The sequence below is a fragment of the Phacochoerus africanus genome, chromosome 4 (genome assembly GCF_016906955.1).
Source record: "Phacochoerus africanus isolate WHEZ1 chromosome 4, ROS_Pafr_v1, whole genome shotgun sequence".
NCBI classification, from domain to species: domain Eukaryota; kingdom Metazoa; phylum Chordata; class Mammalia; order Artiodactyla; family Suidae; genus Phacochoerus; species Phacochoerus africanus.
This window is the reverse complement of record NC_062547.1, coordinates 116,761,670-116,833,758: the sequence shown is the minus strand read 5'-3', so window position 1 is coordinate 116,833,758 and position 72,089 is coordinate 116,761,670. Positions and strand designations below refer to the sequence as shown.

The 72,089-nt window shown below is 40.5% G+C and overlaps 1 protein-coding gene across 3 annotated transcripts; it reads left to right on the top strand.

Annotated features, from left to right (window-relative positions):
• The first annotated feature begins 13,734 nt into the window (after window positions 1-13,734).
• On the top strand, window positions 13,735-70,318 carry DCP2 (decapping mRNA 2). Of its 3 annotated transcripts, XM_047778412.1 has the most exons (11): window positions 13,757-13,995; window positions 25,553-25,704; window positions 33,662-33,789; window positions 34,692-34,790; window positions 55,945-56,097; window positions 56,213-56,325; window positions 56,424-56,531; window positions 58,738-58,876; window positions 62,396-62,506; window positions 65,081-65,132; window positions 67,480-70,318. In XM_047778412.1, exons 1-11 carry the CDS (start codon window positions 13,943-13,945, stop codon window positions 67,641-67,643), a joined length of 1,272 nt encoding a protein of 423 aa, XP_047634368.1. In that variant the 5' UTR covers window positions 13,757-13,942; the 3' UTR covers window positions 67,644-70,318. The 3 variants fall into 3 exon arrangements, with proteins under 3 accessions (XP_047634370.1, XP_047634368.1, XP_047634369.1); XM_047778413.1 differs by lacking the exon at window positions 62,396-62,506 and having other exon boundaries at window positions 13,815-13,995; XM_047778414.1 differs by lacking the exons at window positions 25,553-25,704; window positions 33,662-33,789 and having other exon boundaries at window positions 13,735-13,995.
• The last annotated feature ends 1,771 nt before the right edge of the window (window positions 70,319-72,089 follow it).

Genomic DNA, 72,089 nt, shown 5'->3' with positions numbered 1-72,089 from the left:
ATCAGCAAAGATAATTACTGTGCAGAAAACAAAAATATACCTTAAAATTATCCTGACTCTAAGATATCCTGGTTCCCAGATCCGTCCCTACAGAAGGCTGCCCCACAGGCCCCTGAGGGCAGGGGTGTCTTTGAGAGAACAGATGATAGATGTGGGAATCCTGAACTTAAACTCTACCCCTTTTTTTCTTCTAAAAAGAAAGGAGCAGTTCCCCCTGTGGCATAACAGGATCAGCGGCGTCTTGGCAGTGCTGGGACATGGGTTCGATCCCTGGCCCTGCCCAGAGGGTTCAGGATCTGGCACAGCTTTAGCTTGGATCTGATCCGTGGCCGGGGAACTCCATATGCCACGGGACGGCCAAAAAAGAAATAAACAAATTTAAAAAAAAAAAAAAAGAGAGAGAAGCAGCCCTTCCTTTGTTCTCCTTCTCCCTTCCTCCAATATTGTAACCCTCTTTCTGCAGAGCCTCAACTCTACCCAAAGGAGGAGAAAATTTTGCATCATTCCACAGAGCTGGTTCCTTTTCAGTTTTCTCAGACTCCCTTTCAGGCCTTTAAATTTTATATCATCAAAAACTATTGAAGTGGTTTTTGTTGTTGTTGTTGTTCCAAATCAAAAGAGCAATTCTCAAGCCTCAAATGAGAATAGCCTTTGCTTCTAGATAAGAGGAACCAGGAGAGTCATAGGGAAATGGGATGAGGAACGGTCACAGTGATGTTTTATAAGAAGGAAATCAACCTGACATTCCTAGGGGAGGAAGGAGAACATGAGGCAAAGAAAGCAAAGGTGGTTTCTAGAGACTGAAAAAGGCAAGGAAACTTACTATCCCTTAGAGCCACTGGTAGAAAACACTGCCGAGGCAACATCCTGATTTAGCCCAGTGGAATCTGTGTTGGGCTTATTTATTTATTTATTTTTGTCTTTTTGCCTTTTCTAGGGCCACTCCTGCAGCATATGGAGGTCCCCACTCTAGGGATCTAATTGGAGCTGTAGCCACCAGCCTACGCCAGAGCCACAGCAATGTGGGAACCAAGGCATGTCTGCGACCTACACCACAGCTCAGGGCAACGACGGATCCTTAACCCACTGAGAAAGACCAGGGATCGAACCTGCAACCTCATGGTTCCTAGTCGTCTTTGTTAACCACTGAGCCACGACGGGAACTCCCTGTGTTGGGCTTTTGTTTATTTATTTATTTATTTTTAAATTTTTTTGTCTTTTTGCTATTTCTTTGGGCCGCTCCCACGGCATATGGAGATTCCCAGGCTAGGGGTTGAATCGGAGCTGTAGCCACCGGCCTAAATCAGAGCCACAGCAACGCGGGATCCGAGCCGCGTCTGCAACCTACACCACAGCTCACGGCAACGCCAGATCGTTAACCCACTGAGCAAGGGCAGGGACTGAACCCGCAACCTCATGGTTCCTAGTCGGATTCGTTAACCACTGCGCCACAACGGGAACTCCTGTGTTGGGCTTTTAAACTCTAGAACTATAAACTCACAAATCTGTAATGTTGAAGCCATCAAATTTAGTAATTTCTGGAGTTCCCTTAGTGGCGCCGCAGAAATGACTCCAACTAGGAACCATGATGTTGTGGGTTCGATCCCTGGCCTTGCTTAGTGGGTCAAGGATCTGTCGTCGCCAGGAGCTGTGGTGTAGGTCACAGACATGGCTCAGACCTGGCATTGCTGTGGCTGTGGCGTAGTTTGACGGCTACAGCTCCGATTTGACCCTTGGCGAGGGAACCTTCATATGCTGCAGTTACAGCCCAAAAAAGACAAAAAGGCAAAAACAAAAGAAAACAAAACAAAAATTGGTAATTTCTTAGGGCAGCAATATAATGTGAAACTAATGTACTGAGTGAGATTATATCAGCATTTGGCAGTGCTACAATGACTATAGGTGGTGAAGAGAAGGCCATCTTTAAGGGAGAAGTTTCATTATATGGGAAAGTGTTTTTTCAGAAACCAGAATCAAGGAACCAGATTACCCGGAGTCATTAGAAGTAGAGTCCTATGCGTGGCAATATAATATCAGCTTTAAACATGGGAAAAAGGAATGGACACCCTCTGCTGGTAGATACAAAACAGACTTTCAGTGTTTTGGATTCTGGTTTCCTGGTATATTCTGGGAACAGTGAGGGCTACACAAGCCTGTCAGAGGTGGGGCCTCCATCTAGAGAGTGAGGGAGCAATTGTGGACTCTGAGTCCCATAAGGGCTATGTGCAATAGGGGCCCAACTAAGCTGATTATTTTAATGAGTGATTGGAAAGATACTTAGGATTTGCTTGCTATTATTTCAACAAAATTTCTTCTTTTAAAGAATTTAATTTAAGAGATGCAGGGAGTTCCCTGGTGGCCTAATGGTTAAGGGCTTGGCATTGTCATGGCTGTGGCTTGGGTTTGATCCCTGGCCCAGGAACTTCCACATGCTGTGGGCGCAGCCAGTACACACACACACACACACACACAATCTCATATGCACACACACACATATACATATGTATATTATATATATGATGCTGTGAGATAAATAGATTTCTCTAATTAAAATGCTTACACACAAAACAAATGCTTACAGTATCAGTTAAGAACGAAAAAGAAAGAAGCCTCCAGCATGCTTATGCAACAACAAAATTTATTCAAAGATTCAACATCTGTTGTGGCTCAGCTTTAATGAACCCAGCTATTATCCATGAGGATGCAGGTTTGGTCTCTGGCCCCACTCAGTGCATTAAGGATCTGGTGTTGCCATGAGCTGTGGTATAGATCACAGATGCTGCTCAGATCCAGTGTGGCTGTGGCTAGGGTGTAGGCTGGCAGCTATAGCTCAGATTCGACCCCTAGCGTGGGAACTTACATGTGCTATGGGTGTGGCCCTGAAAAAAATGATCAAATTATTTCTAGGAGTTCCCATTAGTGGCTCAGCAGGATAAGAACCTGATGTTGTCCCTCTGAGGATTTGGGTTCCATCCCTGGCCTCACTCAATGGATTAAGAATCCGGCGTTGCCACAAGCTACAGCGTAGGTCACAGATGTGGCTCAGATCTGGTCTTTCTGTGGCTGTGACGTAGGCCTGTAGTTGCAGTTCTGATTTGACCCCTGGCCTATGAATTTCCATATGCCTGTGAGTGTAGCCATAAAAAAAAAAGGAAGATATGCAAGAATTTGAGAATGTAGAGTTGTTTTATATTTATACATATATTTATGTTTACCAGAGTTATGTATTATATATTTATTATATTAATTTTGTATACTATATATATTTATATAATGTATATGTATATATAAAAATATATACACATATATATAATGAATTCTGCATTAATTAGAACTCTTTGGTGAAAGAAACAATAACCCATATGGGCTAGAATGAGTTCAGCTTTTCCAACAGATTTCTAAGCAGAGATTCACTTTTTTTTTTGAGATTTACACTTATATTAAGATTTTGCATCTTGTCACCTCCTCCTCAGTAACCTCAGCACATATTTGGTGATAATTTATTGCCTATCCTTAATTAGCAATTGTTTATAGAGTCCCTACCTAAGAGTCCCTACCAAAGACATTCTAAACATGGGGATTTAATGAATAACAAAGATCCTTGCTTTCTGGTAACTTATGGTATAGAGGGGGAGAGGAAAAATGGGTTGCAAAAATTCACACTGAAGAAGTGGAACCGCATAGCTCAGATTGGGACTTGAACCCACATGCTAGACTCTAACCCAGCCAACTCTCAAATCGGGACTCAAACCTACTGTTTTTTTTTTTTTTAATTAAAATCACATACCTGGTCCTAGGAGTTACTGAAGTTTAGGTTCTTCTTCTTTTTTTTTTTTTTTTTTTGCTGTTGTTGTTTTAGGGCAGAACCCTCAGCATGTGTAAGTTCCCAGCTAGGGGACAAATTGGAGCTGAAGCCACTGGCCTACATCACAGTCACAGCAACTCTGGACCTGAGCCATGTCTTTGACCTACACCACAGCTCATGGCAACGCTGGATCCTTAACCCAATGCATGAGGCCAGGGATTGAACCTGTGTCCTCATGGATACTAGTCAGATTTGTTTCCACTGAGCCACAACGGGTTCTCCTGAAGTTTAGTTTCTTTAGTCTCAGCACAGAAGGAATTCAGCAAGAGGCAGAGCGATAGGTAAGTAGCAGATTTATTGAGAGAGACAAAGTGTGGGCTGTCTCAAAAGGCAAGAGAGCAGCCCTGGGAGAAACATGCTGCAGCCCTGGGAGAAACATGCACAAGGGGCAAGAAGTGAGAGGACAATAGGCCCCAAAATATGGGGTGTTGAGTTTTTATAGGCTGGAAAACTTCCTAGGCTAATAAGTGGGAAGATTATTCCAACTATTTCAGGGAAGGGCATCCTCGAATTTTTCAGGGTTTCTAGGAAGTGGGCCATCACCCATTTTATGGCCTTTTGTGGTTGGAGAGTTTTTGAACTGCTGTGGCACCTGTGGGCATGTCATTCAGCATGTTAATGTGTTAAAATTAAAATGAGTCCATAGGAATTCCTGTCATGCAGCAGTGGAAACGAATCTGACTAAGAACCGTGAGGTTGCAGGTTGGATCCCTGGCCTCACTCAGTGGGTTAAGGATCTGGAGTTGCCCTGAACTGTGCTGTCAGTTGCAGACTTGGCTCAGATCTGGTGTTGCTGTGGCTATGGCTGTGGCATAGGTCTGCAGCTATAGCTCTGATGTGGCCCCTAGCCTGGGAACCTACATGTGCCACAGATTCGGCCCTAAAAAAGCAAAAAAAAAAAAAAAAAAAGAATGAGTACATAATGAAACTCAAGGTCCACTGGAAGTCAAATCATCCACCCTCTAGAACCTAGCTGTTGTCATATCGTCAAGAACTATGTCATTATTTTAAGAGTTGTGTCCTGCCTCCTTCCCTCCTCTTTTAGAAGCATAGTGTTGTTGCAGGAAAATTGGGGTGTGAGAGGATGGTTGCGATACAGGACTTAGATGAGGCCCTGAGTCCTTGGCTTCATGCAGGAAAAAATTCAAGAGCTAGGAAAAGTAGAGTGAAAGCAGGTTTATTCACGGAGATGCTCCATAAACAGGGTGTGGACCATCTCAGAAAGTGAGGGCTGCCCCAGGGCAGGAAGTCTTGAGGGTGGCCCAAGGTGTGGGAGTGGTTAGTTTTAATGGACTGGGTGATTTCGTATGCAAATATTCTAACTATCTTGGAGAAGAATATTCTATCTTGGAGAAGGGGCAGAGAGTTCTTTTTGGCCTTTTCTGGTCTGCCTGGAAACTGTCTTGATGCCTGTGGGTGTGTCATTGAACTTTCTATTTATTTATTTAATTTATTTATTTTTGCTTTTTAGGGCTGACCCTGTGGCCTATGTAAGTTCCTAGGCTATGCAGGATACTTAACCTATTGAGCAAGGCCAGGGATTGAACCTGCATCCTCATGGATCCCAGTCAGGTTCCTTAACTGCTGAGCCATGAAGGGAACTCGCATAGCTTGCTTCTTTATTACAATAAGCATATAAGGATGCTCCAAATCCAGTGAAAGTTGAACCTTCTGCCATCTTGGGCCTTCTAACCTATGAGGTTTTTGTTGTATCCTGCTATCTTCTTTATGGTTGTGTCATTCTTTTTTTTTTTTTTGTCTTTTTGCCTTTTCTAGGGCCGCTCCCCTGGCATATGGAGGTTCCCAGGCTAGGGGTCAAATCAGAGCTGTAGCCACCGGCCTACGCTAGAGCCACAGCAACGTGGGATCCGAGCTGTGTCTGCAGCCTACACCACAGCTCACAGCAACACAGGATCCTCAACCCACTGAGCAAGGGCAGGGATTGAACCGCAACCTCATTGTTCCTAGTCAGATTTGTTAACCACTGCACCATGATGGGAACTCCCAGTTGTGTCATTCTTTTAAGTGTTGTGTTCTGCCCCCTTTCCTTTCTGTCTCAGCATAAAGGAAACAAAAGAATAGATAACAACAGTATAGACAATTTTGATAGGGTGAGTAGGGAAGAATTTTGAAGAGGTGATGTTTAAGCTGCATATAAAGGATAAAAAGGAGGGAGTTATGGAAGGGGATGGGCAGCATCCCAGGTAGAGTGAATGGTGTGCAGGAAGAGTTTGGGGTTTTTCATGAATTGGAAGAAGGCTAGTGTGGTTAGGGTGCCATGAGAGAGAGAGAGAAAGATGAGGATGGATGTAGAAGGGACCTAGAGTGGTAGTCAGGTGCCCCATCTTATAAAGTATCCTAGGCATGGCATGCAAAATTGGATTTTACTCTAAGGGTCATGAAGATTTTCAAGCAGGGGAGCGATGTGATCAAATTTGTGTTTTCAGATGATCTCTAGAAGTTCCTGACGTGATGCAGTGGAAACCAAACAGACTAAGAACAATGAGGTTGCGGGTTTGATCCCTGGCCTCACTCAGTGGGTTAAGGATCTGGCATTACCGTGAGCTATGGTGTAGGTCGCAGATGTGGCTTGGATCCCGTGTTGCTGTGGCCGTGGTGTAGGCTGGCAGCTGTAGCTCTGATTTGACCCCTAGCCTGGGAAGCTCCACATGCCATGGGAGTGGCCCTAAAAAGCAAATACATACATACATACATAATACGATCTCACTGCTATGTGGAGAACAGATTAAAATGGGGCAACGGATAGAAGATATCATGAGAAAAAGGATGTATATATATATGTATGACTGGGTCATGTTGGACTTCAAGTCACCTCCAAGGAAACAGAATGCAAAGCCTCTGGCTAAGACAAGAAGCACCAGACACTTATCGTCGTCCCACCCATGTCTTTGTGATGCCCCTTCCCCCACCTTGAGTGACCTGGCCTACTCCTTTCTGTCCCCTACTCGGAAATGTGTATGGCCCACTCCTCACCCTGCCCCTATAAGGGCCTTATACACCCCCAACCAACCAGCACGTGTATCATAAGACCCCGCTTTCCCCAACCAAACATCAGGTCAGCATGTGTATCCTGAGACCTCTCCTTTCCTTGGGTTATAAAGACAGGACTGCTCTCTCCATGTCAGCTCTACCTGATCATCAGGAAGTCGTTCCAGTGCTCTATAGACTCTTCTTTCTTTTCACTCCGATACAGGTCCAGAAATTCTTTTCCAACCTGCATGCATACACTACAACAGGTCCTTTGCTGTACATCAGAAATAGACAGAACATTGTAAATCAACTATTAAAAAAACTTTCAAAAAATAAGGCAGGAGCAGAAGCCAGGAGAGCAGTTAGGAGCCCATTGAAGTAGTCCAAGTGAGAGACAAGGTGGCTTGGATTCAGGTGGCAAAAGCTGAGGCGAAGAAAAGGGGATGGGTTTTTAGATAGTTTTGAGAGGTAGACTGATCAGGACTCAATGATGGATTGGAAATGTAATGAAACTGAAAGAACTAATGGCTTGAACCTAGCCAAAACCCAGATTGGGACTTGAACTCATGTGCCAGGACTCCAACACAGATCAGGATTTGACCCAGTTTTTTTTTTTGTCTTTTTGTCTTTTCTGGGGCCGACCCGTGGCACATGGAGATTCCCAGGCTAGGGGTCTAATCAGAGCTCTAGCCGCTGGCCTATGTCACAGCCACAGCAACGCTGGATCTAAGCCACGTCTGTGACCTATACCACAGCTCATGGCAATGCCAGATCCTTAACACAGTGAGCGAGGCCAGGGATCAAACCTGCAACCTAATGGTTCCTAGTCGGATTCCTTAACCACTGAGCCACGACGGGAACTCCTGACCCACAGTTTTAAAATTAGAATCACTTATCCTGGACTTACTGAAGTTCAGGTTCTTTATGCCTCCTTGCAGAAGGAATTCAGAGAGAGACAAAGTGATAGGCAAGAAATAGATTTAATAAAGTAGGATGCTTGTGAGAGATGCAAGCGGGCAGGCAAGGAGGCTCTGCCCCGAGGATTAGGTGGATTACAGTTTTATCATCCAAAGGGAGTGGGGGTGGAAAAAGTCCACCTCATCCTCTTTCTTTGAGCAGTGGCTCCTCCTTGGTATCTTGTAGGACAGTATTTGGCCTAAAAGGCCAAACTGTTATGAGAGCTGTTATGGCGCTTATTCAAATCAGCAGAAGGGTGGTCCTTAAACTCCTGCCCTTGGTCTGAACCTGAATGCAGACCTTACTTCATCCCCCAACCAATGACCTGAGGCATATCTCGTGCCCCCGCTAGTCAAGCAAGCCGGCCTCGTTCTATCATACTCTGCCGCTATGATTAATGTGTAAGAAAGGTAGGAATCAAGATTCACTCTGGGGAGTTCCCGTCATGGCTCAGTGGGAATGAATCTGACTAGCATCCTTGAGGATACAAGATCGATCCCTAGCCTTGGTCAGTGGCTTAAGGTTCTGGCATTGCTGTGAGGTGTAGCTTGCAGTTGCTGCTCAGATCCCAGGTTGCTTTGGCTGTGGCATAGGCCAACAGCTACAGCCCTGACTCAACCCCTAGCTTGAGAACCTCCATATGTCTCAGTTGTGGCCCTAAAAAAAAAAAAAAAAAGATTCACTCCTGGTGGCTAGTGACACCTATCAATTGGAATGATTAGGACACAAGTAGAAATCTTGGGCTGATATAAAAAGAAATGTATGTGTTCATGTAGGTTCAGAGATAGGACAGGCTTCATAGTTCTCTTAAATCCAGCAGTATTGAGGAGGTTGGCTCATGATTAAAGATCTGGATTTTTCAGACCTAATCATGGGCAATTACAAAAGCTTTGCCTAGCAGGCCTCATGGGGAATATCTGCCTTCTATACTCAGCCTTGGTGCACAGCCTGTGCACTGCAGTCTCCGAGGGATGTTGCGGTCAAGGACTCAGGCCTCTCGGACTCCTGTGCTTCACAACTTGCAGTCCTAGCCTTGGGGTCTTCAGTCCTAGGTCTCTCTCTCTCTCTCTCTCTCTCTTTTGTCGGCTGCGCTGAAGGATGTGGAAGTTCCTGGGCCAGAGATCAAACCCCCACCACAACAACCATTCAAGCTGCTGTAATGATAACACCAAATTCTTAACCCACTGAGCCACCAGGGAATTCCCAGCTCTCTTTATCTAAGACTTGGGCAGAGGGTTTCTTCAGGCACTTCTGCTGAGTCCTCTTCCTCCTAGGCCCTCCCTTTGCAAGGGTCCTTAAAACTGTAATCTTTTGTTTAGTGAAAGCACCTGCAGCACAGGTGGATCGGAGCCTATCCACCTGACCTCAGTTCCATTTGGAAAATAGAAAGGAGGGTGTCACACTTTGTCTGGTTTTAATTTCTTGCTCTTACCATCACGGTAAGAAATCAAAGGCTTAACTCTTTCATTTTTGGCTTGCTGGTTTCATTGGATACATGGACACCTGACAGCTCTCATTCTCTTTCTCTCTCTTTTTTTGAATGTCAGCAGGTTAGAACACAATGTCTGGAACTATGAGGGCCATCTCAACATTGACCTGAGGTGGAGTTTCTGTCGTGGCTCAGCGGAAATAAATGTGACTGGCATCCATGAGGATGCAGGTTCGATCCCTGGCCTCGCTCAGTGGGTTAAGGGTCCAGTGTTATCATGAGCTGTGATGTAGTTCACAGACAAAGTTTGGATCCTGCATTGCTATGGATGTGGTGTAGGCCAGCCACTTCAGCTCCAATTTGACTCCTAGCCTGGGAAACTACATGTGCCACGAGTGCAGCCCTAGAAAAACAAAAACAAACAAACAAACAAACAAACAAAACATTGTCCTGAGTTAAAGCTAACATGGAGTAGGGAAAAGCGGAAAGACCTGTAGAAAATAGACCCCAGAGCTCAAGACCTCAGGTGAGTTGGGAGAGGGCAATAAGCATATAAAGCCTTTTTGGGGGGCTGTGCCTGTGACATGTGGAGGTTCCCAGGACAGGGATCAAACCCTCACCACAGCAGTGACCTAAGCCACAGCAGTGACAACCCTGGATCTTTACTCCTCTGAGCCACCAGGGAACTCCTTAAGTATTTCTTTAGAATTCCACAAGTTGTTTGGTTGTGAAGATCATTGCATTTATAAGTAATTTTATACTATAATCTCCTGTACAGACTCTAATAATGGGAGTTCCCATCATGGCTCAGCGGAAACGAATCCAACTAGGAACCATGAGGTTGCTGGTTCGATCCCTGGCCTCGCTCAGTGGGTTAAGGATCCAGTGTTGCTGTGAGCTATGGTGTAGGTCACAGACGTGGCTTGGATCCCTCGTTGCTGTGGCTGTGGCATAGGCCGGCAGCTGTAGCTTCAATTAGACCCCTAGCCTGGGAACCTCCATATGCTGCGGGTGTGGCCAAAAAAAAAACACCACACACACACACACACACACAAAAAAAAAAAAAACAAAAAAAAACTCTAATAATTACTATTGTGTCAGAATTCCTACTTTGAGTTCAGACGACCTGAATTCTAGCCCTGGCTCCCTTACAGAAGTCATTTAGTCTTTATAAACCTCATTAATTGCTATGTGCCTATCCCAAGTGGTTATACAGACCAAATGAGATAGCATATTTTAGAAAAATAAAGGTTTTTGTTTATTCATTTGTTTTGTTTTTGGGTGTGACCACTGCATGCAGAAGTTCCTGGACCAGGGATAGAACCCATACCACAGCAGTGACAATACTAGATCCTTAACTGCTAGGCCACGGGGGAACTCAAAAAGTATAAGGATCGAGAGTATTTTGATTGAGAGTTCCCATCGGGCTCATTGGTAACAATCTGACTGGCATCTATGAGGATGTGGGTTCGATCCCTGGCCTTGCTTGGTGGGTTAGTGATCCGGTGTTGGTGTGCACTGCTGTGTAGGTTGTAGATGTGCCTTGGACCCCTAGCTGCTGTGGCTGTGGCAGAGGCCAGCAGTTATAGCTCCAATTTGATTCCTAGCCTGGGGAACTTCCATATGCCACAGGTACAGCCCTAAAAAGACAAAAAAAGAAAAAAAAAAGGTTTTGATCAACCCGATTATTTAAAAATCCTATCAGTATTAGAATTTAAGAACACTAACCCTTAACTCTAAACTCCAGTTTATTTCCCTTTCTCAAGCCACAGGCTGCAGAGGCCTGTGCATAGGTGGGTTTGGATCAGGTCTCGGGTTCTGTGGAAGTCACAGCTTGGAGGACTGCTATGAGGGTTGCTCCTGTGCACTAGCCCAGGGCTTAGGAATGTGTGTCAGAGGAGGCAGGGGTGAGGGGGGAATGGGCAGGAAAGTAACTTGGAAAATGCTTGCCCCCAGACATCACTGGCAGTCTTTGTTGGGGGGGGGGGATTGGTTTAGCACTTTGAGTGAGTTTCTGGCCCCTAAAAGGTAGTCATATAGCTTCCCCTGAGTCAGGAGACTACAAAGAGATGAGGGAGCAGGGAGACTTCCTCTCGGTTCTTCAGTGGGCTGGTAACCTGATTTTTTTTTTTTTTTTTGGCGTTGGCCCCTTTCCCTTCCTTGGCTTTCTTCCCTTCCTCTACTCACTTCCCTGCTCGGCCGCAAGTCTTTCCCAGGATCACCTCCCAAATAACCTACTTGCACTCAAGCCCTGTCTCAGGGCCTGCTTCTTAGGAAACCCAAACTAGACTTGTACTGTGCCAGGGGAGATTGAATAAAGCAAACAGAGTATGTCAGCCTGTTCGCCCCAACTTGACTCCCAGAATATTTCCAGTTTGGCTGGAAGGATTTTTCTCTTCAGGGAATTGACCAGCTGGAAAGACTGACGTACAGATACTGACTCCATGTGTTCCCAACCAATAGCCCAGTCAGATAATCCTACTGTGAAGCTCTTGGAAAACAAGTCCCACTTGCATGCTGGGAGTTTCTGATCAGCTTTTATAGCACTCGCCCTCAGTTTTTTAGTTCCATACTTAAGTATGAGTGAATAGTTGAGGACCACCAGAAAACTTCTAATATGATAGGTGGACACCAAATTAATAGGAAAAATCAACTGAGATGAATAAAAGACTATTCAGGAAGAAGGAAATATTAAAAATGTATTAATATCCCCCTAGGGTTAGGGCATCTTTGAAGCAAGGCTGTGACACCACAACAAAGAGACACTTGGAATTCCTGTCATGGCACAGAAATGAAACCAACCAGGAACCATGAGGTTTTGGGTTTGATCCCTGGCCTTGCTCAGTGGGTTAAGAATCCGGCATTGCCATGAGCTGTGGTGTAGGTCACAGGCATGGCTCGGATCCTGCATTGATGTGGCTGTGTCTTAGGCCGGCAGATGAGCTCTGATTGGACCCCTAGCCTGGGAACCTCCATATGCCTCGGGTTCGGCCCTAAAAAGCAAACAAACAAAACAAAACCCAAAAACAACAACAACAAACCCAAAGAGACATTTGCAGAATGAAAGAATTCTAGAAAAGTAAATATTATAGACAGCTTGAAAATAAAGTTGGAGAATCCTCCAGTAAAAAAGCAAAAGGTCAAAGATGGAAAACAGGAGAGTAAAATAGATGGTAATAGGGCTCCTGTGTCAAGTTTGGGCTTGATCATATGTCAGAAGATAATGCAGGGGAGGTATCAGAAGCCAAAAAGATGGTAACAAGCACATATCTGAACAAAACACAACAAAAATTGGGCAGGGTTTGGTACAGGCAAAAAATGGAGGCAGAGGTCTCAGATTTGTGAGGAAAAATAATGCCAACCGGGAGTTCCCAGTATGGCTCAGCGGAAAGAATCTGACTAGCAACCATGAGGATGCAGATTCCATCCCTGGCCTCACTCAGTGGGTTAAGGATCTGTTGTTGCCTGTGAGCTGTGGTGTAGGTTGCAGACACTGCTGGGATTCAGCTTTGCTGTGGCTGTGGTGTAGGCGGGCAGCTTCAGCTCCAATTTGACCCACAGCCTGGGAATTTCCATACGCTGCAGGTTGGGCCCTTAAAAAAAAAAAAGAAAAAAGAAAAAAAACCCCAAAAAACAAAAAACCCAACCTGATATAAAGGCAAAGTGTGTTTGGACAGAAATTTAGAAAAAAGATGGGAGATTAAGTCGAAGAATGGACTAAATTTCACGACTGTGCATGTGGGCCTGTGGGTCTGATAGCAAAGGAGCAAGTTAAAAAAATGGATGGATCCAGAGTTTCTTTAAGGATTGATCCCAAATGGATTGGACTCCATTACGCAAGATGGGGAATGAGTACTAGCCGGTTGGAGTGGTGTGAGCATGCAGAAGGCGGAATGCAAACTCCTGAGTTTGGGTAAAAATCAATCCTTATTTTCTGAGATCTCATAGTGTGTCAAATACTGGGATAGAGACCCTTGTCTTCACAGCCAGGGCTGGGTGCCCGCAGAGGGACAGAGGCGAGCCACTACAAAACTTAAAAAACTCTCTTCGGGGGTTTGTAGCGAAAAGAGACATAACCCTTAGCCTGCAGGGGTTAGGGGCGGCGGTGAGTGTGTGTTGGGGATATCAGGTGACAGGAACCAGGCCTGCAGGCTCTGCAGTACAGACGTCGGAGCCTACTCAGCCACCAAAAGGACGCGCAGACCTTGCCCAAATCCCGGATGTGGTCTCGAGATCTACAAGTAAAACTGAAGTCCTGTAGACTTTCTAGTAGTGCCAAGAAAGCATAGTGCGCATGCGTCTGTCCCCCGCCCCAAGGCCCAGTCCGAGGCGGCGGGAAGTTGGTTTTCTGAATAGCAACTGAGCAGCTTGAAGGCGGATTGGAGCCGACGGACCAATAAACAAATGTCTCATTGGCTTAGCTTGTCCAGGCTCCCGGTTCTTCAGCCTTCCCATTGGGCCTTTCAAGCAGGGCAGGGGCGTGGCCCCAGGGGCTCCGCCCCGCGCCCGGGCCCAGCCTCGGGGTCCTGGGTTGAGAGAGCCGGACGGAAGTGAGCGGGTCCCGCCCCTTCCCCTTCTCGTTTTCGTTGGAGCCGCTGCCACCGCTGCCCCCTTTCTGACTAGCCGGAGTCTCCGTTCCGTGTCCTCGGTCCCCGGCCGCGCGGAGCCGGGATGCACTGCTCCTGCTGTGGGTCCTCATCATGGAGACCAAACGGGTGGAGATTCCCGGCAGCGTCCTGGACGATCTCTGCAGGTACCGTGGCGCCCAGTGCTGCTCCGGCCCCCTTCCTCCCCCAGCGTCTTTTCTCTCAGTTTCGGCGACCCCGGAGGCCTCTGGGTCTCCTACCCGGGCCCACATCCTGTCTTGGCTTTCTGGTCCCGCTGCTGCTCCCTTCCCCGGGTCGACCCTTACCGTGGATGACACTGCCCATCTTTTGCCCGCAGCCTCCTGATTGCTCACGTTTCCCTCCACTCCTCCTTGCTCTGCGTTGGAATTCCCTCGTTTTCTTAGTTCCCTATTTTTCTTTCCCAATGCCGCTTCGCCAAAGCTTCTGTCTTTGGCTTTTGGGGGCTGCCCCTCCCCCTTCCTTTGCTTTTTCTGCTCTCACTTTTACAGACCGTATTCTCCCCTCCTCCCCTCCTCCTGATTCCCCAGTGCCGTTGAAAAACCCCAAGTTTTTTTTAAGTCTTAGGATCCCAGGTCATTGGACCTACGGAGGGAGCAGTTCACATTTACCCTTCTCTTCTGTGGCGTTCTCTAAACTACTATAAAGACTTGCTGTCTTGTTCATCCCCAAACTTAACATTAGAAGTGGAAAAAAAAGCCTAGAGTTCCATTTTCGTTTTCTTTTTTTCATCCCTTAATTATCCTTCTTAAAAGAAATTCTCAACTGCAGGCTTTAACTCATAGTATAGTTTTACAAGAGAGATTTTCTACATTCTTCTCGATGGCTGTATTTTCAGTTAGCTAAGCATGTGTAAAACGGACTTAAAATTTTACTTCAGGAAAAGAAAATATTTTTAGTGCAGTAATACCCCGAGTTTTCGTTGGCGTAAGTGGGTTGCGAAGTAATTTAAATTACAAATGAGTGCAAGTTCTGATTAAAATAACCGCTTTTCACCGTATTTATGTCTAAAAGTATGATTTTTAGTAGTTGTGTCTCATTCACGCCTTTTTTAATGGGAAGAACTGTATTTGTGGAGTTAATACTGAATGCCAGACAGGCACTGGTTGCTCTCTTCACATGTATCATTTAATTCTAGAAACAGCTCTGTTTGGTTGGTGCATTTATTTCCATTTCCATCTAAGAGACACACTGAGAGGTTGTAATTTACACAAGGTCACATTCATCCTAATTTAGAAAATCAAGATTTGAAAGCTAGGCCTTTTTCTCTCTCATGTCTGTGCTTTTTCTCTTACACAAGTGGATGTAGTAGAAAATCAAGTCTAACATCATACCCTCACAGAAGAAAACTACATATAAATAAGTAAATAGGCAAATTCTGCAACTGCTAAGAAGTAACGACACTGTACTTCTTTATAATGTTGTGATGATAACTTTTGGAATATGGGAGGCTCGAATGAACCACTTAAGGCACTCATTTTCTATGATATCCAATTTCTTAAGAAAAAAGAGGTTTGATGTCTGTATAAATAAGTGGCTGGAAGAATTTGTACCAAAAGTGGGGTTATGATTTTTATTTTATTATTCATGTTTCCAAGATTATAAAGCATATGCATTTTATAGTTAGAAAAGTTAAATATGGGTAATATTTGCGAAGGTGAGCAATAACTGTGTATTAGTTAATGGAGATAGAGGTTGATTTAGAAAAGGTGGGTAATCTACTTTTTACAGGCACCTAAACTAATTATCCCATTAGTATTGGGTTTATTCTGTGTATTACCGAAGATTACATTTAAAGAAGTCATCAACCATTATGAAGGTGATTGATTTTATGTGTGTCATCATCTTACAAAATAATGGTGGTGTGTTTGTTAACATCATGTTAAACATCTGTGAGTGTTAAAGATTCTTAGTTTTCCTGAGTGTGTTTAAGCTATTTTACACAAATCTTTTGGAATAGAGAAATTTTGTTTTTTCCCTTAAGGAAAGTTTTTTGTAATTACTTGTTTTGGCTCTGTAAGGATGATGTGTTGAAAAATTAGGGCTAGCTGCTTGCTAAACTAATAATGAAAGTGTTACCAAACCAAACTTGGGTCTGCTAGCCTGATAAGCCAGAGAGCCACTACTGACACAGGGTTATGGTGACGGGAAATAGAGCATTTATTGCTGGGATAAGCAAGAAAGTGCAGTTGAGGTCAAAAGTTGAACTCCCCAAAGCTAGGCCTTTTTCTCTCTCATGTCTGTGCTTTTTCTCTTACACAAGTGGATGTAGTAGAAAATCAAGTCTAACATCATACCCTCACAGAAGAAAACTACATATAAATAAGAAAATAGGCAAATTCTGCAACTGCTAAGAAGTAACGACACTGTACTTCTTTATAATGTTGTGATGATAACTTTTGGAATATGGGAGGCTCGAATGAACCACTTAAGGCACTCATTTTCAGGGAAGAGTTTTTAAAGGCAAGTTGAAGGAGAGGGTCCCTGGTGAGTCATCAGCTCACGGACATCTTTCTGATTGGTTAGTGGTGAGATTTTGGGAATCTCAAATTATCAACCTTCTGGTTTCAAGGGTCTGAGGCTTATGTGCTGAAGGTTAGCATGCAGTTAACTTCCTCCACCTGGTGGGGTTTTAATTTTTGCAAAACAACTTAAGGGTATGGCTCAGGATATTATCCATAGACTTTGAGGAGGAACTAAAGGTCTTTGACTTTGTTTTATGGCTAAGCTATTAATACTTTGTCTTGCTTGACTGCTTTCTTTTGTTTCTGCATTTTCTTGCTTCTCTGAACCAAATTAGCCTTGGCGGCTAAAAATTTCTCTAAATAAGAGGTAGGCTACAGCGAATGGGGGGTGGAGGGTGGGGCTGTGTTTCCCCAGGAAGGTCAGCAGGGTCCTGCTCCATTTCAGAACCAAACAACTATTTCTTAAAACTGTAGCTTTTGGAGTTCTCATCAGTGGAAGCGAATCTGACTAGTATCCATGAGGATATAGGTTTGATCCCTGGCTTTGTTCAGTGGGTTAAGAATCTGGTGTTGCTGTGAGTTGTGGAGTTGGTCACAGACATGGCTCGGACCCCAAGTGGCTATGGTGTAGGCCAGCGGCTACAACTCCGATTCGACCCCTAGCTTAGGAACCCCCCATGCCACAGGTGTGGCCCTAAAAAGACGAAAACAAACAAAAACTGTAGGTTTTAAAAGTAGTATCATTTACAAGTTAATATTTATGGTATCTTTGTTGGTTTTCTCTTTTTGCTTTTTTTTTTTTTTTTTTTTTTGGTTGAACCCAGGCCAGGGATTGAATTCAAGCCCCAGCTGTGCCCTATGCAGCTTGTAGCAGCTCCAGGTCCTTAACCCACTGTGCTGGGTTGGGAATGGAACAGATGCCTCAGCAGTGACCTGGGCCACTGCAGACAATGCTGGGTCCTTAACCTGCTGTGCTATAGTGGGAACTCCCTTTTTGAGATTTTTTTTTTTAGGACTGCACCTACAGCATATGCGAGTTCCCATGCTAGGGGGTTAAATCAGAGCTACAGCCACCTGCTTACTTGGCCTACTCTACTCATCTTCGACCTACACCACAGCTCATGGTGATGCTGGATCCTTAAACCAACTGAGTGAGGCCAGTTACCTTTGTGATGTTAATATACTTAAAGTTAACATTCTGTGTTCTGAACTTCTAAACAGTATCTCTTGAGTCTCTATTTGATAAGGGTGAAACAGTACCCCATCATTTTTTCCATTTCTTTCTTACTCATTCCCTTAGCTTCTATCCAAGTGAACTTAAAATGAAAATTAAGATTAATGATATTTACATTTAGTTTTGTAGCCTTATGAAGTCTGTTATACTTTTTGTATTGGTTAATTGCAAAAGCTGAGCAAAGCACTTGTTTTGTTTTTTGTTTTTTGTTTTTGTCTTTTCTAGGGCTGCTTCCCGCAGCATATGGAGGTTCCCAGGCTGGGGGTCTAATCAGAGCTGTAGCCGCCGACCTACGCCAGAGCCACAGCAATGCGGGATCTGAGCCACGTCTGCAACCTACACCACAGCTCACAGCAATGCTAGATCCTTAACCCACTGAGCAAGGCCAGGCGAACCCGCAACCTCATGGTTCCTAGTCAGATTCGTTAACCACTGCACCATGACGGGAACTCCCAAAGCACTTGTTAGGTATTATGAATATGTCAATATTTTTTACAGTAGAGGCAAGTCTACAGTGGCTAGAATTTTGTTTTTTTTTTCCCATCTGGTCATAGTCATGTTCCCTTTGCAAGAGTCTTCAAAGAGAATGTCCAAATGAATTCTCCTTTCTTACTTTCTGCACATGGGTCACTATGATCTTTTAATTTTTCTTTTGAAGAAAGAAGCTTATGCTTTCTTCATTATTCCCTGATTTCTTTTAGCTGTTTTCAACATAGAATTTTTGCACTTCGTTCTAATTTTTGTTTTGTCCTTTTGTTTGCTTCATGTTTAGACTATAATTCTCTTGTACGTTTACCCATCTCCTCTAACATGCTCAAAGTTTCTACCTGCCTTCTACCCTTCACCCCTGCCTCCCTTCTGCTCCTTAATTATGTCCCTCAGTCATACCATCTACCATTCTACTGAATTGTTTTTTCCTGAAGAATACCCTCTTGGAGACATCCACTCACCTAGTCTAATCTGGATTGGTTGCTTCCTAGTCTTGCCAGACAACTGGTACACTAGAATTCCCTTTCCCCCTTCTCCCAAGGGTGTCTCTTCTCTCTTGAACCTCATATGCTTTCTTGGTTTTCATTTTTGTTTTGCTGGTGCACATTCTAAAGTAATTTCCTTTGAGGGCGTCATTAGGGAGTAAATATTCTAAGTCCATATATATGACTGAAAGAAATGTCTGTTTCTCTTCTCACAGTTAGGCTCCCAGGTGGTTCAGGGTCCACACTTTCAGTACTAAAGTTTTAGGAGATGTCCTCAACACTGTCATTTTTTCAGGGCCATATTTGCTAATGTGTTGAATTTTTTTTGTCATGACTCAGTTTTCCTTAGACGTTGGGTGATTTTTTTATTGCTGTTTCATATTTAAGATGAGGCTGTAGAGAGGCTTATATGTTAATAGGCTTCTTTATGTGAGTACCTAGGGAGCTGGCTCTTACCCTGGGGCACCCTTGAATACCAGTGTGTAGGAGTTGCTTTCAGTGTCAACACCCAAACCTATCTGTTAAAGTTAGAAAAGACCCTTGGGTATTGTTCCTCCTTCCCTCACCTTTTCTAAGAGAAACTCCTGACTGTCAGAGGAGTGAAAGAGTAGATATTCTTCTGTTACATATATTGACCTTGCTGTTTACCTTTTTAAAAGTTTTATTTCTTACTCCCATGTTTGAGCTTACCTTTATTCACTTGGGTGTTTTCTGTGTTGGAATGGGATTGGATTTCTCTGCCTTAGGCATTTTCTTACCCCATTTTACTTATTTTTATTTTTTATTTTTTGTATTTCATGGCCGCATCCATGATGTATAGAAATTTCCGGATCAGGGAAATTGCTGTAGGGGCAGCAATGCTGGCTCCTTTTAACCCACTAACCTGGGCTGGGGATGGAACTCGAGCTTCTGCAGCGACCTGAGTTACACTGCAGTTGGATTCTTTTTTTTTTTTTTTGTCTTTTGTCTTTGTTATTGTTGTTGTTGTTGCTATTTCTTGGGCCGCTCCCGAGGCATATGGAGGTTCCCAGGCGAGGGGTTGAATCGGAGCTGTAGCCACCGGCCTACGCCAGAGCCACAGCAACGCAGGATCCGCATCTGCAACCTATACCACAGCTCACGACAACGCCGGATCGTTAACCCACTGAGCAAGGGCAGGGACCGAACCCTCAACCTCATGGTTCCTAGTCGGATTCTTTAACCACTGCGCCATGACAGGAACTCCTGCAGTTGGATTCTTAATGCGTTGCAGGAACTCCTCCTACCCTATATATATATATATTTTTTTTTTTTTTCTTTTTTGAGCTGCACCTGTGGCATATGGAAGTTCCCAGGCTAGGGGGTGAATCGGAGCTGCAGCTTCTGTCCTGCGCCACAGCCACAGCAACCCCTTATCTGAGCCCCATTTGCAACTTATGCGACAGCTGTGGCAATGCCAGATCTTTAACCCACTGAATGAGGCCAGGGATTGAACCTACATCCTCATGGATACTAGTTGGATTCTTAACCCACTGAGCCACAAGGGGAACTCCCTCTCTTACCCTATTTTTGATCTAGAAATTTGTTGAAATGTGAATTTCTAATTAAAAATAGTAACCATTAAAAGAGGAAAGTTTAAAAATTTTTAAATGCATAAATTCATAAGAAAAGGAAGCATGGATGAAGAGATGAGCAACAAAATTTGGAAACTATTCAGCAGAAGGGAAAGTGGTTTATGACTTTATAGACCTGATAGACTGAATGAGGGACTACTGTATTAGTCTACTTCAGAATTAGAGATATTAGAGACTATTGAACAGTGGCAGAAGTGAGTTTTGCATCCTGTGTACATACTGAAATTCTTCCCTGCTGAGCTCTTAGAATGTGGCAGCCTGGCCTTTACCCTCCAGGTGGGAAATTGGAAGACTCTTGCCTAGGCAGTCTGACTACCCATGAGGAAACACCTAAAGATACTGACATTAGAGGTTACTCCATTAAATGGCACAGCCTCACCACGTTTAAATGGTGTCTGATAGTTTGACAACCCTCCTAAATAGCTTTGTGGTCTGTCACACTTAAATGTGAACATCTGAAATAGGCCTTTCAACATGAAAGGTAGAACTTGAAACTAAAAACAAAAAAAGCAACAGACAAGAATCAACTATACAGGTAGAAGAAAACAAACAACAAACCCTAAACCTCAAAACTACCTTATCTCCTTAGGTAGATTTTTAGTCTTGGAATGACAGAATCATCTATGAAAGCATAATTTAAACCACTAAAAATAACATTTGGAATTGTATATGTGAGAGCAGAAACAAAAACCTCAATAGATAGGTTGGCTTGCAAGAGACTGTTTTCTAGAACGTAAGGGAGGCTTAGGAAATCAGAGATAGGAAATATCAGAGAAAAGTGAAGAATCATATTATCAGTCCATGAAGTACTTCAGTGCTGCAGGATGTGAGTATACACATAGGTAAGGTCAGTCCATTGAAAGGCCAATGCAGTGGATGGAAAATAGACAACTGGAAAATTTCAGAACACTGAGGACTGAGGAAAGAACGTAGACGCTTCCAGTCTGAAGAAACAGGTCAAAGGAGGGAATCTGAGTGGCTTCAGTCTTCTCCTCATCAGAATTGTAGGCTGGCAGGAGAAAGCACTGTCTTTAGGATTCTGGAGGAAAATGATTTTCAACCTAGAATTCTTTACCTAGCCAAATTATCAGTATGAGTACAAAGATATTTTCAAATTCACAATGTCTTAATATTTATCTCCTTTGCATCCTTTCTTCAGAAGACCTGGGAGGATGTACTTCATGAAAATAGTGAAGTACACTGAGGAGGAGGAAGACAGGATACCAGCAACAGATCTAATATATGATGACGGTGTATGGAACCACAGGATGCTGGTGAAAGGACAGCATAGTATGACAGATGTGAAAACGACAGCCAATCCAGACTGGAACAGATCAGAAGCCTCAGGGATAGTGTTGAAGATGATGGGTCTGAATTAACATCTTGAGAAAAAAATTCAGGAAACTAGTGGAAGATTGAGTTAGTGGCAAGTATAGAGAAAAGGAAGCAAAGGCAATGACATTAATAATTAATTAGCAGCAGAAGAACCATTGTGCATAAAAGGAAAATCATAGCCCACCACATGGCTTAGTCGTGAATTGCACTTACAGAGTCATAGTAATGTAAACCTGTCGTTATCATCCAGGAGTGATTTTTGGCTCCCCTTGGGAATGTTTGGCAGATAGTTTTGGTTGTCGCAATTTGCTGGAGGGTGCTGTGGAATCAGCGGAGGCTAAGGATGCTGTAAACACCTACAGCACACAGGGCAGTTGCTCTAAACAGTTACCTTCTCCAAATGTCAGCAGTGTTGAAGTTGACAAACTAAGCAGAATTAAAATATTTTGTTGGGAGGATGGACAGATGAGAAGGATGTGTGGAAGAGAGTGAGAGGAATAGAGTTGTTCGTTCTTCATCTTCCATAATGGAAATCAATAGAAAATGTCCCAAGCAGGGAAAATAAGAAATAGATGTTTTTCTTTAAGACTTGATGTAAGTTAATCAGATAAAAGGAGGCTAGTTTTTACAGTGCTGTTTGTGTATCATCCACTGGCCAGTCTGAGACTTGGGTAGTAGTCTGAGTCATACATAGTTCAGTTCACAGAGTTTGTAGTATGTTGTTTGTAATCTAATCCAAGTTTGTGCAACTTGGGGTTGAGCCTCTGAAGTTCATAAACAGTTTCGTGGGGCCATTTTCCTGAGCTCCTTTTCTGTCTCTCTCTGGTACTTCTTGCCTCCTGGCTCGCCTTTTTGAAGAAATTGAATATTGAAAAGAGGCACAGATTGAAAGCCACTCTCCCACACATTTCATGTAACTCTGCTCATGCCTGGGACCAAGTGGCTGGAGGTTAGAAGAAAAAATAACCAATGGAGGTTGGCCCTACTCTCTTGGGACTACACAGTTCTTACGATCAGAGAGAAGGTTCCCGTCCATCAGAGTTTTAGTCTCTTTGGATTCCTGTTACTGCCACTGTTGCTGCCAACTCCAACCAGTATGAAATTGCTTGGGGGCTGGAGCAGAATAGAAAAGAAAGGAGGAATTTCTCTTGCTGTCTTTGAGTGTTAGGAGATTCCTTTAGACTCCTTTCTTAACCCTCCTTCCCTTAATCCTTGAACTGAAGGGCCTCTGGAGCTTGTTACATCTAACCCTCAGTCCATCCAAGGGATACTGGAGGGTGGAAAAATGGTAAATTCAAATATTGGTCTTCCTCCTTCCTTTCTGCTGCTGTTTACTTTTTGGAGCCCTCAAATAGCTGCTTCATACATCTTGTCAGCTTTCATAGCTGCATTTTATGGGGAGGGACAGAGCAGAAGATGCTTATTCCATCTTACCTTTCCAAAATAAATTGTTGCTATCATCATGTGTCATACAGTTTGTTAGACTGTGGGAATAAAAATGTGCAAAGATATAGTAGGTTATCCTAGTGGACTAATTTGGAAGAATATGGACAGCAATAGTAAAAGTTAGATAATTGCTATAATAGAGTAGCAGTTGAGAGGGTATATAAATCTGTTCAGAGGAGTCTGATGTACCTACATAGGAGATATAGTGTTTGTAAGTCATGAGGGATGAATTACAAGTTTGCTAGATGGGCAGGAGAAGGGGAGAATAGATAAAAATATTCCATATGTGGATGGCAATTGAGGACATTTCCAGGAATTAGGTGTTTCTGTGTATAAAGAACCTTATAGAGTGATAGAGGTTGTGCAGGTCAGCAGGCAGCAGATCTTGAATGCTGTATAAAGAGCTCAGATTGTTTGTTTTTTTGTTGTATCCATGGCATGTGGAAGATGGTGAGCCAGGGATGGAACCAGAGTCATAGCAGCAACCCAAGCCACTGCAGTGACAATGTCAGATCCTTAACCTGCTGTGCCACAAGGGAATTCCCTCAGATTTTTATATCTTGGGTAATGGCATCAGGGTTGCAGGTTACATATCTAGTTTTTAGTGTAGGTGCAGTTTAAGCTCCTTTTCTCCATTGTTTTTCTGTATTGAACTGTAAATTATTGTACATGTATCTGTCTTAACATTGGCTTCTTCGGAGTTCCTGTCGTGGCTCAGTGGTAAATGAATCCGACTAGGAACTGTGAGGTTGCGGGTTCGATCCCTGCCCTTGCTCAGTGGGTTAACGATCCGGCGTTGCCGTGAGCTGTGGTGTAGGTCGCAGATGCGGCTCGGATCCCGCGTTGCTGTGGCTCTGGCGTAGGCCGGTGGCTACAGCTCCGATTCAACCCCTCGCCTGGGAACCTCCATATGCCGCGGGAGCGGCTCAAGAAATGGCAAAGAAACAAAACAAAACAAAACAAAACAAAATTGGCTTCTTCAACCCCTATTGGAATGTTAAATTATTTTTATAATTTTAAAGTTTTTTCTTTTTGTCTTTTTAGAGCCACACCCATGGCATATGCAAGTTCCCAGGCTAGGGGTCCAATCAAAGCTGCAGCTGCTGGCCTATACTGCAGCCACAGCAACATGGGATCTGAGCCGCATCTGTGACGTATACCACAGGTCACGGCAACGCCAGATCCTTTACCCACTGAGCTAGGCCAGGGTTTGAACCTGTGTCCACATGGTTGCTAGTCAGATTAGTTACTGCTGAGCCACGATGGGAACTCCCTAAAAAGCATTTTTTTGATGTTTGACTTGAAACTTGAAAACAACAGAAAACATTTAGCACCATAGCTAGTGAGTAGTGTAAGTGATCAAACTGGGTGATGCTTTTTTAATTTAAAAAAACGACTCTAGGAGTTCCTGCTGTGGTGCACTGGGTTAATGATACGGCTTGTCTCTGTGGAGGTGCCTGTTCGATCCCTGGCCTGCTGCATTGAGTTAAGGATCTGGCGTTGCCACAGCTGTGGCATGGGTTGCAGCTTCAACTCACATTCGATCCCTGGCCTGGGAACTTCCATATGCTGTGGGTGTGTCCGAAAAGAGAAAAAAAAAAGATTATAATAAAACTGGTGGTTTTCTTTTATGTAATTCAGTCTTTCTGTAAAGGTCACTAGAATAAAAGATTACCAAAAATGTTAAGCTGGGAAGAAGCTTAACATCGGTTGCTTAATGAGTCCTGTAAATCACATAAATTTTTGTTACACAAAAAGGGGGTTCATTATCTTGGTCATTATATATGCATATGTTTTTATAATGTACATTTTTACTCGTGTTTTAAATATGTTCCTTCCTCCTTCTGAGTGTACTTGGAAAAGACAATTTAGATTTTTTAAAAGTGAGTATACCTGAAAGTTATTTTGAACTCTCAGTCTTCAAATGAGCTCTTTTGGGAAATCTGGCCTATTAATGAGTAAAGATTTTTTTTTTTTTTTGTATTTTCTAGGGCTGCACCTGCGGCACATGGAGGTTCCCAGGCTAGGGGTCTAATCGGAGCTGTAGCCTCCGGCCCACGCCACAGCCACGTGGGATCCAAGCCGTGTTTACGACGTACACCACAGCTCATGGCAGTGTGGGATCCTTAAGCCACTGAGCAAGGCCAGGGATCTAACCCGTAAGCTCATGGTTCCCAGTCGGATTCGTTAGCCACTGAGCCGCAACAGGAACTTCAAGTCTAAAGATTTCTTTGATATTTCTTTGTAATACTTGAAATATGACATTAAGCAGCTAACATCCTTTGTATTTGACTGTAGAAATATATTTGCATATGTTCTCTGAAAATCTTACCTGGCATGGGAGGAAGTCTAGTGAAGGTTGTTTCCTTGCTCAACTTTATTGTCAGTGAGCTCTTAAGTTTCTCTCTACTTGTGAACAGAGGGTAGATGGCCTCTTAAAACATTTCTGTTATGAATGAGATGCATGTGGTATAAAGTCTCATCTTTCCTGTAGTAATTTGCTTCCTGTTGGTCCCTTTTCTATGTTGGTGGGTCAGGGAATGAAGCAATTAAAAAGATTAAAATAAATTGTTATGGTTTGTAAATGTAATTTTTGTATGTTTTTTTGTTTTTGACAGCCGATTTATTTTGCATATTCCCAGCGAGGAAAGAGACAATGCTATCCGAGTGTGTTTTCAGATTGAACTTGCCCATTGGTTTTACTTGGATTTCTACATGCAGAACACACCAGGATTACCTCAGTGTGGGATAAGAGACTTTGCTAAAGCTGATATCCTTTTTATTGCTGCAATGATTGTCTTTCGTCCTTGTTAATAAGATACTTTAGAGCAAACTTCCTTTTGCTTGTCTTTAGATAAAACATTCATTGTCAGATATATAAAAACATAAATGTGATTTGTGTCTAGTTATACCAGGCACAAATTGATAGTATGGTTGTATGTTGGTGTTCACAAGGGTGGTTCTAAGACCTCCCCCCCCACGAGGATACCAAAATTTGTGGATTCTCAAGTTCCTGAGACTGTGTAAAATGGCATAGTACAGTGGGCCCTTGGCATCTGTGGGTCCCACATCTGTGAATACTGGAGGGCTGACCATATTCTTCGTTTTATGTGGTGGACCCCCTAAAATATGTACTGATAAGAATTAAATTTGGTTTTCTTTTCTTTCAGATATAGCTAGCCCATTTCTAGAACATATCTGTGTTTTATGTTCCTCTTGCTGTTCCACTTAACCGGATGATCTTTATTCAAATTCCTACCTTTCTTGGATAGAAATTTTTTTTTTTTTTTGCCCATGGCGTACAGCAGCTTAATCGGGGAATCTTAATTCCCAGACCAGGGATTGAACCTGGGCCACAGTGGTGAGAGCACAGAGTCCTAACCTCTAGACCACCAAGGAACTCCTGGGATAGATTTTTTTTTTTTTTTGGCTTTTTAGGGCTACGCCTGGAGCACATGGAGGTTCCCAGGCTAGGAGTTGAATTGGAGCTACAGTGGCCGGCCTACATCACAACCATAGCAACTCAGGATCCAAGCTGTGTCTGTGACCTACACCACAGCTCACGGCAATGCGGATCCTTAAGCCACTGAGCAAGGCCAGGGATCGAATCTGCAACGTGATGGTTCCTAGTTGGATTTGTTTCCACTGCGCCCCAATGGGAACTCCCCAGAAGTTCTTAATTATTAAATACTTACTGTGTTCAAAGCAGAGTTTTTGGTTCTGTGGCAAATGTAAAGAAGTCCTTGGCGTTCCTGCTGTGGTGAAGTGGGTTAAGGATCTGACGTCGCTGCAGCTCAGGTGTAGGTTACAACTATGGCTCAGATTTGATCCCTGGCCTGGGAATTTCCATATGCCTTGGGTATGGCCAAAAAAAAAAAGTCCTTGCCTTAAAGAAGTTTTTGTTCCTATTTATAAATAAGACAGCAGCTTATAATTTATTAATTATAAAAGATATATATGAATATTTAATATTTGAAAAAAGCGATATCTCAAGGCAAAATCGATGAATTGCTAATTATCCTGATATTAAGTACTTTTAGTATTGGCAAAAGGCGAAAAGATTTTAGACAAAGTTACATTTTTACGGGAATATAGAATTTTCTAAATAGGCAGCAGTGGGGAGTATATTGCAGATAAAGAAAATGGATTGAGGAGAATTGGAGCACTGGAAAGGATAATGGGTGTGTTGGGAAATTGGTAAGTTTGTATTGAGGTTCTTTAGGGGTATAAGAGGAGATATGAATGAAAGTTATATAGGGGGAATTTGTAGGTTTTTAAATCTTGAGCCAAAGTGTTTTGGTTTTTATTCTTTAGGTCATTGTTTTTAACCCTAAATCATGTGTTCAGATGGAATTGTACCTGTAAGTGCACTGTACAAGACTAGAGTTGGAGTAGGGATAGATGACATAAAATAACTCCTACTCCCTTCTCCATGCTTTGTCTTGAGCCGTATGAAAGAAGGAACCCCCTGGATTTCTGCAGAAAATGGATGAAACTTTATTTTGTGTAACAGCCATTAAAAGTTTCTGAGCAGGGCTGAATTAAGAATATTACTCAGATCATTTGAAAATGGTAGTCAAGAAAAGTTACTAGGCAGGATAGGTTGAACCACAGGGAGAACTATTAATTTACTTGAGGTGGAGGTGTAAGGTCCTGAAACATAATCGAGGGACTATAAAGAAAAGACTGAAGGGACACCTTTCAGTGGCCAAAATGCTCAAGCTGTTTGACAGCTTAAATATGGAGAAGTAAATGAATAATCAAAGGGGAATACAAGTATTATTGAGAACTGTTTTGGTAGCAGGTTCTATGAAGAAATCATAAAAGAATTTGCTTTTAAGGAGCTATAATCTAGTTATAGGAACATGATTAAAACAGGAAAATCTTACGTGGTTTTAGTCTCTTAAGCAGGGTTCTGCCAGAGCAACCGCACATACTTTGGGTTCTGGATAAGATTGTGTATATGCACATGAGTTTTAAAGTTTCCTTATTATTAAAAGAAAATTCCTCCGTTTTAGTTACTCTTTTTTTTCTTTTTTTGGTCTTTTTGCCATTTCTTGGGCCACACCCGAGGCATATGGAGGTGGTCTAAGCCAGAGCCACAGCAACGCTGGATCTAAGCCGCGTCTGCAACCTATACCACAGCTCATGGCAACGCCGGATCCTTAACTCACTGAGCAAGGGCAGGGATCGAACCTGCAACCTCATAGTTCCTAGTCGGATTTGTTAACCACTGTGCCATGATGGGAACTCCTAGTTAAGTTACTCTTAATTCAGTTATATGGAGGAAAAAACTTGCTAGATTTCATTAAATAGTTGAGTGCTTCCTCTGGGTCAGGCATCGTGCAGAGAAGAATTAGATTTGGTCACTGTCTTTAAGCAAATGAGAGGCAGGAAAGGATGTCATTACATGGCAGTTGGCTAGGCTTTGATAAGGTAGCATACGGGTCAGTAGGAATAGAGAACAGCGATACTCAGCCCAGATTTGGAATAAGGTAAAGGTTCTCTTTGGAGGAGGTGTCTTATAGGCCATGTTTGTTTGGACTCATAAGAATAATAAAAGAATATAGAGTTTTTTTTTTTAAATTCAAAAAGGTACCTTTTATTTTGGGAAAAACTTTAACTTACATAAAAGTTGAAGAATATTACAGTCAACTACCATTATGCCCTTTTTATGTATTCACTCTGTTAACTTTCTGCCCTATTTGCTTTATTTCTCTCTAGCGGTGTTTTGCAAGATGGCTCCAAAATAGTGTAGACAGTGAATTGGAGGAAGGTGATAACTAGAAACCTAATTAAAATGCTGTGTCATTAATTTATGAGAGAGGAATGGAAACTTGTGATAGAAGTGAATAGAAATTAAATTTGAAAGATATTTAGGAGGTAAAATTTGTCTTAACTTGAATCTCTGAGGAAAGGTGAAAGGAAGAATCAGGGATGGTATCCAGGTTTTTGATTTGAGAAGTTGAATGAATGGGTGTGCCGTTCTATTTGTAGAAAAACAAAGGAGGAGAAGTGTTGTGGGGGAACCATGGGCTCAGTTGTGGACACGTTGGTTTGTGGTACCTGTGGGATATTGAAGTGGTGAGACTGTGTAGAATGAAAGTTATTAGTATGAGTTCTGGAGCTAGATTCCTTGGGTTGACCTCCCACCTTTGCCCTTTATCAGCCCTATGACCATAAGCAAATTGTGGGGCTTTTCTGCGTCTCTGTTTTCTCTTTTGTTAATTGTGCATAGTCTTGTGATTTTTCTTCGGTAAGCACTCAGCAATATGGTTATAGAACAGTTATCTAGGATTTGCTCCTGGGTTTCAGTTTTGAGTGGGAGCTATATTTAGAGAACAGTGGGGCAAAAGGGTATTGAATATTGTTTGTTTTTTTGTTCCTTTTCTAGGGCCGCTCCCTCAGCATATGTAAGTTCCCAGGCTAGGGTCCAATCAGAGTTGTAGCTGCCGGCCTATGCCACAGCAACAGCAACGCAGGATCTGAGCTGCGTCTTCGACCTACACCACAGTGCATGGCAACGCCAGATCCTTAACCCACTGAACAAAGCCAGGGATCGAACCCTCAACCTCATGGTTCCTAGTTGGATTCGTTAACCACTGAGCCATGACGAGAACTCCAAGGGGTATTGAATATTGTTAAGACATTGATTAAAATGATAGGCCATATTATTTAGAGAAGAAAATAAAAGGAGGAGGGTGCTAATATGGAGAAAGGGAAACTGTCAAAAATTGATATAAAGTAACAGTGTAGTGTGAGTAATTTAAGGACTACTGGGGAAGATAGTCACAATATTTTATTCTAATCAAACTAACTGTGATAGTTCCAGTGATGGCAAGTCTGGAATACTACAGTGGCAATTGGTTTCCAATTTGGGAATGCATGTGAACGACAAGGAATACAAGGAACTGAGGCTAGATCTTGAGATGAGTTGTCCATGGGGAATTCCATATCATTTATGATAATGGAAGGATGTTGGATGGCGATTACTGTCTAAATGATTGTTTATACCTAGAGCAGGTTTTTTTTTTTTTTTTATGTTTTTACAAAAATGTTAGAAAGAATATATTAAAAATCACTGAACTGTTAAAAAATAAAGATTGATGTATGTATGTACAAGTAGATAAATGTACTTAAAATTTCTTACCTCCTTTTTGCTTTTTAGGGCTGCATCTGTGGCATATGGAAGTTCCAGGCTCGGGTGGAAGCAGAGCTACAGCTGCCAGCCTACGTCACAGCCACAGCAATGCAGGATCTGAGCTGCGTCTGCAACCTGTACCACAGCTCAGGGCAACCAGATCCTTAACCCACTGATTGAGACCAGGGATTGGACCCTCATCCTCATGGATCCCAGTCACGTTCGTTAACTGCTGAGCCGTGAAGGGAACTCCCATTTTTTACGTTCTTTATATAATCAGTGCAACCTTCTGTCTTTTGTCTTAGAGCTACTGTGTAAGGCCCAGTAACAGATTCAAGACACAAAATAATTTAGTGATTAAGAAAATCATATAGTAGTCAGGTAAGAATTTTAGTAAAAATTATAAAGATAAATAACATCATTACTCAGCACATGTTGTAGGGCTTTTTGAATTAAATACATGTGTCATTACATAAAAATGATATTTAAGCATTTTCCATGTTTGAACTGAATTACTTTATGTACTGTTGACTATGGAGGATTGAAGAGTGGTCAGTGGGGAAATTGATGTCATTTTGGATTGAGTTGTTATTTGCTAATTGTGTCAACTTTAGTAAATACTTAGATTCTTTTTAACATTAATTCCAACTGTATCTTGAACTTCGGTTGCTTTGTTCATCAGCTCATTTATTTTTTGGTGATTTTGGAGTAGGAAAAATGGGTAAATAAAGAATATAAATTCCAAGGTTATGTTGGTTGATTTAATTTCTCTTGGTACACCTTTCTTTTTGTTACTCTTTTTAAAGAAATTGTTTAATTGGTCAAAAAATGAGAACACTTCATTGTAGAGACACTAATGCACTTTGCAATTATTAGGAGCATTGTAGGTAGAAAGAAGAGAAAAAAAATCTGAATAAGTGTCTTTCTCTCTGAATTACTGAAAGTTACCTCTCTTCCTGGGGTGTTTTAACTAATATGTTTTTCTCTATGCTTCAATTTTTAATGGAAAAAATGTCCATTTATTTAAAATTTATAAGTAGATGAAAAAAAATCTGTAGTGATTTTAAAACACTTGAGAGCTTTTACTAGACATCCTAAGCCAGACGACTTTTGGGAAATAACTTGCAGAATCTTAGCTAGCTGGTGTAGAGCCGTAGGATTTCATGGAATGGGTAATTTGTATTCAAATTTTATTCTCAATGAAGGCAAGGAGTATTTATATTGAGATTAATTGAGTGCCTCTCTCTTTTTTGTTTTTAATTTCATTATTTTTATTTTTGCCTTTTAGGGCCATATCCGTGGCATATCGAGGTTCCCAGGCTAGGGGTTGAATTGGACAGCTGCCGACGTACACCACAGGCACCACAGCCAGAGCAATGTGGGATCCGAGCCAAGTCTGCAAGCTGCACCATAGCTTACGGCAACGCCAGATCCTTAACCCACTGAGCGAGGCCAGGGATGGAACCCACAACCTCACGGCTCCTAGTCAGATTTATTTCCGCTGCGCCATGATGGGAACTCCTTAAAGTTTTTTTGTGTGTGTGTTTGTCTTTAGAGCTGCACCTGCGGCATATGGAAGTTCCTAGGCTAGGGGGTTGAATTGGAGCTACAGCTGCCAGCCTACAGCCACAGCAATTCGGGATCCTTAACACACTGAGCAAGGCCAGGGATCAAACCTCTGTCCTCATGGATACTAGTCAGGTTTGTTAACTGCTGAGCCATGATGGGAACTCCTATCTTTTTTCCCTTTGAAAAAATTTTTTTTAAATTAAAGTATAGTTGACTTACAGTGTTGTGTTAATTTCTGCTGTACAGCAAAGTGAGAGCCAGTCATACACACACACACACACACATATATATATATACATTCTTTTTCTCATCTTCCATCAAATGCCTCTCTTTTAATTATAGTGTTATAGATGGTTGACTTCCTTAAGCTCCTTAAGAATCTTAGCTCTTACTACACCTGTAAAACCAAAGCAAAAATTTTAAACACAAAGCCGTAGAACTCATAATGATTATTTTTGTAAAATGAATTTAATGTGATGTTTTTGTTTAAGCCAAACCATGGGTCACAGTGTGAATATGCTGCTGACTATTACTGAGGGTATTTTGATGTGCTCGTACTACATCTATCTGATAAGAAACCTTCCTTTCTGTGTTATATTGGAATATCATTTGACCCTAGTGCACCATTTGCCTATTGTGTTTCTTCGGTTTTTTAGTAGCCCACCACAGTTGAACTACTAGTACCATTATAGTCTTTAAAATCAAGTAGTGTAGGAGTTCCTGTTGTGTCTCAGCAGGTTAAGAACTGGCTAGTCCCCATGAAGATGCAGGTTCGATCCCTGTCCTCGCTCAATGGGTTAAGGGTCCAGCATTGCTGCAGGCTGCAGCGTAGGTTGCAGATGTGGCTTGGATCTGGCATTGCTGGGCTGTGCCGTAGGCTGACAGCTGCAGCTCTGATTCGACTGCTATTCTGGGAACTTCCATATGCTACAGGTGTGGCCCTAAATAGAATAATAATAATGTAAAAATAAAGTAACATTAAGCAGTGTGGTACTTGATATATGTGATCATCCAAATGATTGAAAATATGAGCATATTTTATGTTTTTAGATTAACATAAAAATGAAAACAACATGTAAGTTTTCATAGAGGAGTTGAGATCCTTTAAGAATATATTCTTGATTTGAGAAACACTATCGTAAATTGTAGTTTTCCTCACCGTTTTTATAACTAACAGTGTTGTAGTGATGAGGCATTTGGTAGCATGGAGTATTGGAAGCCTCAGCATATGCTTGGCAGGTTTAGATTTTGTTTACTTAAAAAAGATTATGTTAACTCCACCCAATTTTGAGGAGGCATACTTAGTTTCTTTTGAAATAGGCTATACCTTCCTTAATACCTAGATTTACTTTTCTCTATAATCCTTAATCTTCATCTTAAAATTGTTTTAAATTATAAAAGTAGGACATAGACATGTTAAAGAAATTAAGCAGTGTTGAGTGGTATACTGTGTCCCTAGTCCTACCTCCCAGAGTTAGCCACTTTGTCTTGTTCTGATGGTTTTTACCTCTTACCTGTATGTGTACTGTGCTTAGATTCCTTGCTGTCAGTTTCAGTACCTGTTGACTCCTAACCTGACAAATTTGACCCACTTTTTTTTTTTTTTTTGCCATGCCCATGGCATGTGGAAGTTCCAGGGCCAGGGATTGAACCTGTGCCATAGCAATGACAACACCAGATCCTTAACCCACTGTGCCACCAGGAAACTCCAAATTTGACTTGCTTAATGAGAAGTATTTGAGGTGGTCTCGTGGTCCTGATGTATTTGTATTAACTTAAGGAGCCAGACTATAGGAATGTTCACAGTTTACTTGTGTTTTTTTAGGCTAAATTCGGAAGTTAGCAATGACTTGTTTAAGAGAAAACAAATGTGAAAAAATAAAAACAAGAAGGATAAACTTAGGTGAGATGAAGATATGAGGAATTTCATAAAAAAACACACAACTAGATCTCCTTCTGTATATAAGTTCTTAAGCTGTATTAAGGGAGAATGTAGCTTCCTTAACACAAGGTATACTCTTCAATCATTGTCCATTTTTGCTGCCTCAAGGTGAAGATGTGGAAAAAATTTTGGATGAATGGAAGGAGTATAAAATGGGAGTGCCAACATATGGTGCAATTATTCTTGATGAGACACTTGAAAATGTGAGTGAGAGTAATAAGAGACTTTCAGTGAAATGGTAATCAGCTATTTCATCCAAGTAATTTTAATGTATGTTGATTCTATAATGTTCTGAACCGAGGTTTTAAAAATAGATTTTTAGTGCTAAAAAGCCAAACTTTGCATGTTTTATCTCTACCCTGGGTCTTAGTAATTTATACCTGTTGCAGTATAGCTTATTGCAAAGATAGCACTTGAATATTTTTTTTTCCCCCTTTTTTGGCTACCTTTTGGTGTATGGAGTTCTCAGGCCAGGAATCAGATCCGAGATGCAGTTGCGATCTAAGCCGCAACTGCTGCAATGTTGGATCCTTAACCCACTGTGGCAGCCTGGGGATGAAACCTGTATCCCAGCTCTCCCAAGTCACTGCTGCAAATCCTGTTGCACCACAATTGGAACCCATAAATCACTTGATTGTTGAAGGGATACTTTATAATGGGTGGAATGCCTTCACAGTAGAGTAGTAGTACATTCAGCCTCCTGGAAGATAGTTAACCAAGTACTATATAAAATTATTGGTGGTAACAGTTTGCCTGAAGTGAGAAAAATCACCCTTTGGGAGTTCCCGTCATGGCTCAGTGGTTAAAGAACCTGACTAGTATTCGTGAGGACACAGGTTCGATCGCTGGCCTTGCTCAGTGGGTTAAGGATCTGGTGTTGCTGTTAGTGGTTGTAGTAGGTCACAGATGCGGCTCTGATCTAGCATTGCTGTGGCTCTGGTGTAGGCTGGTGGCTACAGCTCTGATTAGACCCCTAGCCTGGGAACCTCCATATGCTGTGGGTGTAGCCCTAAAAAAAAAAAAGAAAAGAAAATCACCCTTTGGCTTTTAGAAAGGAGCATGGGCAAGAGGGCAAGTTTTATTTTTACCTCTGATTGTTTTGTAGGTACTACTGGTTCAGGGGTACCTAGCAAAATCAGGCTGGGGATTTCCAAAAGGAAAAGTGAATAAAGAAGAAGCTCCTCATGATTGTGCTGCTAGAGAGGTGAGTTATTGCTGTTTGAAATAGTAACATTTGGCACTTAGGCTTTGAGTGTTTTTTTAACCCTTTTTTTTCCTTGTTGTCTCCTCCACATTTCCTTTTACACTTGGATTTGTTATTGGTAAAATATTCTGGCTATTATAACTCTTGTTTGATATTATAGTCTTGGCTTGCAGACAAGGCACATTTTGGGCTTTTCTAAGAAATTTACATTTGTTGTTCAAAACTCATTCTAGCTTCTCACTGCAGGATAAGGTTGAAATGTCAAGTATTGAAACAACCTCCCCTACCTCCAACATGCAACTTAACCATTCCTAAATTTGTCTTTCATTATTCTTAGTCAAGAGAATTAATTCTTTGTCCCCTGAATTTGACTTAATTGATTCAGCCTCTGAGCTTTTGCTTATATTATTATTTTTTTTTTAATTTTTTTTGTCTTTTTGCCATTTCTTGGGCCGCTCCCACAGCATATGGAGGTTCCCAGGCTAGGGGTTGAATCGGAGCTGTAGCCTCCGGCCTACGTCAGAGCCGCAGCAACGCGGGATCCGAGCCACGTCTGCGACCTACACCACAGCTCATGGCAATGCCGGATCGTTAACCCACTGAGCAAGGCCAGGGATCAAACCCGCAACCTCATGGTTCCTAGTCGGATTCGTTAACCACTGAGCCACGATGGGAACTTCTGCTTATATTATTTACCCACCTGGAAAGTCCTTTCTTCCTGTTATTCATATCCTATTTAGGTATATTTCTAGACCGAGCTCAAAATATTCTTTTCCTTTGAAGGACTGCTTCCAACCTGCTCTTTTTTTTTTTTTTTTGTCTTTTTGCTATTTCTTGGGCCGCTCCCGCGGCATATGGAGGTTCCCAGGCTAGGGGTCCAACCTATACCTCAGCTCAAGGCAACACCAGATCGTCAACCCACTGAGCAAGGGCAGGGATCAAACCCGCAACCTCATTGTTCCCAGTCGGATTCGTTAACCACTGCGCCACAACGGGAACTCCCCAACCTGCTCTTTATACAAGACCTGAGTTTCTTATTTGTAAAATGAGGAAGTCATTTAAAATTCAATTTATTTAAAAATGTAACCAGTCAGCTCTAGCCCACAGTAATCTGAACTTTAAAAGCAATTGCTCTCTTTATCATTTGATTGGCATTAATTATATAGTACCTTGTGATGTAGTGTATACTGTATTTTAATTTATCAGTTCCTAATTATTTATAACATTGTACCTTGCCCTTGAATTTGAGAAGTTGAGTCATAAGGAAGTATGATAAAATGGAAAGACAACTGGCCTAGGAGTTGAAAGGGTTTTGTTCCACTTCAGTTTTAATATGTATTGTCAATAGACTAGAGACTTTGGGCCAGTCACTTAATCTCTGTAAGATAGAAAATTATTATTATTATTATTGTTTTAGGGCTAGAGGTGTGGCATATGGAAGTTCCCAGGCTAGGGATCTAATTGGTGTTAGAGCTGCTGACCGATACCATAGCCACAGCGATGCCAGATCCGAGCCACAACTGCAGCCTATATCATAGCTTATGATGACACTGGATTCCTAACCCACTGAATTAGGCCAGGGATTGAACCTGCATTCTTATAGATACTAGTCAGGTTCATTTCTGTTGAGCCACAATGGGAGTTCCCCAAAATTACTGAGAAGAGTCACTCAAGGACTCCATAACTGGAAGTAAGATCTTCATAACTAGAAGTGATATCTTTAAAATCTAAACTGGTGTGAATTTTGAGATAGTTTTGAGATGGCAGTTATGGACTTTGTGGCGTATTTTTATTTGGATCTCTTGCCTTATTTGTATTTATTTTATGATTCAGGGTTTTCTTGCAGTAGTGTTCATTGCCTAGTTTAAGTTTGGATGTACTTTTTTTTGGATGTGTCTGTAGCATGTGGAAGTTCCAGGACCAGGGGTGGAACTGTTGCATGCCATGGCAACAACGCAGGCCCTGCAGTGACAACGGTGGATCCTTAACCCACTCTGCCACCAGATAAACTCCTTGGGTGTAATTATTAGTGAGGGATAATAGTTAAAATTCTGATGAGCCACCACTACTTAGTTTTTTTTTTTTTTTTTAATGCAACTAATGGGGAAACAGAGTTTATCCATTTAGTAGATATTTACTAAGATCATGTTGTGTGCCACACACACTGTTGTAGGTGCTAAAATTAAAAGCATGAAAGAAGAGATTGAAGTATAGAAGTAATCCTAGAAGAAAGAAGCGAAACACAAGAAGACAAGTTAGAATATTATTAAGGATACACACACATGCACACACACATACCAATTATTAAGGATACACACACATGCACACACACATACCGTCCATGCTGTCTTGTCTACAGCCATACTGCAGTGTTCTGACATCCCCACTTCACCTTCTACATGAGCTATTAAGAACCTCTGCTTTAGGAGTTCCTGTCATGGCTCAGTGGTTAACAAATCCGACTAGGAACCATAGGAACCATGAGGTTGAGGGTTCGATCCCTGGCCTCTCTCAGTGGGTTAAGGATCCGGCTTTGCCATGAGCTGTGTGTAGGTTGCAGATATGGCTCAGATCTGGCATTGTTGTGCCTCTGGTGCAGGCTGGCGCCTACAGCTCCGATTAGATCCCTAGCCTGGGAACCTTCCTATGCTTTAGGAGCAGCCTGAGAAAAGTCAAAAAAAAAAAAAAAAAAAAAGAACCTCTGTTTTAATGAACCACTGTCAAAGATGGTTGCCCATCTTATCCATCTGTGTTTTAGGGGATGGTTTTCAGGATTTTGCTCAGACAATCACCAAAAACAAGGAACCAGCACCTGGGTCCACAGACTCACAAACTTCACATCATGTATTCTTTCTTTTCTTTTCTTCTTTTTTTTTTTTTTAACCAACACTTATACGGTGATTACTTAAATCCAGACACTGTTTTAGATACTATACTTTAAACTTACAATAGTTTTTTAATCATTCTTCATTTTTTCCTTTAGTGTTAGAATGAATTCAATTTAGTCTTCATAATGTAAATCCGTCTCATAGGTTTCATAGATTTTTATGTCATCAATTTTATAGATAATAAAATTGAGACATATATGGAACCTTATGGATTATTATTGGCTACGCTAATGAAAAACTTTAGCATATTACTGCTCTAATACTGTCACATAAATCCAACCTGATTCTTTCATCTGTGTTCTTTTTTTTAATTAGTCAATGAATTTTATTATATTTATAGGTGTACAGTGATCATCAGAACCCAATTTTATAACATTTCCATCCAAACCCCCATGCAGTCCCCCCCCCCAACCTGTCTCATTTGGAACACATAAGTTTTTCAAAGTCTGGGTCAGTATCTGTTCTGCAAAGAAGTTCACTACGTCCTTTTTTACATTCCAGATGTAAGTGATAGCATTTGATGTTGGTGTCTCATTGTCTGACTTCACTTATCATGATAATTTCTAGGTCCATCCATGTTGCTGCAAATGCCATTATTTCTTTCCTTTTAATGGTGGAGTAATATTCCGTTGTGTATATGTACCACATCTTCTTTATCCACTCCTCTGTTGATGGACATTTAGGTTGTTTCCATGTCCTGGATATTTTTTATAGTGCTGCAGTGAACATTGGAGTACATGTATCTATAAAAAAATTTTTTTTATTTTACAGTTTTATATTTTAGATTATAACTTTGTCAACAATACCTCGATAAAACTGGGTTTTATCGGAAATGGGTGTTGGATTTTTGTCACAAGTTTTTTCTGCATCTATTGAGAGGATCATATGGTTTTTATTCTTCACTTTGTTAATGTGGTGTATTACACTGATCAATTTTAAAATATTGAAGAATCCTTGCATCCCTGGGATAAATCCCACTTGATCATGATGTACAATCCTTTTAATGTATCCTTGGATTTGGTTTGCTAGTATTTTTTTTTTGTCTTTTTTGTCTTTTTGTTGTTGTTGTTGCTATTTCTTGGGCCGCTCCCTCGGCATATGGAGGTTCCCAGGCTAGGGGTCTAATTGGAGCTGTAGCTGCAGGCCTACGCCAGAGCCACAGCAACGCAGGATCCGAGCCGCCTCTGCAACCTACACCACAGCTCATGGCAACGCCAGATCGTTAACCCCCTGAGCAAGGGCAGGGACCGAACCCGTAACCTCATGGTTCCTAGTCGGATTCATTAACCACTGCGCCACGACGGGAACTCCTGGTTTGCTAGTATTTTGTTAGGATTTTGCATTTATGTTCATCAGTGAAATTGGCGTGTAATTTTCTTTTTTTGTGGTATCTTTGTCTGGTCTTGGTATCAGGGCGATGGTGGCCTCCTAGAATATGTTTGGGAGTGTTCCTTCCTCTGCAATTTTTTGGAATAGTTTCAGAAGGATAGGTGTTAGCTTTTCTCTAAATGTTTGATGAAATTCACATGTGAAACCATCTGGTCCTGGACTTTGGTTTGTTGGAAGTTTTTTATATTTTTATTTTTTAAATTAAGAAATTTTTTTTTCTTTGGCTTTTTAGGGCCACACCTGAGGCATATGGAGGTTCCCAGGCTAGGGGTCCAATCAGAGTTACAGCTGCTGGCCTACACCACAGCCACAGCAACGCTGGATCCGAGCCGTGTCTGTGACCTAAACCACAGCTCATGGCATCACCAGATCTTAACCCACTGAGCAAGGCCAGGGGTCGCTCATGGGAACTAGGCGGATTCATTAACTCCTGAGCCACGAGGGGAATTCTTGCTCTGATCTTTATGCTTTCTTCTGCTAACTTTAGGTCTTGTCTGTTCTTCTCTCTCTAGCTGCTTTAGATGTAAGGTTAGATTGTCTGTTTGAGCTTTTTCTTGTTTCCTGAGGTAGGCTTGTATTGCTATAAACTTCCCCCTTAGATGCTTTTGCTGCATCTCGTAGGTTTTGAAGTGTCGTATCTTTGTTGCCATTTGCTTCTAGGTATTTTTTAATTTCCTCTTTGATTTCTTCAGTGATCCAGTGGTGGTTCAGTAGCGTATTTAAACAACATGTTTGTGTTTTTTGTGATTTTTCTCTTGTTGTTGATTTCCATTCATATAGCATTGTGGTCAGAAAAGATGCTTCATGTGATTTCAGTTTTCTTAAAGCTACTGGTGCTTGATTTGTGGCCCAGAATGTGATCAATCCTCGAGAGTGTTCCGTGTGCACTTGAGAAGAATGTCTATTCTGCTGTTTTTGGATGGAATGTCCTATAAATATCTGTTAAGTCCATCTGGTCTAATGCTTCATTTAGGGCCTGTGTTTACTTGTTGATTTTCTGTCCAGATGATCTGTCCACTTGTGGAAAGTGGAGTGTTAAAGTCCCCTGCTGTTACAGTGTTACTGTGTTATTGTCAGTTTCTCCTTTTAGGGTTGTTAGCAGTTACCTTATATATTGAGGTGATTCTATGTTGGGTGCATATATATTTACAATTGTTATATCTTCTTCTTGGATTGATCCTTCAATCATTATGTAATGTCCTTCTTTGTCTCTTATAATATTGTTTAAGGTCTGTTTTGTCTGATATGAGTATTGCTCCTTCAGCTTTCTTTTGATTCCCATTTGCATGTAATATCTTCTTAACATCCTCTCACTTTCAATTTGTATGTGTCCCTAGAATTGAAGTGGGTTTCCTGACGACAGCATATATGGGTGTTGTTTTTGTATTCATTCAGCCAGTCTATGTCTTTTGGTTGGGGCATTTAGTCCATTTACATTTAAGGTAATTATTGATATGTATGTTCTTATTGCTATTTTATTAATTGCTTTGGATTTGTTTTTGTTGCTCTTTTTTCTTCCCTTCTCTTGTTCTCTCCTCTTGTGGTTTGATAACTATCTTTTGTGTTATATTTGAGTTGATTTTTCTTATTTGTTTGTGTGTCAATTGTAGATTTTTGGTTTGTAGTTAACCTGAAGTTCTGATATAGGAGTGTGTGTATATATATATATATATATATATATATATATATATATATATACATATACATATACGAGATTGTTTTAAGTTGTTGGTCTCTTAATTGCAAGTACATCTCCAGTGTCCTGCATTTGTACCCTCCTCTTCTCATGATTTCTGATTTTGGTAGCATATTTGTATGTGGATGATTTCCTACATTTACTGTATATATGCCTTTACTGGTGATCCTTATCATTTGTGATATTTTTGTTTTTAGTTGTGGCCTTTTCTTTCCTGCTGAGAGAAGTTCCTTTAGTATTTGCTGTAAAGCCGATTTGGTGTTGCTGAATTCTCTTAGCTTTTGCTTATCTGTAAAGCTTTTGATTACTCCTTCAAATCTGAATGAGAGCCTTGCTGGGTAAATTAATCTTGGTTGGAGGTTTTGTCCTTTCATCACTTTAAGTATAACTTGCCACTCCTTTCTGGCCTGCAGAGTTTCTGCTGAAAAATCTGCTCATCCCTTGTATGTTACTTGTTTCTTTTCCCTAGCTGTTTTCAGTATTTTCTCTTTGTCTTTGATTTTGGTCAGTTTGATTAATACGAGTCTTGGGGTGTTCTTCCTTGGTTTCTTTCACTCACTCAAATCCAGGAACTTAGGAAAGTTTGTGGCTATTATCTCTTCGAATATTTTTTCTGTCCTTTTCTCTCTCTCTTCTTCTGGCACCCTTAAAATACGGATGTTTGTGTGTTTAACATTGTCCCAGAGTTCTTTTAGCCTATCTTCATTTCTTTTCAATCTTTCTTATCTTTTCTGTTCTACATCCATAATTTCCACTAATCTGTCCTCCACCTCGCTTATTCGTTCTTCTGCCTCCTGTATTCTTCTGTTGGTTGTTTCTAATGAATTTTTTATTTCAATTACTGTATTTTGCATCTCTGTTTAAGTTTTAAATCTTGTATTTCTTTGCTCAGTGTTTGCTGTAAATTATGTCTTTGCCTCCAGTTTATTTCCAGTGTCATCTTCAGCATTATCAGTCTAAAGTCTTTTTCCTGGAGCCCGATAATCTCCAGGTCACTTAGGTGTTTTTCTTGTTTTTTTTTTATTGTTCTCTTATCTGAGTTATAGCTCCCAGCCTTTTCATTTTTATAAGTTTTTGGTGTGGTCTCCTTTTTGCAGACGATAGAGTTGTAGCCTTTCTTACTTCTGATGTCTGCCCCCCCCTTGTGGCTGAAGTTGGTTCCAGGGCTTACTGTAGGCTTCCTGACGGGAGGGACTGGTACCAGCCCACTGGTAGGTGGGGCTTTATTCCTATGCATCTGTTGGGTGGGGCTTTGTCTCTGGGTGAGATTAGAGGCGGCTGTGTACCTGGGGGGGGTGGTCTTTAGGCAGCCTGTTTACTGATAGGTGGGGCTGTGACCCCACCCGGATTTTTGTTTGGCCTGGGGCTTCTCAGCGCTGATGGGTTGGGCCAGATTTTCCCAAAATGGCCACCTCTAGAGGAACACTTGCTGATGGATATTCCCGAGACCTTTGCCTACAATGTCTTTCCCCCAGGACAAGCCACAGTTACCGCCTCTTTTCCCAGGAGATCCTTCAAGAACTGCAGTCAGGTCCAACCCAGATTCCTATGGAGTCTCTGCTTTGCCCTGGGACCCAATGCACACGAAAGCCTGTGTGTGCCTTTCAAGAATGGGGTTTCCTTTTCCCCCACTCCCATGGAGCTCCTGCACACAAGCCCCACTGGCCGTCAATGCAGACGCTCCAGGCACTCTTTCTCCCAGTGCCAGATCTCCAGGTGTGGGACCTGATGTGGGGCTCAAAAATCTCACTCCTCTAGGTGAGTCTCTGTGATATAGTTACTTTCTAGTCTGTGGGCTTCCCACCTGGGGGGTGTGGGGTTGGTTATATCTCATAATCACCCCTTCTACATCTTGATGGGGCCTCCTCTTTGTCCTCTGGAGTAGGATATCTTTTTGAAAGTTTCCAGTCCATTTGGTTGAAAGTTCCAGTCCATTTGGTTGAAGCATTTGGTTGTAATTCTGTTGTTTTTATGAAAGAAGGTGAGCTCCAGTCCTTCTTTGCTGCCATCTCAGTCCCGTCTCTCATCCGTGTGATTTTTTTTTCTATTTCATGGCTGTCCCATCTGGCATTCTGTCACATTGACCTTCCCTGTCTCTAGGCCTGACAAAGCCTACAATATTCTTTCTCTGGTTTTTATCGTCCCAGTTCTCAGTTTCTACCTTATACCCTTCATTCTTAGTAAATCACTAGTTAGTTAGTTGCTGTAGAAAAAAATCTAGTAGTGGTTATTTACTTTGGAGTAAGATTTTAAAAATAATTGAAAATGCTGCATTTTAATTGAGTACGGAATAACTTATCTAGGCAGGTATTTGCAGTAGCTTATAGACCAAGCCTTTATGTACCAGAAAGTAAAGGTTAATGCCTACCTTTTAAAATTGCAGGCTATTTAGGGAGCAGATGAGGATTTGTCACATCTTTGAAGAGCTTTCTCTTCCTTTTCTGCAGATGGCAGGAGATGAAATGAAGTAGTGTCTTCAAATTTTGAAGTCTTGCTTATAAGGAAGGCCAAAATGAGAACCATAGCATCCTTTTTAGAGGAATTGATCTGTAAATCTTACAAATGGAGTTAGACTATTCCTACAACAGTGAGATAGGTTCGAGATAGTACATTAACTGGAGTAATAGAAATTTAGGCTAAAATGGGTGAAATCAGTGATCTCTGTAATTGGATCTTCTTGGAGGAATCAAATACCTAACCTTGGAAAACCTGAAGAAGTACCCTAGACTCGGGATCTATCTGCTTCTACCACTGAAACCCTCCCTCTGATGAGTTTTATACACTGTATTGTAAAGAGTTAGGATGGTACAGAAGTAAGGCATTTAGGGTAGGAGAGAGAGGAAGTTAACCTGTGAACTGAGACAGTTTTCACTTTGGTTTATTTGTTTGGTCTCTTCTCTGGGACACTAAGATAAAATGTCCTATCTAGGTGGTGCTAGTGTATCAGTAATAACAGTGGATCACCATGATTTGTAAGTAAATAAAATTTATTAGGGTATGGGAGTGGAGGAATGGATTGTGGATATATAGGATCTAAAGAGAATTCTGTAGGGATTCATATGGCAGGTGCTTATCTCCACTTCACAACTGGGGCGCTGAAATAGCTCACCATCTCACAGTAAGCAGCAAAACAGGGTTGCCAATTTATAGGGCTATTTATAGGGTTCTGAAGTTCATGTTCTTTCTTGACTGCTTTATAGGCAGTCAAGGGATATTTGTAAATGGGTATTTCTAAGCACATGTACACAGATGATAACAGAAGGAATTTGTAATTTTTAAGTATTTTCTAATAGCATTTACCTATCTGGACTCGTATGAGGTTTTTTTTTGTTTTGTTTTGTTTTGTTTTGTTTTTTCTGTTTCAAGAGTTTTTGTCTTGCTCTGAGGAAAGCACAGAAACATAGTCCTTTAATTTTAGGAGAAAATGTTCCCTTTGCTAATAATAATTAATCCTGACTTCTAACCTTTTTGATCTAAATAATAGCCTCTTTCAGCTGATAAAGGAACTTATCAGTAAAGACTTTAATTTCTGAAATTTTGGTGTTAGAACTTTAAAAGCCAAGCCTTTTACTTTTATTCTTGATTTTTAAGTGAATACTTTTGTCTTAAAGAAAAGAGTTTGGGGACTAAGGTGGAGCATTGTTGTGGTAGTCTACTCAGGCCTCCCCTAACCAGATACCACAGACAGATGGCTTAAACAATGGAAATTTGTTTTCTACTGCTCTGGAGGCTGGCAAGTCACAGGTCAAAGCTGCCTGCTGATTGGGTTCCTGGTGAGGACTTTGATCCTGGCTTGCATTTGGCTGCCTTTTCCCTGTGTGCTCATGCGGCCTTTCTTGGGTGCCTGTGTGAGGGCAGAGAGCACTAGTTCCTCCTCTTCTTACAAGGGTACTAGCCCTTTTGGATTTGAGTCCTATCCATGTGACCTCATTTAACCTTTATCCTCCATACAGGCCTTATCTCCAGGTACAGTCGCATTTGGGGTTAGGACTTCAACAGATGAATTTTGGAGAGTCCAGTCCATAGTAGTTGCCATTTTTGAGTGATATTCAACTAGCAGTTCTAGAGTTGCAGTACATCCTTCTGCCACTTGGTGGTGCTGCAGTATAAGAGGAGCAGCACTGAGGAGGTGGAAAACCACAGGTGTTGTCTTAGTTAAAACCAAGTTGTTAGTCTGTTTATAGAAGTTTATGTAAATATCACATTATTCCTTTTAATTTTCACTTGTCTTAACATACATGGAAAGGTTTTTGTCCTAGTTTTTTAGCTGACATTAGTTAGACTTAGGCTAATGTCTTAAGTACTTTTTCTCTTGATTTTATGTTACGCAGATGTTCCATGGGTGCTTACCTTTATTTTACATTACTTGGTAATATTTTATTATTTGTTTTTTATTTATTTTTGTCTTTTTTTTTTTGGTCTTTTTAGGGCCGCACCCACGGCATATGGAACTTCCCAGGCTAAGGGTTGAATCGGAGCTGTAGCTGCTGACCTACACCACAGCCATAGCAATGGTGGGTCGGAGCCGCGTCTGCGACCTACACCACAGCTCATGGCAACGCCGGATCCTTAACCCACTGAGCAAGGCCAGGAATGGAACCTGTGTCCCCATGGATACTAGTCAGATTTATTAACCAATGAGCCACAACGGGAACTCCCGTAGCATTTTAATTTGACTATTAGAACATTCTAGTTTGGTTTACTATGATATTAGTATTATTATATTACTGTAGATAGCTGTGTAAAGTTATTTCGTTATGCTCTAGCAGGGTTTGACATGTCCTATAAGGGCTCTGTATGTGGACTGACCTAAAAGAAGCAGTGGCAAGCAGGCTTCTCAGAACGTTTGAATAATTGTCAATAGAAAGCTAAGGGCCATCTCAATTAGCCATTTCCAGTCTTAGACTTTTTGGCTCACTTTTGTTAATTGGGTAAGTTTTGATCACTATTATTCAGTGAAGTAGATTGAGGACAGATGTAAAAAATGTTTTATAGATATTGTTGAAAGGATAAATTAGGATAACCTTAGTATATTTTTGTTATTAGTTGTGATGAAATACCAGCTGTTTTTGAGAAAAAGGAATTATTTTCAAGATTTCATATTGTTGCTTATTTTCTGGCAAAACACTTTATTGTAATGAAGCTTACTTTAATATGCATTTATGTGATTTAATCTTGGTAAAATTTATTCACAGGAACTGTTGGTTGATTTATCCTACCTCTTCTTGTAGATTTATAGGACATAGCTTTTAGGCAGAGAATTAAATTGCCTTTCTGTGCTGGTGTTCTTTGAGTAGCACAGTTTTTAATCTTACATAAAGATATTTATCTGATATCATTTGAGAAGTTAGTCCTATTCCATGTGCCAGGAACATTAACTATGTATTCTAATAGAGGAATGGATTTTGATACATAGAAGGTATGGTACTAACATTTTAATACTTGTTTGTACATGTAAGTGAGCTATTAAAACTGTTGCCTAGTAAGTATAGGATGAGAGTGAATACCTAATTGTAGAGGTGAATCAGTCGTTTTTTCCTTGAGAGTTGGGTGGTCTGTTACTTTATTATGTTTACGAAGTTTGGTTGCTTTAATGCTGATGAACTTGTGTTGTACCACTTTGTCTCACATAATTCGTCAGTTGTAGCCATTTCCAGCTCTCTGAACTTTTTCTTCTTGTCTATCTAGCAAACTTCTATTCATCTTTATTTTTTTATTTTATTTTTTTTTTTGTCTTTTTTTTTTTTTCTTGCTATTTCTTGGGCCGCTCCCGTGGCACATGGAGGTTCCCAGGCTAGGGGTCTAATCGGAGCTGTAGCTGCAGGCCTACGCCAGAGCCACAGCAACGCAGGATCCGAGCCGTGTCTGCAACCTACACCACAGCTCACGGCAACGCCGGGTCGTTAACCCACTGAGCAAGGGCAGGGACCGAACCCGTAACCTCATGGTTCCTAGTCGGATTCGTTAACCACTGCGCCACGACGGGAACTCCCCACTTGTTCCTTTTTAATTGCTCTTCATATGTTCCACTATACAAGCATACCACAGTTCTCTATCCTCTTATGCATTGCATTGTATGTAATTTTGGGCTTTTAAGATTAAAATTGCTATAAATATTCTTGGACATATTGTTTGAGGAAAATAAACTTTCATTTCTCTAGTAGTGGAACTACTGAGTCACAGGGAAGTTGCATATCTACACTAGGGGTTTTCCAGGTGGTTGAACCAATTTATATTCCTTCCACCTGCATATGAGAGTTCTAGTTGTCCTGGCCTATACAAAATTACCAGTTAAAGAATATTTAGGAGTTCCCCTTGTGGCGCAGTGGTTAGCAAATCCAACTAGGAACCATGAGGTTCTGGGTTTGATCCCTGGCCTTGCTTAGTGGGTTAAGGATCCGGTGTTGCCGTGAGCTGTGGTGTAGGTTGCACATGCAGCTCAGATCCTGCATTGCTGTGGCTCTGGTGTAGGCCAGCAGTTACAGCTCTGATTTGACCCCTAGCCTGGGAACCTCCATATGCCACGGGAGTGGCCCTAGAATATTTATCTCTTGTTCATGGATTGGGAGGATTAATACTGTTAAAATGTCATTACCACAAAAAAACAATCTGTAGGTCAATGTTCTCCTATCAAGAGTCGATGGCTTTTTTTTTTTTTTTTAAGAGCATTTGGGAAAAAAAAAATTCTAAAATGTGCATGGAATCACAAAAGATCACACATAGACAAAACAGTCCTGAGACAGAACAAAGTGGGAGATGTTAAACTTCCTGATTTCAAACTATATCATATACAGTATGGTAGTGGCATAGAAACAGACAAATAAGGGAGTTCCAGCGTGGCTCAGCAGTAGTGAACCCAGCTAATATCCGTGAGGATGCAGTTTTGATCCCTGGTCTCACTCAGTAGGTTAAGGATCTGGTGTTGCTGTGAGCTTATGGTGTAGGTCACAGACATGGCTTGGATCCTGCTAGGCTGTGGCATAGGCCAGCAGCTATAGCGCTAATTCGACCCCTAGCCGGGGAACTTCCATAAGCCACAGGTGTGGCCCTAAAAAGACAAAAAACAAAGCAAACAAGAAAAAAGACAAATAGGTCAGTGGAGCAGAATTGAGATCCCAGAAATAAAACCTTGCATGTATGGTCAACTGATATTTGAAGAGGGAGCCTAGAAAACTCAATGAGGAAAAGGAAGTCTCCAATAAATGGTGCTGGAGGAGTTCCAGTTATGGCCCAGTGGGTTAAGGACCTGACATTGTCTCTGTGAGGCTTTGCTCAGTGGGTTAAGTATCTAGCAATGCAGTAATCTACAGCATAGGTCACAGCTGTGGCCAGGATCTAGTCTTGCAGTGGCTGTGGTATAGGCTGAAGCTGCAGCTTGATTTGACCCCAGCTCAGGAACTGCCATATGTCTCAGGTGCAGCTGTTTTGTTTTTTGTTTTTTTTTTTTAAATGGTGCTGGAGAAATTGGATATTCGCATGTAAAAGAACAAAACTAGATCCCTATCTTAAACCACGCACAGAAATTCACTTGAAGTGGATTAAAAACTTAAATATAAGATCTGAAACCATAAACCTCCTATAAGACAAGAGGAAAAACGCTCCTTGACATGGATCTTGGTAATGACTTTTTGAATATAACATCAAACGCACAAGTATCAAAGTAAAAATAAACAAGTGGGACCACATCAAGCCAGAGGCTTCTGTACAGAGAAAGAAACAGTCAACAAAGTGGAGAGACAGCCTATGGAATGGGAGAAAGTGCTTACATACCATGTATTGAATAAGAGGTTAATATCCACAATGTACCAGAGTTTCTGTTATGGCACAGCAGAAACAAATCCGACTAGGAACCATGAGGTTGTGGATTCAATCCCTGGCCTCGCTCAGTGGGTTAAGGATCTGGCGTTGCTGTGACTGTGGTGTAGGCCAGCAGCTGTGGCTCTGATTTGATCCCTAGCCCGGGAACCTCCATGTGTCGTGGCTACAGCCCTAAAAAGGAGAAAAAAAAAAAATCCAAAATATACAAAGAACCCATGCAACTCAATAACAAATAATTCAGTTAAACAATGAGCAAAAGACCTGGATATACATTTTTCCCAAAGAAGATAAAGGAATGGCTCTACCTCATAATTGGTATGTGAAAAGATACTAAGTAATTAAGCAGATTCAAATCAAAATCACAATGAACTATTCCTCATACCTGTTAGTATGCCCACCTTCAAAAAAAACAGAAGAATGTGGAGAAAAGGGGTCCCTTGTACACGGTTGGTAGGATTGTACACTGGTACAGCTGCTATAGAAAACTATATGGGGAGTTCCCATCGTGGCGCAGTGGTTAACGAATCCGACTAGGAACCATGAGGTTGCGGGTTCGGTCCCTGCCCTTGCTCAGTGGGTTAACGATCCGGTGTTGCCATGAGCTGTGGTGTAGGTTGCAGACGCGGCTGGGATCCCTCGTTGCTGTGGCTCTGGCGTAGGCCCGTGGCTATGGCTCCGATTCGACCCCTAGCCTGGGAACCTCCATATGCCCCAGGGGCGGCCCAAGAAATAGCAAAAAGACAAAACAAAAACAAACAAACAAACAACAACAACAACAACAAAAAAGAAAACTATATGGATGATCCCCCAAAAATTAAAAATAGAAATACCATATGATCCAGCAGTTCCACTCCTGAGCATGTATGTGAAGAAAACAAAAACACTTAATTCAAAAAGGTCCATTCACGTTAATGTTGATAGCATTATTATTTATAATAGCCAAGACCTGGAAACTACCTAAGTGTTTATCAATGGATGAATGGATAAAGAAGACATGTACACACACACACACACACACACACACGTATACATACACACAGAAAGGCATACATTCAGCTGTTAGAAAAAGAATCCTGCCATTTGCACTATGGATGGACATTGAAGGCGTTATGCAAAGTGAAATAAGACAAAAACAGATTTTGTACAGTCTCACATGTGGACTCTGGAACAAACAAAACTCATAGGAGAGATCAGATTTGTGGTCACCAGAGGGCATGTGTATGTAGGAAGGTAGTCTGAAAACACAAGCTGACTTAGAAGCTAAATAAGTGCTAGGGATACAACATGACTGTAGTTAACACTGTGATATAATAGATATAAAAGTTGTTGAGAGAGAAGATCCTAAGAGTTCTCATTACCAGGAACCCCTTTTAAAACTTTATATTGTATCTATATGATGATGAATGCTAGCTAAAACTTGGTGTAATCATTTCACTGTGTATGTTGTTAAACCATTATAGTGTAGCCCTTAAACTTATGCAATGATGTATGTCAATTACATCTAAGTAAAACTGGGAAGTTTTATGGTTATTTCTCAGTATATACAAGAAATCATTATGTTGTACACCTGAAGCTAATATAATGTTATATATTAATGACACCTCAGTTTTTAAAAATTTTAGCTGTTCTGTTGATAATGTAATGGTCTATCATTCTGCTTCACATTTACATGTTCATGAAGTTTAATGATGTTAATCACATTGTCATATTCTTATTGGCCATTTGAATATCTTCTTATCAAGTACCTACTTACATTTTTTGTCTTTTTTATTTTTTATTTTTTTTTGTCTTTTTGCCTTTTCCTGAGCCTCTCCCGCGGCATATGGAGGTTCCCAGGCCAGGGGTCCAGTCGGAGCTGTAGCTACCGGCCTACGCCAGAGCCACAGCAATGCAGGATCCAAGCCGTGTCTTCGACCCACACCACAGCTCACAGCAACACCAGATCCTTAACCCACTGAGCAAGGCCAGGGACCGAACCTGCAACCTCATGGTTCCTAGTTGGATTCACTAACCACTGCGCCACGATGGGAACTCCTTTTGTCTTTTTTTTAAGAGCTGCATCTGTGGCATATGGAAGTTCCCAGGCTTCAGGGGTCGAATTGGAGCTATAGCTGCCGGCCTACACCACAGCCACAGCAGTGCCAGATTCAAGCCACATCTGCAACCTACACCACAGCTCATGGCAGCACTAGATCCTTAACCCAAACTGAGCTGGGCCGGGGATTGAACCCAAGTCCTCATGGATACTAGTCGGGTTTGTTACCTCTGAGCCACAACAGAAATGCCCTACTCACATTTTATCCATTATTTTAAATTGGTTTGCTTGTCTTGTTGATATATAGAACTTTTTAATATATTCTGGATTTGTTTTTTGTTTTTTCTTTTTTTTTTGTTTGTTTGTTTTGCTTTTTAGGGCCGAATCTTTGGCACATGGAGGTTCCCAGGCTAAGAACCTAATCGCTGGAACTACAGCTGCCAGCCTTCACCACAGCCACAGTGGCACCAGATCTAAGCTGTGTCTGTGACCTGTAAAACTCATGGCATCACCAGATCCTTAACCACTGAGTGAGGCTAGGGATCGAACCCCCAACCTCATGGTTCCTAGTCAGATTTGTTTCCTCTGTGCCCCTATGGGAACTCCTAATATATTCTGGATTTGTGTATGTTGTGAATGTCTTCTGGTTTCTGTCTTCCCTTTTGAACTTCCTAGTAGAAACTTTGATGAAGAGAAACAATTTTATGTCACTGATAGGTAAACTTTTAGAATAACCAAATTGTTTCACTTATAAATGTAATATCTGTCCTAGAGGCAGCTAGCAGCAGAATACAGGAGGCAGAAGAATGAATAATCGAGGTGGAGGACAGATTAGTGGAAATTACAGATGCAGAACAGAAAAGAGAAAAAAGACTGAAAACAAATGAAGAGAGTCTCAGACAACTCTGGGACAATGTTAAACGCACCAACATCCGTATTATAGGGGTGCCAGAAGGAGAAGAGAGAGAGAAGGGGGACAGAAAAAATATTCTAAGAGATAACAGCCGAAAACGTCCCTAACATGGGAGAGGAACCACTCACTCAAATCCAGGAAGCACAACGAGTACCATATAAAATAACCCCAAGGAGGAATACACTGAGACACATATTAATCAAACTGACCAAAATTAAAGACATAGAGAAAATCTTGAAAGCAGCTAGGGAAAAGAAACAAATAACATACAAGGGAACCCCAATAAAGTTATTGGCAGATTTTTCAGCTGAAGCTCTGCAGGCCAGAAGGGAGTGGCATGATATACTTCATGTGATGAAAGGAAAAAAACCTCCCACCAAGATTACTTTACCCGCCAAGGCTCTCATTCAGATTTGAAGGAGAAATCAAAACCTTCCCAGATAAGCAAAAACTGAGAGAATTCAGCAACACTAAACCAGCCTTACAACAAATACTAAAGGAACTTCTCTAGGCAGAAAAGAACAAGAGAAGAAGGAAAGAAAAAAGCAACAAAAACAAATCCAAAGCAATTAATAAAATGGCAATAAGAACATACATATCAATAACTAGCTTAAATGTTAACGGAATAAACGCCCCAACCAAAAGACATAGACTGGCTGAAGGATACAAAAACCAGATCCATATATATGTTGTCTTCAAGAGACCCACTTCACTTCTAGGGACATGTACAAATTGGAAGTGAGAGGATGGAAGACAATATTTCATGCAAACGGGGATCAAAAGAAAGCTGGAGTAGCAATACTCATATCAGACAAAATGGACTTTAAAATGAAGAATGTTTGAAGGGACAAAGAAGGTCAGTACATAATGATCAAAGGATCAATCCAAGAAGAAGATACAACAATTTTAAATATCTACACATCCAACATAGGTTCACCACAATATATAAGGCAACTGCTAACAACCTTAAAAGGACAAATCAACAATAACACAATAATAGTGGGAGACTTTAACACCTCACTTATGGCAATGGACAGATCAACCAGACAGAAAATCAATAAGGAAACACAGGCCCTGAATGGTGCATTAAACAGATGGACTTAATAGATATTTACAGGACCTTCCATCCAAAAGCAACAGAATACACATTCTTAAGTGCATATGGAACATTCTTTAAGATTGATCACATCCTGGGCTACAAATCCAACCTCGGTAACTTTAAGAAAATTGAAATCATATCAAGCATCTTTTCCGACCACAACACTATACGACTGGAAATCAACAAGAAAAAAATCTGCAAAAAAAACTCAAAGACGTGGAGACTCAACAACATGCTACTAAACAACCAATGGATCACTGAAGAAATCAAAGAGGAAATTAAAAAATACCTAGAAGCAAATGACAACAAAGATACGACATTCCAAAACCCATGGGATGCAGCAAAAGCCATTCTAAGAGGAAAGTTTATAGTAATACAAGCCCACCCCAGGAAACAAGAAAAAGCTCAAATTAAAAAAAAAAAAATTTAGATTCTGTCAAGAGTGCTTCATAATAAAGCCATTTTAAGCTGTGTCTCAAGCAGTATAGTCAGGTAGACCTTAGTTTCAAAGAAAAGCAAAACCAGTATCCAGACTTTAGTTCCAGTGGAAACATTTAACTAGCATATATGCATTGTGAAATAAATCCACAAGACTGATGGTTTATTTGCATTGTCTTGTGTATATAAATGTTAAGTTTTGGGGAAATGGAAAACTACAAAAACTCTGACTGAGCATTCAGAATTAATTCTGGAAAAAGAATATAGTTTTGGTATAGAACTAAACTTTTTTTATATATAACATATATGTATTTTTGTACCTGGTCTATCATTTCTAGAAGTAGGGAGTACAAGTAATGTCTCTTTTTTTCTATATACGATAGAGCATTTTCAAGTTAATTATATTCACCTAGTTCCTAAAATTAGGAATAAAGGTAACTTCACTTGACAAGACACAGAGTGATTTCTAGCCACTGAGAATCCATAGCCTATTTGCTTTGGTGGTGAGGTGGAGAAGGACTTCGTCACAGAATACAAATGTTAGTGAAGGAGAACCTTAAGGCTAGAAGAGGCCAGTGTTTTTTGTCTGTTTGTTTGTATTTAATGTTAGGCAGAAGCCCAGGATTTTATTTTATTTTTGTTTTTTTTAAATGTGTTTTTGCTTTTTAGGGCTGCACCTGTGGTATATGGAGGTTCCCAGGCTCGGGGTTGAATTGAACTGCAGCTGGTGGCCTGCACCACAGCCACAGTAATGCCAGACCCGAGCCGCGTCTGCAGCCTACACCAAGGCTCACGACAATGCTGAATCTTTAACCCACTGAGCAAGGCCAGGGATTGAACCTGCATCTTCCTGTATACTGAGGAACGAACCTCCGTTGGGTTCATTTCCCTGAGCCACAATGGGACCTCCCAGAAGCCCAGGACTTTAATCAAATTAAGCATGGCTTCTGTGGTTGAAGGAAAAGGTTTTGTTTAGTTGTAACTTTATTCCTGAGATTTATGTTCTCTCAGTTCCTCCTCCTGCAGTCCTGAGGCACTACTGAATGAAGGCATTTTTGGAACCATTAATCCAGTTAGTTCACTAGTTTTCATTTCGTTTACATTTACACTCCCCCCCATCACGTGAGCACACATGCACAGATGTGATGTACTCGAGATCTGTCCGTTTAAATATTAGTATTGGAAGAGTTCCCGTCGTGGCTCAGTGGTTAATGAATCCGGCCAGGAACCATGAGGTTGCGGGTTCGATCCCTGGCCTTGTTCAGTGGGTCAAGGATCTGGCGTTGCCGTGAGCTGTGGTGTAGATTGTAGATGTGGTTCAGATCCCGCGTTGCTGTGGCTGTGGTGTAGGCCGGTGGCTATGGCTCCACTTTGAACCCTAGCCTGGGAACCTCCATGTGCCGCAGGAGTGGCCCTATAAAAGGCAAAAAGGCAAAATTAAATAAATAAATGAATAAATAAATATTAGTATTAATCACAGTTCACATGTTTGAAAAGTTTTATTTAAGACATTTTTCATTACTGTAGCTTGGTATACATGTATATTGGTGGTTGTGAATAAAATCCATATAGACTCTCCGGACTTCTATAGAGTGGGACCTACTGATGTATATAGAGTGGGACCTACTGATGTATTCTAACATCTTAAGGGCTCTGGACCAAGTAAGAGTGTGTGTTTGTGGGAGGTGTTTCTCCTTATCACCAAGTGATTTTTGGACTTTAGGTGGGTGTCCTACAGTTCAAATCAGTTCTGACATCCAGAGATAGAAAGCATCAGACTGCACAGGTTAAAAGCTCAATCCCACAAGACTATCTCCCTCTTCAGATGTCAATCACACTTCCAGGTTGCAATCTGTATTTCTGATTCCCCTCCTTGGGTTTGATTAATTTGCTAGAGTGATCCACAAAAGTCAGAGAAACATTTTCCTTAGTAGATAACCAACTTACTACAAAAGGATGTGACTCAGCAGTAGCCATATGGAAGACAGAAACACACAGGACGGGGTGTGGGGAAAGGGAGAGGAGCTTTCCTGCTTTCTCCTAGCACACCGCTCCTCCCAAATCTGTGTGTTCACCAACCCAGAAAGTGTCCTTTTCCATTTTTATGGGGGCTTCAGTGGTGGCACAATTAAGTAAATCATTGGCTCTTGGCAATTGAGCTCAATCCCCTTCTCTCTCCTCCCTGGGAGGTAGGGGTGGGGAGCACTGAAAGTTCCAATGCTCTTTTATTCACCTGGCAACAGCCTCTGTCCTTACTGGGCTCCAAAACCCACCTAATTAACATAACAAAAAACACTTTACATTGCTTTCCTCATTTAAGACATTCCAAGGGTTTTAGGAGCTCCTGTGTTAGAAAGAAGGACAGTGACCAAATATTTATTATTGTAAATCACCATATCACGGAACTCCCTTCATTGAATAGGTGAAGAAACTTAGGCTCAGTTATGTCAGAAGTTTCTCCATGGTGAACAGTTGAGTAGCGGCAAAGCTAGGACTACTCCCTGAATGTTCTTTTTTTATTTTTTTGCTTTTTAGGATTGCACATGCGGCCTATGGATGTTTCCAGACAGAGCTACAGCTGTCAGCCACAGCCACAGCCACACAGCCACACAGGATCTGGGTCATGCCTGCAGCCTACATCGCAGTTCATAGCAATGCCGGATCCTTAACCCACTAAGCAAGGCCAGGGATCGAACCTATGTCCTCTTGGATACCAGTCACATTTGTTACCGCTGAGCCACAATGGTAACTCCTGAAATACTCGTTTTGCCTAGTTTTCATGACTTTTATTGCCCCGATATTTCTGAATTTTTGTCTTTGAAATAAATTTTAATGAACTGAAGGCCTAATAACCAAACTTGAAATTTGTTATTTACAGGTCTTTGAAGAAACTGGTTTTGATATTAAAGATTATATCTGTAAGGATGATTACATTGAACTTCGAATCAATGACCAGCTTGCTCGTTTGTACATCATTCCAGGAATTCCAAAAGATACAAAATTTAACCCAAAAACCAGAAGAGAAATTCGGGTATGTAATTGAAAAGTGTTTCAGGTTGCAGGACAGTATCCCAGTTGAATGATGTAGGAAATTGCTTTTAGAAATTCCTTGATAATAATAAATGAATTATTTTCTTGTGTTTCAGAACATTGAGTGGTTCTCCATTGAGAAATTGCCCTGTCATAGAAATGATATGACCCCCAAATCCAAACTTGGTTTGGCACCTAACAAATTTTTTATGGCCATTCCTTTTATCAGGTATATTTGCATTTCTTGAAATACAAAACTTCGTAATTATGATAGTAAGTCTCTGTTCCTAGCCAAGTTCTAAATGTGAAATTTTACTGTTTCCATAGACCATTAAGGGACTGGCTTTCTAGAAGATTTGGAGATTCCTCAGATAGTGACAATGGATTTTCCTCAGCTGGTAGCACACCAGCTAAACCCACTGTGGAAAAACTGAGGTAAAGAAATATATACGTAGGATTTTGACTTTTGGATAGTTTTTAATGCAGTAGCATTTTGCTTCTAAAGTTTGGAGAGGTATTGGCTTTCTTTTTAGAGGTATGATTTTGTTATTGATCTCACAGATAATAGAAAACATTTTTAAAAGATTGTTTTTGTGAGATAGCAAAGGTTAATTGAAGTTGGAAAAGAGCATCAGGACGATTTTAAAATAGTATACACAAGAAGGTACAAAGTTTTTAGCTGGATAGAATATGAACAGAAGAAAACAAATCTTCTCTCTTTGTGTGTGTTTATACTCCGTTCTCATATCCTTACTTTAGAAATAATTGAGTTTCTGAAGATGGTTGAATGGGGGATGATATATTGATACCTGTTTTTGTGTAGAGGAGATGAGGGATGCTGATATGTCATTTGTCAGAAAGATAGCAGTGCGGAGACTTGGGCTGGCTGCTTTTCTCTCCCTCACCTAGACTGTAGTATAAAGAGTGACTGTTGTGGACATGAACCACAAGAACATTTTCTTGGTTGGAACTTAATTGTATCCAGATCATAATCATAGAGTAGGCTGAATAAGTAATTTTGTTAAATGTGTGTATATTTGTAATCAACTTGCTAGAACTCTGCCTTTCTTAGGTTCAGAGAGAGTTGCTTTTTATATTTAATATAGATGTTTTTATCCTAGAGCTTCAAAAAGTAAACAAGAGGAGTAAACCCACAGTCAATATTTTTTAAATACACAGGGAATATTTCATTTTAGTTGGATTTTATGGGGACAGAAGATTAGACTAAATATTTTGAAAGTAATTTCTGCTTCTCAGAATCTATAATTATAATCATCGAATTATGTACTACTAGACATAAGTGAAGCAGTACAGAAAAAGTAGGCGTAAATGTAGTTAAAAAATCAGTACTAAAAAGTTATGAAACAGTGACAGTGTTTGAAAAGAATTTGTATAACTTCACATTTGGGAGAATATTTCCATGGTATTGTGTGATTAACTGCCCACATCTTTGAGTCAGTCCTAGGTTTGGGTTCTAGAGAGTAGAATAAGGAGATAATAAAACAGCTTCTCTAACCAAGTGTCAGGTTTCTTAGGGAGGGTAGGGTCTGTTTTTAGCATATAGACTAACATCTGATGATGTATTGGAGGAAATATCCAAATTTTGCCTAAAGAAAGAGTAGAGAGTCTGCAGTTTAATTAGAATTTTTAAAGGGGAAGGGGAATGGATTCTGAAATATTCAAAAACAATGCTATTATAACATGAATCTTGGGATTAATGACTCTAGGCTGTCTTATGCATGTGCATGATACTATAGAATATGATTTGTCTTTACTACTAACTGCTTCTGCAGTTAGATTCTTTTGAATAAGGATTTGAGACTTAGAGTTCCTGTCGTGGCGCAGTGGTTAACGAATCCGACTAAGAACCATGAGGTTGCAGGTTCGATCCCTGGCCTTGCTCAGCGGGTTAAGGATCCGGCGTTGCCGTGAGCTATAGTATAGGTTGCAGATGCGGCTCGGATCCCAGGTTGCTGTGGCTCTGGAGTAGGCCGGTGGCTATAGCTCTGATTCGACCCCTAGCCTGGGAATCTCCATATGCCACGAGAGTGGCCCAAGAAATGGCAAAAAGACAAAAAAAAAAAAAAGAATTTGAAACTGGGTCTTTGTTTAATTTGCTTATCCATTGTTTTGGGCCCCTTCATTTTTGCTGTAGAATGTAGTTTAATTTTTCAGATCCTCTGCCAGCATGGATGGTGTCCATAGCTGGCCTGTGCAGGATCAAATTCCATACTTCAGCATTCTGTTGGAGAATTGAGAAGATCCACTTACATTTGTTTCCACTAAATTTATTTCTTTAATTTATCTATTACTAAATTTATTTAATTTATGACAGAATTGTTATTTTCAGATTTTTAGAAGTACAGTCACTTCTAGGAAGGAGTTGGTAGGAAACTTTGGGATTAAAAGTAACATTATTAATTCATTCAAGAAATATGGAACCCTAGACACTCTGAGTGCTCGAGATAAGTGATAGGCAAAGCTGACAAGAATCCCTGCCCTCATGGAACTTACATTCCCATGAGGGGACATAGACAATAAAGAAGATAAAACTTAGAGTCTGTACGATAAACTCTCAAGGTGTTAGAAGTGTGAATAAAAATTTTCTGATCTGATTTTTGCTTTTTAAATCCTGGTATAGTCGAACCAAATACCGCCACAGTCAGCAGTTATTTCCAGAAGGTTCTCCTGGTGACCAATGGGTAAAGCACAGGCAACCGCTGCAGCAAAAACCGTATAATAGTAATCATTCTGAAATGTCTGACCTTTTAAAAGTAAAGGTGAGTGATAAAGATTTTCATAACTTTGGCATTTGTCTTTGAAATGTATCTGAATTGAGGGATGAACAGTTACATAGCTCTGAATTGTTAATCAAAGGCTCCTGTGTTTCTGACTTGTTATGTGAAGCAGGACTGAGACTCCTTAACCTTTACAGCTTTTTAGGTTTACAGTATAAACCCAGTTTAGTAATAAGTAGGAATTAACATCAGATTTTGCTGTGAATGCTACCAGTGGAAGGTTCATTACTGTGTTTTATTCTGATATAATGATTACATCATAGTTTATTCTATTCTTAGTGGATATGTTGGTGGTTTTCACTCTGGGGCTTTTACAAATAATGCTGCTATGAGTATTTCTCTACATGTCTTTTGAAAAATATGCACAGTTCTTTTGTGTATATAGAATTGTTGGAGCATTGGATATGCTTGTGTTCTTGAGTATATACTGAAAACAGAATTCTCAAATAATTCATATCTCCAGCAAAATATATGAGAGTTCCATAAGGATTGTTCCACATCCTTATTACCTTGGTATTACCTGTTTTTATTATTTTAGTCATCTATTTTGATGTCACTCTTGCTTTTTATTTTCATTCTTTAAAACATATACTAGATTCATCAAAATTAAAACCTTTTGCTAACACAATATTGTACATCAACTATACTTCAATAAAGTAAAATAAAAAAAACACCTTGTGCATCAGAGGTCATTATGAAAAGAGTCAAAAGAGGAGTTGCCATCATGGATCACTGGAATTGAATCTGACTAGCATCCATGAGGATGCAGGTTCTATCCCTGGCCTTGTTCAGTGGCTTAAGGATCCAGTGTTGCTTTGAGCTGTGGTGTAGGTCGTACATGCAGCTTGGATCTGGCATTGCCGCTGAGGCTTTGGTATAGGCCAGCCGTTGTAGCTCTGATTCGACTCCTAGCCCGGGAACCTCCATATGTCTCGGGTGCAGCCCTTAAAAAAAAAAAAAAAGAGGAAGCGAACGCATGGAATGGAAGAATTTGCAAATCTGATGGAATAATATCCAATATATATGGAGAACTACAGCTTAACAACAACAATTAAAAAAAACCCAATTAAAAAAATGTGTAAATGACTTAGACATTTTTTTTTTTGGCCGTTTTAGGGTCTCACCTATGACAAATGGAGGTTCCCAGGCCAGGGGTCCAATCGGAACTCCTAGACTTTTCTTTAAAGAGGATATGCAAATGGCCACTAATCACTGAAAAGAGACTCAAATGTAAAATGTAAATCAAAACCACAGTGGGTTGCTACCTAATACCTACTAGGTATAAACTAATAAAAATTAATCAAAAGTGAAAAATAAGTGTTGATAGGAATGTAGAAAAATTGGAAACCTTGTGCATTGCAGGTACGAATGTAAAATGGTACAGCTGCCATGGAAAACAGTTTAGTGGTTCCTCAAAAAGTTAAACATAGAATTTTCACATAACCCAGCTTAACAGCTCTTAGGTACATCAAAAGAATTGAAAGCAGGAGTTCCTGTTGTGGCGCATTGGAAACGAATCTGACTAGGAACCATGAGACTGCAGGTTCGATCCCTGGCCTTGCTCAGTGGGTTAAGGATCCGGCATTGCCATGAGCTGTGGTGTAGGTCGAAGATGTGGCTCGGATCTGGCATTGCTGTGGCTTTAGTGTAGGCTGGCAGCTGTAGCTTCAATTAGATCCTCAGGCTGAGAACCTCCATATGCTACTGGTGCAGCCCTAAAGAGACAAAAGACAAAAAAAAAAGAAAGAAAGCAGGGACTCAAACAGATAACTTGTATACCCATGTTGATAATAGCATTATTCATGATAGCTGAAAGAAAAAACCTACGTGTCTGTCAGATGGATGCATAAACAAAATATACATACAATAGAATATTATTCGGCTTTTAAAAGGAATGAAATTGTGACACATACCTACTATAATATAGGTGATACTTAACCACATGTTAAGTGAAATAAGCCACACACAAAAGTTCCAATATTGTATGATTCCACTTACATGAAATGCCTAGTGTAGACAAATTTATAGAGACAGAAATTAACTTGAGGTTACCTGGGCTAAGGAACAGGAAGGAATATGGAATTATTTAATGGTTACAAAGTTCTTTTTGGATGATCAAAAAGTTTTGGAGATGGATGCTAGTGGTGGCTGCACAACATTGTAACTGTACTTACTGCCACTGGATTATACATTTAAAAGTGACTAAAGTGATAAATTATGTATATAACCACATTATATATACACACATGTATATAAAACTGTATGTATGTGTAACCACAATAAAAAATAAAAACCAAGAAGAATGGAATGAAATTGAATTAAAAGTGTGCGGTAACGTGAGTCTCTGAAAGCTGTACTTCCCTACCATTCTCTTTTTTTCTTTTTTTTTTTTTTTTTTTTAGCTTTTTAGGGCTGCACCTGCAGCAGGTGAGAGTTGCCAGGTTAGGGGTCTAATCGGAGCTGTAGCTGCTGGCCTATACCACAGCCACAGCAGTGCAGGATCTGACACGTGTCTGTGACCTTCACCACAGCTCAGAGCACCATCAGGTCCTTAACCCACTGATAGAGACTAGGGAGCCAAACTGCATCCTCATGGCTACTAGTCGGGAATCCGCTGAGCCATAATGGGAACCCTGCCTACCATTCTTTCTTTAAGTTAGCTAATTGTTTTCTAGCTGCCTTAGGAACTGCTTAATTTTTTCTGTAGGCAGTTAGAATGTACATAAATCAAATGTACTTTTGTATATTTTTAAATAATAATAAAAGTATCTTATTTACTGTTTTAGGCAGTCTTCTTAAATAGTTGTCTTTTCAAGAAATTGGAGGCCAAATTAGTATTTAAAATCTTTGTGTTTTAAGTCAAAATTAGAATTACTTTGTAAGAAAATTAACAGATGTTAAAGCAGTGTAATAGCAAGATGTCAACTGATGCATGTTTAGGTTTTAGGTCTAAATTGAGGGAGAATGGCCCAAATTTTAGAAACATGAGTCTTTTTTATTGTTTTGTTTAAAAAGAGATTACTAATTTTAAAATTCTTCTTTGTTTATTAATAATTTGAAGCAGACCTCAGGGTAACTGTGATTACATTTACTGCCTGTTTCCTGCTCTGAGAACTGTAGTCAATGTGCCTCAGCATTTCCTCACAGAGCGGTTTTCTTTGATGGTCATAGAAGGTTTTTAAAGTTGTTCTCCTTGCTCCCATTCTTCTTCAACTCCTCATGCCATGAGCAGAAATGAGATAAGGCAAGAGGTGTGGAAAGAGTCCTGGGGACCATTGTGTTAGCTCTTTCACATCTTTAGAGGAATCTTGCTTTTTGAAGTCCTGTCTTCTATAGGAAAATATATTGGGAGAGGTTCTCCAGTGTTTTAGCAAGATTTGGGTGAGGGGGCTTTGCTAAACTCTGAATCAACCAGCTAAATATATTCATAGGGGTACATTGTTTTATCCTGTTACATTATGCTATAGATTTATATTTTATTTGTTTTTATTGGAAAAACAGAATCAGAGTATGAGGGGAAATGGCAGAAAACAGTATCAAGATTCACCTAATCAAAAGAGAAGAACAAATGGGGCCCACAGCCAGCCAGCCAAGCAGCAGAATCCCTTGATGGTAAGGGTTAACAGCTCTCAAGCTAAGAAGGAAGGTCACCCTTTTTAAAATTGGGCAAGGGTGTTGTCGAGGCACGTTAAATTGATACATTGATAAGATATTTATGAACCTGCTGTGAATGCGCTGTTCACTCCCTGAAAAATCTCTGCCTACTCTCAATTTATGACATTGATTCAATTGCACATCTAATCTTTGCTTTTTTTGTGTGGGCATTTAGATTCATTTTAATACTTTAGAAGCAATGTGTAGTCAACCCTGCTTTCTAGACAAGTCCTAGGTATTCTCTTTATATTTTTTTAAGTCTGTATGATTTTAATGATGTTAAAAGTTTGGAAGAACATCATAGTGTATCTTTTTCTTTTTTCCTTCAATTTGATTGAATTTAGAAAATGGAAATAAAACCTCAACAACAACAAAACCCCAAAACAAAACAAACTACATCCAGAACCTTAGTCATTAGACTAGGGTGAAAGACAAATAACCTGTGAACATCTTAAGGCATTTACTTCCATTCCATTCTTTTTTTTTTTTTTTTCCGCTTTTTCGGGCTGCACCTGCAGCATATGGAGGTTCCTAGTTAACCCACTGATCGAGGCCAGGGATAGAACCTACAACCTCACGGTTCCTAGTCAGATTCGTTTCCTCTGTGCCACGACGGTAACTCCTACTTCCATTCTTCTAGTCTGTACTCCAGAAAGTAATTCATAACAATAGTCTCTTTGCTTATCTTTTCTGTAAGTTCTGGTATTTGTATGTTAGCTCTTATTGTGGCTGCACCTATTTTTCTTTCTTTAACAGTGGGTGATAATAGTAATTTCAAGTTTTTAGTGAAAGTAGTTTACCTGAATTCCCTAGGTGCTTTTGGTGTAACTTGGGGTGTATTGAGTCCACTAGCAAGCATATGTTTTAAGATCAATTAAATTTGCTAGGATTGCACTCCACTCTGGTAGAAAAAGGGACAAGAACAAAACAGTCTTTTTTTTTTTTCTTAGGGCCACTCCTGCTCCATATGGAGGTTGCCAGGCTAGGGTCTAATTGGAGCAGTAGCCACCGGCCTACGCCAGAGCCACAGCAACAGGGGATCAGGGTCGCGTCTGCAACCTACACCACAGCTCACGGCAACGCCAGATCCTTAACCCACTGAGCAAGGCCAAGGATCGAACCCTCAACCTCATGGTTCCTAGTCGGATTTGTTAACCACTGAGCCACGACGGGAACTCCACAAAACAGTCTTAATAGGTGGTCACAAGTCTTTTAATCTAAGTTAGCATCTGTCCCTAACAGAAGCTGGACAGATTGAAGTGATTGTACTGTACAAATGTTAATTCTTCTCAGGTGTATAGATTTAATTCAATGCCAATTAAAATCCTTGTGGATCTTTTTGGGGAAACTTCACAAATGACTCATATTTGCCTAGAAAAACTTGAATAGATTTTTTTTAAAGTTTTTAAGAGAAAGTTAAAGGTGGAGAGCAACAATTGTATATGAACAGCTTATCAGGGAAGAAAAACAAGTGACTGATAAATATGGAATCAGGGAAAGTAGATTAAAATGGGACACTCCTTTTCCCTATTAGATTGGCAAAGATAGCCAGTTATTGTAGAGTACATTGACAACATGTAAAAATTACTAATTACTACAGCCTTCTAGAGGGTAGTATGGCTACCATGAAAGTCTGAAAAGTTCTTACCTTGTTTTCCTAGAAGAGAAATTTAAAGAATGTTCACCCCATTAGTCTTAATTATGAATACATGGAAACAGTCTAAACATCCAAGGAGATAGTACTAAATACAATACTGTAGATCTGTGCCACAGACTACCATGTAGTCATTAAAAGTGATGGTGTAGATTTGTATTTTTTGTATTTATTGGAAAAAGAATATGTTCAGAGTATATTACATTGCATTTATTTATTTATTTATTTATTTATTTTGTCTTTTTGCCTTTTCTAGGGCTGCTCCTGCGGCAGATGGAGTTTCCCAGGCTAGGGGTCAAATTGGAGCTGTAGCCGCCAGCCTACACCAGAGCCACAGCAACACGGGATCCAAGCTGTGTCTGCAACCTACACCACAGCTCACGGCAACGCCAGATCCTTAACCCACTGAGCAAGGCCAGGGACCGAACCCGCAACCTCATGGTTCCCAGTTGGATTCGTTAACCACTGCGCCATGACGGGAACTCCCAGAGTATATTACATTTTAAAAGTGGGTTGTAGACTAGTAGTATTACTGAATAATTTTATTTACTTGTTACATAACCATATGAAATATATTCACGCATATCTTCATAGAAGAAAGCTGAAAAGATGTACTGGAGTATTAATAGTAATTATCTCTGGGTTGAGAAATTTAATGAATAATTTTCTTTTTTCTGTTGTTTCTATAGTGTACATGTTATCAAGAACTAAAAATAGTTTTAGGCTTAAAAAAAATTAAAAAATACCAATGTGAGATGGGCATGGTGATTATATTCTTGGTTTAACTTTCGTCCTGAGAATTTTGATAGTATATCTCCTCACTTATAATAAGTGGAATAACTGGAGATGGTATGTTGTGTGTTTGTGTTTTTTAATAGAAATGTGAAAAAAAACTTCATCCACGAAAACTTCAGGATACTTTTGAAGCAGGCAAGTCATTTCCCTTTTAAAATCTCTGCCTGGTTGGGATTGAGTATGATTTTGAAGTAACTCTGATTTTAGTAGTGTGTGATGAACTGTGATAAGCCGAAAGAGTTGCACACGGTCTGCAGAGAGTTCATATATGTGGACAAGTGCTCTAAATATGCACCTGGCTAAAATGAATTTATTTAAATGTTCCAGATGAAATTATTTGCCCTTTCAGCATGGTTTTTCTCTTGTCAAGCCTTGGTGCTATGCGCAAATATTGTTAAGTAAATAAATAATTGCTGAAGGGTTTGAAGGGAAGTAGAACCAAGTATTATAATGGCCAGGAGACCTCATTCTCCTATAAGTAAAGGGAGCTAACTTGAGAAGGGGGACATTTCCCTCTTACTGGAAAGGTGGAGGTCGACTTGTTAAGGTGGTGGTACTCAGGATGGCTCTTGTTAAAATGGTATTGGAACTTCTCCCTCCTCAGTTACGCCGAGCAGGTGTGTGATCTGATTTGGGAAATAATGCTGAGGAGTGTCGAAAGCTCTTTGGTAATACTGACTCAATAGAAGTGTAGTAGACTCTTGTTCCTTACGGTTTTGAATGGTATGAATTCCCTGTGCAGTAGACAAGCATTTATTTATCATCTAAATTTAAGGCTTTCATATAGAATATTCTTAAGAATTGAGAAGCATTATCATCATCTTCTTGCATTCTTGTCTATAATTTAAGCAAGATAGAAGCCATTTCAAAAGAGATGCTTTAACCCTATTTTGGAAAATTTTTAAGATTAAGAAGTTGGAACTGTCATTACATTATAGAGTAAAAGTCCTCTTAGTAGGACTTTTATGGACACCTTAGGTGGTATAGACATGATAGGCTGATAGCTGAATTAACGTAACTTCAGAAATCAACTATTCACAAAATATTTAAAAAGTCTTATGTTTAGGAACATTAAAAAAGGCACACTATAACATATACCAAACCTAGGCATGATGCTATGGATATATAAAATTTTGAATTGTCTTTGAACCCTTGTATAAAAGGGTTCTTGTCTTGGGAAACCTCATATCAGACTTTGTTTTTGCCTCAGCCTCTTGGTATCAGAATATTCCATACCTACTTTCATGGTCAGGTCCCTGTTCTACTTTAAGGGGAAAAAAAAAATACACACACACACACACCCACACCTTGATAAGTTGCAGTTTTGTTGTACTGTGATTTTGAAAATTTGATTTTTTTAGAGTGATTTATTCCCTGAAGATTTGGTAACCTCCAGCTTTATTTTTCTAGAATTGGATTTGTAATATTTGTAATGTTTACATTTTGATCTCTGTAAAGAAACTTCCATTATGTTGGCACAGAATACAAATAGAGGAAGTAAATAAAGATATGCCTGTTTTTTATTTTTTATTTTCTTTTTGCTTTTTAGGGCCTCACCCGAGGCATATAGAGGTTCTCAGGCTAGGGGTCGAATCGGAGCGATAGCTGCCAGCCTACGCCACAGCCACAGCAATGCAGCATCTGAGCCGAGTCTGTGACCTACACCACAGCTCACGGCAATGCCAGATCCTTAACCTACTGAGTGAGGACAGGGGCCAAACCCGCATCCTCATGGTTACTAGCCAGATTTGTTTACTGCGCCACAACAGGAGCTCTGAGATATGCCGGTTTTTTAAAGCAAGCAAAAAAATTTTTTTTTTTTTTGGCTTTCCCTGAGGCATGTGGAAGCTCCCAGGCTAGCAATCAAACCTGTGCCACAGCAGCGACCTGAACCACTGCAGTTGACAATGCTGGTTCCTTAACCCACTAAGCCACAGGGAAACTGTGAAAGCAAGTGACTATTAAGTGTCTTAAAATAAAGGCTAAGATTAAGATTTGAATGTTTATGTGGAATAAGCAATAGTAAATTAGAAATTGTGTACCAGTTCAGGAAAAGGAAAATATATTGTGGTTCTCCTTAGGTTAGATTTAGAGTGTGGGGAATTAAGTATATACTGCACAGGAGTTCCCATCATGGCTCAGTGGAAACGAATCTGACTCGCATCCATGAGGACTCAGGTTCCATCCCTGGCCTCGCTCAGTGGGTTAACGATCTGGCGTTGCTGTGAGCTGTGGTGTAGGTTGCAGGCATGCCTGGGATCTGGCATTGCTGTGGCTATGGCGTAGGCTGGTGTTACAGCTCCGATTTGACCCCTGGCCTGGGAATCTCCATATGCCAAGGGTGCAACCCTAAAAAGACAAAAAATAAAAAATTATATACACACACACACAATGCACATGAATTCCTTTGTAAAAAAAGGTGAAGGGCAGGATTTGATTTCTTACTGAGTTATTGGCTTTATTTATTTTGTTTTTTAAACAGATGCTGCATATGACTTAACTTGCTCTGGTGAAGACCAATTGCTAGAACATGCTGAGGGCCAGTCTGTGGCATGTAATGGACATTGCAAGTTCCCGTTTTCATCTAGAGCCTTTCTGAGTTTCAAGTTTGACCATAATGCTATAATGAAAATCTTGGACCTTTGATAGCAGCACATGTATTGTGGAAATCTCAAGATCAGAGACCTGGTGCATTTGAGTGGGTGTCTCTTTGAGCCTTACCTTTCTCAGGTGTTTTAAAGAAATGCAGGGAAGCAATGATGTTTCTGAAGAAATCGTTCTCTGTGCAGAAGAGAGAGTAGAAAGAAACATGAGTTTGCACTGTAAATGCAGTTATAAATTTTTATATACATGTACCCTTTCAGTGTTTGGCTGACGAATTTAAGTTGCTTTTTATGGGGCATTTTTTTCTGTGTGATTGTGGTTTTTATTTTGTATTCTAGTCAAGAAAATAGAGTTTGTGTCATTATTTAGTCGCCAAGTTAATGGGAATGCTCTGTCTACCCATTACAGTGATTATAATACTAGTTTCCTTATGTTGAAAATTTTAAAGGAAACTTAAAATACACGGTTATTAAATGATTACAAAAGCTGAAATGTCACAAAAGTCAAGATTGCAGGTCATCTGCTTTGGTGGCATTTTATGCATTTGTCTGCTACTAACCACTTGGGTTCTCTAATTCTCTGCTTGGAGTTTTGTTAAAAGGTTTTACATAGAGTCAGCATCTGCTATATAATGTTCATGTTCAAAATGAACTCTTGGCTCTTCATTAAAGGACAAAGTCCTCAGCCTGGAGAGGGACTGAGTTGGTTGGGTGGGGAGTTGACGCTCTAATTTTGAGTTGTGCCCCGTGAGACTGGAGAGAGTGAATGGAGAGAGAGCATGGGGGCTGGGACCCCGAAACTGCTTTGTCACATCTGCACCATCCTGCCGCCAGCCCCTTAGTATCATCTGATGATTTCGTTCTTGCGAAACTTTTTTTTTCTGTTTCACAGTTGTGTAAATATGTATGGAATATTGACTGACATTATAAGGTTTTACATTGCATCTCAGTGTTGATCTCTCGAAACTGATACTAGGTTCCAGTGTGCAGTAGTAGCAGAGAACTGACACACTTTTTTTAGCGAGCTGAAGTCCCTGGATGATGGAGTAAAAAGGGAAGGGTTGGCACTTGACCCAAGTCCACATAAAGCATTTCACCAGCGGAGAAGATCAGAACATGGAAGTGACATGTGTAATTTACTCCTAGGAATGTATTTTGCTCCTTCAGGATTCTTAAATGCAAATAAGGATGGCATTGCCCATTTAAAGAAGGATTTTAACTGTATAATTAAGGACAATCACCAGGGCTGTAAGGAGGCTTTAGTGTTTGGGCTGCTGCTGACCTCACTGAAGGTGTCTCGGTGGGGGCGGGGCGGGGATAGAGTGTGCAAGCATATGCGTGCATGTGCATCTGTCATGTGGGTTTTAAAAATCTTTTTTACGTGTGGCATCCACAAAATATATCTCTGCTTGTAAATTTTATTGTAGAAATCTTTATTATGTATAGATAGCCTATTTAATAGGGGTTCTATTGAACCCAGTGGCACTTTCAAAAGAAGTGCTGTTGTCACTTGGTATTACTTTGCTTTAGCTTTTAAATGGCCTGATTTTAAAGGAGAAATTCTATTTATTAATAATAAAGTGTCACCTTCTTGGTGCTAAGCAGGATACTTCATTTATAGCAGCTTGTTTAGAATTATGTTATTCACAATCCTGCATCTCTTAATGTGACAAATTTGTGAATCTTTCTGTGATCTTTTTTAAAAAAATGCATTATATGATTGTGTTTGGAAGCTCTTAACTGTCCTTTCCAAAAATACAGCTGCTTTGCATGGGTCTCCTTGAGCCATATTTATAGTTGGTCCCAGCATTCCATATTTCTGTTAGATTGTTAGGGGAATGAAAACATACTTTGCCTGGCAGATAAATCATTTTCACTCGTTTACTGCCATCTGGAAACCATTTAAGTTTAATGATTTGGGTTTTTGTTTTTTTTTTTTAAGTGAGTGCTTTGGTCAGTCTTTCTGGTGCCTCGAGTTGGATTTTCAGCTCTCGATACTAAAGCAGTAGAGATTATAGAGTTCCTTACCAGAAGTATGGCCTCTAATGGTATTGAGCCTTTTCAGGAACCCACAAATTGGGAGTTCCCTAGTGGCCTGCATTGTCCCTAGCCTGGGAACGTCTGTGTGCTGTGAGTGCGGCCAAAAAAAAAAAAAAAAGAAGAACCAACAAATTATTTCTTTTCAGTTATGGTAGTTAAACTATGATTAAATATTATTGCTGTTGTGCTGCTTCATTTAATGCACTGTGGAACAAAATAAGGGTTTTTGTTGGGATGGGACTTTGGTGACTTGAGGCTTTCAGCTCTCTTGACAGTTTGAGATTTTAAAAAATGTTAAAAGAGGAGTTCTCTTGTGGCTCAGTGGGTTAAGGATCTGGCATCGTCACTGCTGCAGCTCAGGTCGTTGCTGTGGTGTGGGTTTAATCCCTGGCCCAGGAACTTCCACGTGCTGCGGGTGCGGCCAAAAAGAAAAAGTTAAAAGATGAGTTGGAGTTGGTGTGTGTGATGTGACTAAACTATGCAGAAAATGTATAAGTTGGATGTACCTGTTTTTTGTACATCTGCTATACTTATTCCCTTGAACCTGTGTTATTAGTTTCTCAGTGTTCAGGTTACCCTGGGAAAGGCCATGATTAGCACAGAACTAGATTTCTCATTTGAGAAATCTTAGCATGGTTTGAAGAAATCATGTAATAAAGAAGTATACTGAATATGCAATACTTTAATTCTGTGTGCTGCATTTTAAGAAGCTAGCTAAGAAAAGTAGTTGTGTTGGCTTTATGTTTCATGTGTTTGAGAGAGAAATGGGTCCTTGAATCCACTTTTTAAATGTTCTTTTCTTCCGACCTTCTATGTTCCAAGGTTCAGTGCACTGTGAATCTTTTATTTTTAAAAAATTTCTTAGGTGCTTTTCTGTATAACTGTAATGATTTGTTAAGATGTTTAATGAATTGTTTTTGTCCTTAACCATTGTAATCCAGAGCATAGAGGTCAAGTTTACATGCTTTCACAGACTTTTGTTCAGAAATAGAAAATGAATGGATTTAAGATTTCAAACCTGATGCTCTCCTGAGACATGAACATGGAAGTCTGAGAACCTAATAGAACTCTTTTAGCATGGGTGAAATTTGATTGAAGATGTTTGAAGATTAAGTTGGATTTTCATGGTTATATATAAAGGTGAGTTTGCTATAGGCATGGTCGTCACTGCTTGCTGCTTTGAACTAAGTATCAATTAGTACAGATGATTAAGATGTATATGGTGAAATTACATCACTGAGATGGGGTTGTTATATTTTAGGTTTTTAGTAATTTGTGTGTTAATATTAAAAAAAAAAAAAACCTCTTTCCACAAGGATTAAATTCTTCTAACACTTAATACAATGTGGTGGTTTTTAGAAAAGTTCAGGTCTGACAATGTGTGCATTAAAAAGAAATTAAAAGTATTTCATTACCTCTTCCCTTGCTTTTTGTTTCTAACAGTTAACTTGAACAGTAAGAAGCAAAGTCAGTTAAATTAGACTTTTAGCCAAGTTATTTTTCTTATTATAGCATCTCTTGGCTTTTTATCTTTATTTTTGTACCAGTGGATTTCCGTCTTAATCGTTCAGAGTCTTTGATCGGCATCTGTTGTATCTGTATTCTCCGAGGCAGTATTTTCTTTGCATATTAATCATAGTTAAAAGGTCAGATGCATTAAAAAGTTTTCTGTTTAAAGGAAAATAAGTGTTCCCTTGCAGTTTTGACTGGGATTATTTTCTAGCCTGGGGAAGGGGTCATATGTATTGTTGTAACTTTAGATTAATGATAAGGAAGACAAACTCTTGTTTTGTCTGAAGGTATCAATATCCTTTATGTAAGTACTTGTCTCTTGGTAAACGGGTGTTAGTAAAATAACAATTTTGTTAAACCTTATTCCTGATAGTTTGGTAAAGCCTACTTAATGTTCCTTATTTTGTATTCTGTCCTGAGACTTTAAAATGCATATATATAGTTACCAAAAATTCTAAAAAATGAGATTATGATGGGTTTTCTCAGCATCTTTTTCTTCTTAGAATTGAGTTGCTGATGAAGACTGTACCTCTCTGTCATAAAGGTGGCAGACTGCAGATGGACAGTATTGGCTCTGTCTCATGCTGTTCACAGTACCCTTCTGGATTGCAGCTTCAAAAAGTATGATAAGTTTATATTACAGAACAAAAGTGCCCTGAAGAAGGGAGAGGATAGCTATCGTTGCCAGGCAAAGAAAGCATAAGAAAGAAATTTTAGAAGGTAAAATGAATTATTGAGTGCCAGAAACGTGGTCATTGCCACGTCCAAGCAGAGATTAATATATGTGGCCATTACCAAGTGTTTTCTGGCTCTGGGTGTAATTTTTTCTAAGTATGGTTGCCAAGCCAGCCAGTAGATCTGAAGTTTTCCTCACCTTCAAGATCAGTGTTTTGGAGTCTGTGGATCCTGTGCTGATGATACTTCACAACTCCAGCCA

Bases quoted from the DNA above. Each gene is read 5' to 3' on its own strand.
- DCP2 (XM_047778412.1), top strand. From the start codon at position 13,943: ATGGAGACCAAACGGGTGGAGATTCCCGGCAGCGTCCTGGACGATCTC. The intron at 13,996-25,552 runs GTACCGTGGCGC...TGTTTTTGACAG, and splicing joins GTCCTGGACGATCTCTGCAG to CCGATTTATTTTGCATATTC. The intron at 33,790-34,691 runs GTGAGTGAGAGT...ATTGTTTTGTAG, and splicing joins TTGATGAGACACTTGAAAAT to GTACTACTGGTTCAGGGGTA.